The sequence below is a fragment of the Mustela erminea genome, chromosome Y (genome assembly GCF_009829155.1).
Source record: "Mustela erminea isolate mMusErm1 chromosome Y, mMusErm1.Pri, whole genome shotgun sequence".
Taxonomy (NCBI): Eukaryota; Metazoa; Chordata; class Mammalia; order Carnivora; family Mustelidae; genus Mustela; species Mustela erminea.
The window spans coordinates 3919338-3991426 of record NC_045636.1 but is presented as its reverse complement, the minus strand read 5'-3'; the positions used below and the strand labels follow the sequence as shown (position 1 = coordinate 3991426).

The 72089-nt window shown below is 37.7% G+C and overlaps 1 protein-coding gene and 2 non-coding genes across 5 annotated transcripts; 2 read left to right on the top strand and 1 right to left on the bottom strand.

The window, feature by feature from the left end:
- Window positions 1-12844: 12844 nt before the first annotated feature.
- LOC116583916 (eukaryotic translation initiation factor 2 subunit 3, X-linked-like) lies at window positions 12845-56461 on the top strand. 3 transcript variants are annotated; one of them, XM_032331947.1, is made up of 12 exons: window positions 12846-12959; window positions 13572-13635; window positions 15067-15194; window positions 15280-15401; window positions 35347-35441; window positions 37715-37873; window positions 39402-39536; window positions 40004-40098; window positions 40421-40565; window positions 44813-44982; window positions 45862-46034; window positions 56072-56461. In XM_032331947.1, the coding sequence occupies exons 1-12, from the start codon at window positions 12891-12893 to the stop codon at window positions 56133-56135; spliced, it is 1419 nt and encodes a 472-aa protein (XP_032187838.1). In that variant the 5' UTR covers window positions 12846-12890; the 3' UTR covers window positions 56136-56461. The 3 variants fall into 3 exon arrangements, with proteins under 3 accessions (XP_032187840.1, XP_032187838.1, XP_032187839.1); XM_032331948.1 differs by lacking the exon at window positions 12846-12959 and adding an exon at window positions 13856-13978; XM_032331949.1 differs by lacking the exon at window positions 56072-56461 and having other exon boundaries at window positions 12845-12959; window positions 45920-46023.
- Window positions 38354-38458, bottom strand: LOC116583956. Its single transcript, XR_004282977.1, has one exon. It is a non-coding gene; the product is annotated as a U6 spliceosomal RNA (small nuclear RNA).
- Window positions 56462-67194: 10733 nt separating the features above from the next.
- On the top strand, window positions 67195-67297 carry LOC116583953. Its single transcript, XR_004282974.1, has one exon. It is a non-coding gene; the product is annotated as a U6 spliceosomal RNA (small nuclear RNA).
- Window positions 67298-72089: the final 4792 nt, after the last annotated feature.

The following is a 72089-nucleotide window of genomic DNA, read 5'->3' as shown; positions in this document are numbered from 1 at the left end:
TACAGAAGAGACTGCCAAAGGCTAGATAGACATAAATAAAAGAAAAAAGTACAAGGAATGAGACTTGGCTTACCTCAAATTTAGGGAACAATCCTGGAAACTAGGGACAGACAAGATCAGACAATGCATGTGATATACCAAGAGCTAGATAGATACTGTAAATTACTTAACATCAACTATTACTTAAAAAAAAAAAAAGAATGTTAACATTTTAACTAAGATTTATTTTGAAACAAGTGGACAATTAAGTAATAAAATAAAAAGAACAAATTCAAATGAAATGAATCTGTATTCTCTATAGACAATTAGATGTAGTATTATACTTAGGAAAACCTAAGTGACAAACTAAGTACATGTGTACATACACATCTATGCATGCACACACACATCCTAAGTGTGAATGCCTTAGAGCTGAAAAGAAATGTGGCACTGAAACACTGTTATCTATTACTTGTAAGAAAGAAATGGAAAATGAAACAAGATGGGATTGGGAGGGAAACAAACCATAAGAGACTCTTAATCTCACAAAACAAACGGAGGGTGGTCGGTGGGGGGGGGGGAGGGTAGGGAGAGGGTGGCAGGGTTATGGACATTGGGGAGGGTACGTGCTATGGTGAGTGTTGTGAAGTGCGTAAACCTGGCTATTCACAGACCTGTACCCCTGGGGCTAATAACCCATTATATGTTAATAAAAAAATAAAAAGAAAAAATAAAAAGAAAAATGGAGAAGAGCCTTTAGTAACTACTGTTATCTCAAGTACGACTTTAGTGTTGGGATTCTAATTAACAACAGAGAATTGTACTGAATTTAGACTCTGCAGTTATTTACAGTTCTGTCATCCTGGGGACTTGTAAGCCCCCTAAACTCAGAATTGACCCCCTGAACAACACCTCCTAAACTTAAGGATGACGTCCTGATCTCAAGAAACCACTAGAAGCTTCCACCTCTCATTTCATCTTTTAGAAACCAATGAATTCCTGAGCCTGTGCAGATGTACTAGAATGTGTCCCAACAATTAATTCCACTTTAGTACTACAAGATAAAGGAAATTTTCAACTTTTAATATCTATGGGCCCTACTGCTGGCTCCCAGGGAAGGAAACTACACTTTGTCTTCCAAGGTCAAAATGACTTGGCAAAACCTCAAAGCATCGGCTCTATTTCTGCCCTGAGCACACATTGTCTATCTCCTTTGCCTTTGGCTCAGGTCATGATCTTGGGTCCTGGGATCAAGCCCCACATCAGGCTCCCTCCTCCGTGGGAACCCTGCTTCTTCCTCTCTCACTCCCCCTGCTTGTGCTCCCACTCGCACTGTCTCTGTCAAATAAATAAAACCTTCAAAAAAAAAAAAAAATAACAAAAAGCCTGCCGAACATTAAAAAAAAAAAAAAGACCTTCCTTATTCCCAAAAGATTAAAGTCATACAGCCCTGCATATACTAAAGACTTGATAAGTTGAAATGTGCTTTGTCTAAACAAGGTAAGCTGGATTGTCCTTTGTCTAAAATCTTTTAAGTTTTTATGTAAAAAATGTATATAACCCTATACAAAATGTTCCTTTGCAAGAGCACTTTCTTCTCTTTTTGAATATTGTGTATCTTGGGCAGCTGTCCTAAACTTGAGTCCAAATAAAACTTCATTTCCTTTAGAAATTCTAAAATACTTGTTTATTTTGTGTTGACATTTCTTGGCATAGTCATCAGGGTATCAGAGCAACTCACCTGAAATCACCTGTGGGTCATCTGGAACTCAGTGCTCAGTACCAGCATGGGCCTTTTGTGACCCCGAAAGTTCTCAGCACCTTACAGGTGTATGAGTTCTCCTTATATCTGGATCTCTTCAGTTTGACTTGCAGATCCTACTTCTATTCAAGGTGTGATGTTACTAGTAATATTCTCTAGGTGGGAAGAACCTAAGAGGGATTGGAGTTGATGGGTTGGCTGTTCAATTTGCATTACACTGATTTACGTTATGGAGATAAGTCAATCAGTAATTGTAGGTAACTAAAAGGCTACAAAAGTGTCTGAGGATACTCTTCCAAACAGACAGTGGTTCCATAGACATCCCCATCTTTCAAGGTAATTAAAAACAGGCTTATACAGGGACACACTCACATAAGGACTGAAAGTCCACTGCTCTGAACACCCCTGATGGTCTCAGACCTTGTTGGGAGAAACTGAGACACATTAAGGGAGTACGGCACAACTACTTGGAAATAACAGAAACAGCACTCTCTAAATTCATTACACCCTTACATTTTGCTCAAAGTTTATTCCCAAAATGAAACTAAAAAAATGGAGAATTGTGCTTTAAAATACAGACAACTCCTGGAAAACCAACCACCTCCCTCAGGGACTCTGGCAGGCTCTATGCACAACACATATGAGCCTCAACTTGTAAGAACTTACTTAAATGGAAAATTTAACTAAGGATAAGCTGAGTCTCAGGTAGCCCAAATGGCCTTTTTTTGAAACGTGTGAATTAGTTCCTTCCATGCACAATTACAGAGAGTGGGCGATAAGACTAACCAACCAGAAAGCAAGAAGCCATTTGGTTCAGTCAATGACACCAACTTTTGAGGAGGAATCAATGCCCAAAGAGATACTCTGCAACTTTTGGTATTTTGGGGTAAAACTGGACGTATTCTAGTTTAAAATGGAAAATAACTAATGAATCCATAAATTATAATGCTATCTTGTGATTAGATTTGTTTCAATAAAAGGGAGATATTTGGAAAGTAGGTCTTTAATGTCCACTTACAAATGTTAGTGAAAAGAAAGGCATATTTTGTTTGCATCCTCTGGATGAGATTGCTTAAAATTAATTTGTAAAGGAGCTCTACTTATTTGGTTTAAAGGAATGCACTTATAAAAAGTGGGCATTCTAAAACTCAGAAAGATAAGAACTAGCCCAAATATTTTTCATGTTCATGTGAACTGAGATGATTTTTAATAAATTAAAAGTCAAGGTTGTTGGTTTACTTAAATTAGACTTGTCTTTACTGTTACCAGTACTAAATATAAAAGTTATCCTAAAACTGTGGAAAGAGCCAAGACGCCCTTCAACAGACAAACTGATAAAGTGGATGTGGTCCATATATACAATGGAATATTACTCAGCCATCAGAAAGGATGAATACCCAGCTTTTGTACCAACATGGATGGAACTGGCGGAGACTATGTTGAGTAAAATAAGTCAAGCAGAGAAAGTCAATTATCATATGGTTTCACTTACTTGTGAAGCATAAGGAATAACATGGAGGACACCAAGAAAAGGGAAGAAAAAGTGAATTGGGGGAAATCGGGAATAAGAGATGAACCACCAGAGACTGTGGACTCCGAGAAACAAACTGAGAGTTTCAGAGGGGAGGGGTTGGGGGACGGGTGAACCTACTGATGGGTACTAAGGAGGGCACAGATTGCATGGAGCACTGGGTGTTATACACAAACAGTGAATCTTGGAACACTACATCAAAAATTAATGATGTGGGGCGCCTGGGTGACTCAGTGGGTTAAGCCTCTGCCTTCGGCTCAGGTCATGATCTCAGGGTCCTGGGATCGAGTCCCGTATCGGGCTTTCTGCTTGGCAGTGAGCCTGCTTCCTCCTCTCTCTGCCTGCCTCTCTGCCTACTTGTGATCTCACTCTGTCAAATAAATAAATAAAATCTAAAAAAATAAAAAAAATTAATGATGTATTGCAAGGTGACTACATAACCATAAAAAATTTTTTAAAAAAGCATTCTACCAAGGTTTAGCACAGGTCAAATAAGTTCTATCTCTGTTGCAATGTGTGAAAATAGATCACTTTAAAATAGTGATTGGGGTGCCTGGGTGGCTCAGTGAGTTAAGCCTCTGCCTTTGGCTCAAGTCATGGTGTCAGGGCCCTGGGATGGAGCCCCATATAGGGCTCTCTGCTCAGCAGGGAGCCTGCTTCCCCACTTGCCTCCCCCACCTCCCCCTGCCTGCCTCTCTGCTTACTTGTGATTTCTCTCTCTGTCAAATAAAATTGTTAAAAAAAATAGTGATTGATTTTGTCTGTGTCATTTCATGAGTAATTGTTAAGAGCAAAGAGAAATTAAAAGTTACTTTTATTTATTTTTTTTTAAGATTTTATTTATTTATTTGACAGAAATCACAAGTAGACAGAGAGGCAGGCAGAGAGAGAGAGGGAAGCAGGTTCCCCACGGAGCAGAGAGCCAATGCAGCCTTACTTGATCCCAGGACCCTGAGATCATGACCTGAGCCGAAGGCAGTGGCTTAACCCTCTGAGCCACCCAGGCGCCCCTAAAAGTTACTTTTAAATAGCTTCCAAAATCTTTGGTAACCTAAAACTCTGAAGTTTTATTAAGTGAAGATCTCCATTGGGTTAAGTTCATTGGACATCTAAATATTTTCCAAGATAAAATAGTGATAAAATAGTAGTTAAATATTTTTTATTTAAAAATAAAACATATTTTTATTATATAAACATAGATTTGTCTATCTCATTACAGAGAAACTAAAGATAAATTTGAGTGTGCTAGCAAATGTGTCTTATGCCTTACTGAAATTTGTACTACGAAAAGACATGTTTCTAAAAATTATTAAATATAGTCATATATTTGACAATCCTAAGAATTCTGATATAACAGACAGCTCACAATAGGTTACTCCTCAGGGGGGAAAACAAACAAACAAACAAAAATACCTCTCTATAGTTCTGATAAATAAGGGGAGACATTTTAAATTTCTTTCTAAGTTAACATGACTATACATAAACTTTATTCAAACCAAGAGCCTGATTTATGACTCTTGTCATATGCATTTGTACACCTGTTTTGTGAATGAGTAGCTTAAAGAAAAAACATCTTTTCTTTGTATCTGTTAATACTCCTACTGCCTGTGTTCCTTTATAACAAAACTGATGATCCCTGCCTATATCCTAATGTATATTTTTTTGAGCATTCAAAAAATGTAAAAGTATATAACCCTCTAAAACCGTTTCACTCTCTGGAGCTTTGTTCCCTCTGAAGTGCATTATTTCCTGGGCAGCTTACCTAACTGGGGATTGAATAAAATTCTCATTCTTACCTTTAGAGATTTTAAAAGATTTGTTCATTTTGTATACACAACAGATTTTCAATTATCTTTAAGGTGTTAAAGATAATTAAAAGATAATAAAACTAAATTTGGTAAGAATTTCTTGTACTACTGGAAAAACTGTACTCAGAGCAAGAATTAATTACATGGGACTAAACAATGATTATACCTTTTATGACTCTTCTTTGGAACATGGGTGATTCTGTTTGCTCTTTCAGATTTTTTTTTTTTTTTTTTAAGATTTGTTCATTTATTGGGCTGCCTGGGTGGCTCAGTGGGTTGAGTCTGCTTTCAATTCAGGTCATATCAGGATCCTGGGATCAAGTCCTGTGTCAGGCTACCAGGTTCAGTAGGGACTCTACCTCCCCCCATAAAGTATTTTTTAAAATGCTTATTTATTTATTTAGAGAGACAGAGACAGGGAATGAAATGAGGAACAGACAGAGAGAAAGAAAAGGGAAAGAAACAGAATCTCTGCTGAATTCAGGTCCAGAACTTAAGATCCTGGGATCATGACTTCAGCAGAAATCAAGAGTAGGCCAACTGAACCACCCAGGTGGCCCTGCTCTTCGGATTAAAGAAATCTTTTCTCTTAAGATGTTAACACTTGCAAGGGTGCCTGGGTGGCTCAGTGGGTTAAGCCTTCGGCTCAGGTCATGATCCCAGGGTCCTGGGATCGAGCCCTGCATCGGGCTCTCTGCTCGGCCGGGAGCCTGCTTCCTTCTCTCTCTCTCTGCCTGTCTCTCTGCCTGCTTCTGATCTCTCTCTGTCAAATAAATAAATAAAATCTTAAAAAAAAAAAAAAGATGTTAACACTTGCAGAAATTTGATAAAATATTCCTCTGTAAACAACTGGAAATATTTGTTTTCTCCTTATTTCAATTCTCAGAATTCAGAAACTCTCAATGAGTACTCTTTCAAGGCAATCACAATCATTTGCATGAGTTCAATAAGAATCTGTTCTCCTGGGGCGCCTGGGTGGCTCAGTGGGTTAAGCCTCTGCCTTCGGCTCAGGTCATGATCTCAGGGTCCTGGGATCGAGCCCCGCATCGGGCTCTCTGCTCAGCAGGGAGCCTGCTTCCTCCTCTCTCTCTCTGCCTGCCTCTCTGCCTACTTGTGATCGGTCTGTCAAATAAATAAATAAATAAATAATCTTAAAAAAAAAAAAAAAAAAAAGAATCTGTTCTCCTTGTAACAGGACACCAATGGAAACACTGGTTATTTTAAATAAGACTTTGCCTGGATGCCGTCTTTGAGAAAGACATGCATAGACTCAGATATGAACAGCTTCGAGGGACTACAACTGACTTTATAAAACCTGGAGCCATAAAGCCCCTTGGAACTGTTGGTCTAATACCTTCCTTAGAAAGTTCCCAGCAGCCTTACCAGTAAAGAGTAAAGAATGTTACTTCCTGGCAGATGCAGGAACATCAAGATATACTGGGGACCTTGCAAAGAAAGGAATTCACCCAAATTTACAGGTATTGCTGGCAACTCTGATAACAAGTATGTAGCTTGGCTTCTGGCCTTCTAAAAGTCTATTAAAAATGCAATCAAAGGGATGCCTGGGTGGCTCAATCGGTTAGGCCGCTGCCTTCGCCTCAGGCCATGATCCCAGGATCCTGAGATCCAGTCCCACATCCTGCTCTCTCTGCCTCTGCCTGCCACTCTGCCTGCTTGTGCACACTCTCTCTCTGACAAACAAATAAATAAATAAAATCTAAAAATGCAATCTAAGATTACTTGTTAAAAGTTCCAGCAAAGCATGTTTTAGAAAGTTTGTATGATCAATCACTATTCTTGTTGCATGTATATAAATAATTAGGCCAAGTTTGTTAAAACTTCGGTTGTTTTACAAATTAGTGTTAATTTGGGTGTCTTTGACAGAAATGAGGATGATTTTATTTTTAAAAGATTTATTCATTCATTCATTCATTCATTCATTCATTTGAGGGAGAGTGACAGCACTTACCAGGGGAGGGGCAGAAGCAGAGGGAGAAGGCGTAAACATACTCTCCACTGAGCACAGAACCTGACACAGGCGCTGAAACTCACACTGTGCAATTACAACCTGAGTCCAAAATCAAGAGTCAGATGCTCAGTCTAATGAACTAACCACATATACCAGAAATGAGATAATTTCAGAAAGAAATCCATCTTCACTCTCCCTAATACACACAGAGCATGGGGGTACCCACAAACCAGTTTTGTATACTATGCACCAAATATGGCATATGCACCAAATATGGCACTGCCAAATATGGCATATGCGCCAAATATGGCATATGCACCAAATATGGCACTGCCATATTTGGTGCAGTTGGATTCCAGGACTGCTGGAACAGCCTGTTGCACAAGGGACTTCTCTCACTTGCTGTCCTCCCACTGCTATGAGGATTACAGCCAGGTACGCCTAATTCTGTATCTCTAGAAGTGGGCATACACCCAGCCACACTTGTCACCAGCATCTCAAACTTGCTACATGACACCTATATGGACAATGATACCATCATTCACAGCACTGTGACCTCCTATAGTTCCATGCAGTACCTACTGGACATGCGCTGCCACTATCCATTAGGTATTTGGACCATAATTCCATCGCCTCTCTTGCCTACAGTCTGTATATCCCAAAGTGCTACCCCCCAATGAAGAGGCTATCAAGATGACCAAACTCAAAGAAAACAGACACCCTAACTACAATTATCCAGCCCTCTCCCTGGGGTCAGAGGCCTAGAGACCCCAACAGGGCTCAGGAGTCAGGCTCCAATGCTTAACATGCCTGGCTATAGCCCTGGTGCTCTTCAAAGGAGAAGAAAGCTCTCTTGAAACTCCCAATGCCAGCAATTTCATGCTCAATGGGAACCAGTGCAAGGGCACTTGCATTGGGGACCATACAACATACTCTCACCATCCTTCCCCAGGAAAAGGTCAGCTATCCAGTACATTGCTGGAACCATGGCCCCATTGCTATGATAAGACCAGGCACCTAAGATCGTTGGCTCTGTGTTGGTCACACACATATATCCACAAACACAAGGGCATGAACACACAAGCTGCTGCATTCAGCCCTAGCCCCAAAGGCCTAAATCTTAGGGGTAAGGACTGCCTGGGACACCCCCAGATTTCCGAAGAGAGAATAAAATTAACGTCTTTAAAAGTTTCAATAACACATCTTTGTGGATGTTAGAGTCTAATCCTGATGAATTAACTTTGCTTCTTGTTTGCCTGTAAAATTGGTCTGGATCCTGAATTATCCTGGTTTCCTCAAGTATCTGACTGACACTCTCCAAACTAAGGCTTCAATCTGGCTCCCATTTTCTTGACATGAGATCATCAAGGACTAAATGTGCCCTTTTTCCAGAAACCCTGTAGAATGAAGCCGGACAACAGGAGGTAAATTTCAGAGAAACAGGTCATACATAAAGAACCTTCATGCCTCTAGCTCTATGGGCCTTTAAATTACCAAAGAAATCTGAACTAAAACCAGAAAAACCCATCAGATTGCTGCTGCCTTCTCCCACTCCATCTGAGGATGCTTGGAGCCTGACATCCAGAAATCTCACTGCCAGCACTCGGAATTCAGACAATGGGTTTATAACTTGCTCCAACCGTTAACTTATGCTTTTTCTGTTGTTTCTGCTGTGTCCATCCATATTAATTACTTGACTGCTTACACAACATAGGCCTAGCTTTGAAAGGCTGCCTGGGGCCACCTCCTTAAATGAGAATACTGTTTAAATTACACTAAGCCTGGTTCACAAGATATGGAACAACTTCTTACATGAGGTCAAGAGAGAATAGTCAAACTCCAAAACTTTACCCCATTTCAACAGGAAGGAGCCAAAGTAGGAATCATCCCCGTTCAAGATTAAGAGATGATCATAACTCAGGGGAGAACCAGAACTATGTCCATAGGGTTAATGAGGTTGGAACTGATGAGAACAAAGGCAAAAGAAATGTAGATAAAATTAAATTTCCAGGGCACCTGGGTGGCTCAGTGGGTTAAGCCTCTGCCTTTGGCTCAGGTTATGATCTCAGGATCCTGGGATTGAAGCCTGCTGGGCTCTCTGCTCAGCGGGGAGCCTGCTTACCTCTCTCTGCCTAATTGTGATATGTTTCTCTCTCTCTCTCAAAAAAAAAAAAAAAAAAGAAAAAGATTTTTTTAAGTCTTTAAAAAAAATTTTTTTTTTATTAAATTTCCATACAATCTGTAGCCTATTGGCAAATACTTGATACAGAGAAAGTAAAATCCTCCTCAAGGAGCTCACAAGACTTTAAAGTTAATGCTTTGCTAGAGGCAAAGGCTTGATAATAGCCAGATCTGCAGGATCCTGTAAGTCTTCCTCAACATATCAACAAAAGACAACCCTTTTAGAAACTTCCTTTATCTCTGCAACCCCTACCCACAATACACATTAAGAATCTTCCTTCAATCGTACAACCCACTGATCTACATCAGAAGATCTTATGACTAATGTTTTACTATTTTACCAAACAATAGTGTATATCTTTATCTTAACAGCAGCTAGCCCCTCAAGGTCTTAGAAACTTTGCTTCCAAATTCCTCGGGGACTTACACTATCATTATTAACTCTCCACTAATTAACATCACTCCTCATAATCGCAGTGCAGCTCTTTCTGCCCATGGGTCCTATCCGTGTGCTTTAATAAAAACACCTTTTTGCTCCAAAAACATCTCAACAACTCTTTAACTGTTTGCTCCATTTGCTTCACATCCCATCAGAAACTAGCAGAAGTTAAGCTTGTTTTTCTAAGAACTATTTTCCCTTATCAGCTACTATGTCTTTTCAGACCCCACTAACAAACCCACTAGCTCTCTCTACAGAATCCTGGACTCAAGATCAACATGCAAGACCAATGGATGCAGTTCTAGGCTATGAATTAGCAAAGACCTATTATATACAACAGATAAGAAGTCCAAGACTTCAGCCAACTTAATAGCATATCCATGGCCTTCTCCTTATCATAAGATAAACTCCTGATGACAGGGGCTGAATTTAGACTCATTTTTTAAGATTTTATTTATTTGACAGACAGAGATCACAAGTAGGCAGAGAGGCAGGCAGAGAGAGAGGAGGAAGCAGGCTCCCCACTGAGCAGAGAGCCTGATGCGGGGCTCTATCCCAGGACCCTGGGATCATGACCTGAGCCGAAGGCAGAGGCCCACTGAGCCACCCAGGTGCCCCTGAATTTAGACTCATTTTGATGTTAAGTCTCCACCCAAAGGTAAATATGAAATATATGTTCTATATATGTTTACTCAATATTCATGCTTCGTTTTTCCTCATGAATAATCACGAATGTTCCTACCCTTTTAACAAGATGAATATGAAAGATTTTTTTAAGTCTATTCCAACATTACATTAGTTCCTTCCAATTGTAGTTACTGTAATTGTACACTCCATGTATCTTTGTTATAAATGTTATATCAAATGTAAAATTATACAATCTAAACCAAGTAATGTAGTATTTTTGCTTATCAGTTAGACTTAATAGAAAAACATGTATCATTTTTAAGCTTCCCACCATTTACATTCCAGTAAGATCCCCCGACAATAAGCTTTAGGTAAAAATTTTTTAAAAATACATACATATATATATATGTATAAAATACATATAACAAGGACTTGATGGACACAGGGCAGACATGCCAATCACCCTGGCACCAATGGACATATAATTGATTACCAATGCTTTTTGAGAAAAGATTATTGATCAAAAGGAGTAAATGATAAAGGAAATTTCCAAATTTTAATTCATGAACCCTGGAATGCAAGGGAAGCTATACTGTAACATTTACCAAAGTTAGAATGGCTCAGCAAACCTCAAAGCATGGACTGTATTTTTGCCCTGAGCACCACTGTACAGCTGTATTATGAAAGGAAAAAAGCAAAAAGGACCATTCTGAATACAAAAATATGAAAAAGGAAACAAATGTGGTTCCCTTAAGACTAATGTCATAGTGATGCATATACTACCATCTTGAAATAAGGTCTGAAACTATCTGGAATTTCCTTTGTGTAAAACTTTTAAGTAAAAGTTATATGTAATCCTGCACAAAATGTTCCTTCTCAAGAACATTTTCTTCTTTATGAAGATGGAGTTTTATGGGCAGCTATCCTAAGTAGGGCTCAAATAAAACTTTCTTTCAGAAATTCTAGTAATATTTTTCAATTTTCAAGAACAATCATATTAATTCATTCTGAATATTTCTCTAAAGGTCTAATAAAAGGCATCTCCTTATCCTTTTTTTTTTTTAAAGATTTATTTATTTGACAGAGAGATCACAAGTAGATGGAGAGGCAGGCAGAGAGAGAGAGAGAGGGAAGCAGGCTCCCTGCTGAGCAGAGAGCCCAATGTGGGGCTCCATCCCAGGACCCCGAGATCATGACCCGAGTGGAAGGCAGCGGCCCAACCCACTGAGCCACCCAGGCGCCCCACCTTATCCTTATTTAGGGAGGCAAAGGTGACTCTGAACAAGTTCACTTGATGTAGTCTGTCTATAAGTCAACAAGAACCAGGATCCACTTTGGTTCTGTCACAGTTTTACAATTAAATTCTTAAAAAAGAGTGACCATCTAATCATCTTGGGAACTCTGTGAAAGGAGCATATGAAGAGGCTTAGGTAAGTCAATTTTGGCCTCCTCCATGTATTTTTGTCAGAAGGGTGCAAAAATGCTGTAATACAAATATCAATCACAACTTGGCCACCCAGGGAAAGCTACTTTTCAAATATTTTCATGTTTTAAAAATTTGATAAATGAAGTAGAGCTAAATTTTAAAAAACGAAATATAGAGTTATTGATATTTTAAAATATCATTTAAAAAGTGACTTTCTTGGGAGGGCACCTGGGTGGCTCAGTTGGTTAAGCAGCTGCCTTCGGCTCAGGTCATGATCCCAGCGTCCAGGGATCGAGTCCCACATCGGGCTCCTTGCCCCGCAGGGAGCCTGCCTCTCCCTCTGACTCTGCCTGCCACTCTGCCTGTGCTCGCTCGCTCTCTGACAAATAAATAAATAAAATCTTTAAAAAAAAATAATAAAAATAAATAAAAAAATAAAATAAAAAGTGACTTTCTTGAATCTGCTTTTTACAAACATTCGGGTTCTCTGATACTTAAGATAAATACATTGAATGCAGTGATAGGAGGTGATAAAAATTTATCTAGAAATCTGAAAACAAACTAAGGACTTTGGTTTTGCCATCCCTGGGTCGCTAAGGACTTCACCGAAACCTCCTTAGACATCGCCCTCCGCCATACGCCAAAGTATGAATAGTGTTTTGGGCGTTAATAAGTCTGCACGGCACTCTCCCAGCCAACCACCCAGATGCAGCGAAGCAGGCCTGGAACCCATGTTATAAAATTATGGATTTAGGAAAGAAAGTTCACTGTTCACAATCATACCCCAAAGAAGAGTACTACGTTCAGAACTCCCCCACAGGAAATGGAAATAGCCAGTGGCCGCGTCAATTGCGTCACTCACCTCGCAGGACTAACGAGAAACGCTCGACTTTGTAGGGTTGCCTTCAAAATTGCCTGAACAAATATCCTTCATCTCTGCGATGGACAGATTCCCAAAGTTTGCTCTTATTTTTTAGTAAGTATGCCAGCAACTACTATGTAAATGTAGGCGAAAAGAAGTCCAAACAGAGAGGCCCGTCCTTCACCCGCCATCCTTTTATGTCAGGCGCGGGCCCTGGTCGGTCTTCCGGTCTCCGCTTCTACGACACAAGGGAACCTGCGTTCGGCCCGACAACGGTCGGGATGATTTCCTTTCCCTCGGAGCGCGATGGCGGGTGGTGAGGCTGGAGTAACTCTGGGGCAGCTGCATCTTTCTCGCCAGGATCTCTCAACATTGGTAAGGTTTCGTTCTGTGACATGCGGCAACAGCTCAGGAGTCGGGATAACCGGCCTTCCCAGCAGTCATTCAGACGTGACAGTGTTGAACTCTCGGGACAATGGGTTAGGAGGAAAACGCTACAGCCGGACGCAGTAAGGCGCGCTTGCGCTTCCGTCTGCACTTCCCCTTGTCTTCTAGACCAGCGAGCTGTTGTGAGATCGTTGGGAATTCAAAACCCCTAAGGATTATGCTCGAAAGTATGCTGTTCAGATGTCTCTAAGATTTTTATCTCTGAAGGTCTGAGAAAAGCATATATTAAACGGATTAAGTTTGCACCTTTAAAGGGCTGGGTAGGGACAGTTTCTGAGGAAGCTAAAATTTGGGGCCTTTACTTTTCATACTAGAGTGAAGGTTGCAATTTTTCTTTTAAGTACAAACGCTTTCAGCATTTATTAGCCTGGTCATTCTGTTTCCGGAATAAAGACACCTTTTATAATAAAGCTATTTGTTTTGTTTTGTTTTGTAATCAGTAGGGAGTTGAATTGATGGTGGCGACCTGTACAAATAAAAACCAAAATCAGACTCCTGGTTTGTTACACAGAGTAGATTTAATAAAATGTTTCATTGCAGGATGTTACCAAATTGACCCCACTTTCGCAGGAAGTTATCAGCAGACAAGCCACAATTAACATAGGTAAGCAAACTGATTGCATACAATATTAAACTTTGAAGTCCTGACTTGGCTATTATCCAATAATGCTTTTTAATCTCTTGTACAAATAACTGAGTTACAGAAGGATTCATATACCTATATAAACACTCATATATGTAAACTACATACTGTATATAAATTTATATATATGTTCATATATACACATACACACACGGAATGATATATTCCCGTATATATACAGATTGAAATTCAGCCACAAAAAGACCTGCTAGAGTTCCTTCAGAACACAGTGACTTCAGCTCACCTTGATGGCTCAGTCCTTAAATCTCTCCCTTCCGCTCAGGTCCTGGGATGGAGCCCCCAGGTAGGGCTCCTGGCTGGGCAGGGACCAGGATCCTTCTCTCCCACTCCCCTTGCTTGTGTTCCCTCTCTCACTGTCTGTTTCTGTCAAATAAATAAAATCTTAAAAAAAAACAAAAACCCACAATGAAATCTCTTCATGTCTTGCTTAAGAAGCAAGTGTTACAAAAAAACATAAATGGGGATGCTCTAGTGGTCCAGTGGGTTAAACCTCTGCCTTCAGCTCAGGTCATGATCTCAGAGCCCTGGGACCCAGTACCATGGAGCTCTCTGCTCAGGGGAGTCTGCTTCTCCCTCCCCCTCTGTGGTCTTGCCTCTCTTTCTCTCAGATAAATAAAACAAAATCTTCATTTAAAAAGTACTGGAAGTATATTTTTTAAAAAGACATAGATTTGTGAAAAAACGGTATGTTCTACGGATAAGGTTGTGCATAAACCAGAGGTTAAGGAAGCCCTAAAATGCTAATGAACACAGGATTATTGTTCAAACAGGTCTTCAAAAGTCTTTTTATGTTATTATTAAGTAAATATTTTTCTTAATTGGCAGCTTCCTAATTTACAACACAAGTTACTTGGTTGACTCTAAAATTTGGAGATTTTAGGGTTTCTACGAATAGTAAAACCTTTTAAAATTCATAGTTATGAAGAACTTGGAAAACATTATACCACTTCTAAAGTATATTTAATTCCCGTAATTAAACAAACACTTTTCTGATTTTTATGGGTTCTCTTTTTTGTATCTCATTTTTATGCATAATTACCTCACTCAAAATACTGATAAGTTTTTAAGTACACAAAACTTTGTCTATTTTTCAATAATTTTTATTTCAAGGAGTTTTTTTTTCCGGATCAACAATACACTTAGCAGCTTATGTTAACACACTGAGAGTGTTCGTATACAAGCTGGGTATTTAGAAACTTATCTTTGGTCTTGTTTCAGGAAAGTTTTGTATAGAAAGTGTATGTGGAAGGAGAAATTCATTATTGGTTATAGATTGGCATATTTATAATGAGTTATGCATTTGGTTTCTCTACACTAAAATATTTGGTGTAATTGGATGCATATAGATTAATTTTTTTTGTTTTTTTGTAGGTACAATTGGTCATGTTGCTCATGGAAAATCTACAGTTGTAAAAGCTATTTCCGGAGTTCACACTGTCAGGTTCAAAAATGAATTGGAGAGAAATATTACAATTAAGCTTGGATATGCTAATGCCAAGGTACATAAGATGTTCAAGTAGAAACTATGTTTATATTACTTGTCAAATATGCAGATGGCAATTTCAACCTTTTCATTGATTACAGATTTATAAACTCGATGATACAAGTTGTCCTCGGCCAGAATGTTACAGATCCTGTGGCAGTAGTACACCTGATGAGTTTCCTACAGATATTCCAGGGACCAAAGGGAACTTCAAACTAGTCAGGTGATTGTTTTTGTAGTAAACATGCTTGTTTGTCTTGTGCTTATTTAAATATTTAAATATGTGCTAGAGATATTAAAAAATGATTAAAACCAAAGCTGTTTTTTTTTACAAATTCATATGTAAAGCTTAATACATATGAATTTGTTTTGATACGTAAGATATTTTGAAGAATGTTTTCTAGGTAAGAGTTTATAATACATAATAATTATTAATAACAGTTTTTAAAATAATAAATATATATATAATAAGAGATTGCAAGGCTGATAATTAAAATGTATTATGTATGTGCAGATTCTCAAGAATTACATGTAAACATGAAACCATTACATTTGGTAGTTTCTTTCTTTGGACTTTTGTTTTCAACATTGTTGTTTCTGTTTCCTATCAGAAGAACAAAGATATTCTTAATTATTTCTTTGTGATTCCTTTGATAGTCTGCTATTTTAGGAATGTTACATTCCTTTTGATTTCTCAAAAGACAATATTGACATACACCAAGTGATATATATGGGTACCCAGTGAAAGTTTAAATCATGAGGATATAAATATGTAATTTTTGAAAATGGTAAGTTTTGTTTACATGGCATATTTTTTGTTTTTAAGGTAAGCCCTCACCTTTTTGCATTAGACTGGCAATCCCAAATGGTTTTTCAAGATGCTGGAGATTTTTCAACAAATTCCTTTTTTGGATGACCATTCCTATTCTGTAACAGTTGTATTGTTTTTCCCAAACCAATCTAATTTGTTTCAGATGATCACAATTTTACCTGCTGAAAACTATTAAAAATCTCCCACACTTTTTTAATGTAAAATTTAACATTAAAATTTACAGTCAAAATCTATAAATCCTTAAGGTATCTCTTAGTAATTTTTTAATGTAAGGATTGTATATACCTAAAATTATAAATCTTTGCACATGCAGTCTTCTTACATTTTTCAGCAGTTCTCCTGTATTATATTTCTTTCATTTTTAATTTTGATAAATTTAGTCTTACAGGAAATTGGGAAGGTGGCAGAGAGAATTCTCTGACCCTTTTTCCCCGCAGTTGCCTAATTGTGTCAAATCAAAGCATAACCCCTAAACAAGGAACTTGATAATTGCATAAAGTGGGTTTGTATGTTCACCCTATTTTTCATGTATCCATTACTATAATTAGCACTGCTTTACATATATAAAACTGGGGTTTTTGTTGTCTTTACAACAAGGGGTTGTTGTTGTCTTTACAGATGTTTTTTATTGACGTAAAATTATGAAGAAAGATAACTGTACGGATACAGTTCAATTATTTTTGGCTAGTGTGTACACCTAAGTAATCAACGTTCCAAATAAGACACAGTACATTTCATTCCAAAGAATTCTCTTGTGCTTGGCCCACAATGGTTAATCACTTTCTAAATTTTTATCACCAGAAATTAGTTTTGCTTGTTGTGAGTTCATATGAAAGAGATGACACTACATGTACTATTCTGTGGTTAGATTCTCCAATTAACATAATGTTTTTGAGTATTTTTTGAAAATTTCTTTTGCTGTATGAAGAATCAGGAATTTATTTTTTATTGCTAATTAGTGTTCCACTGTATGAATATGCTAGTTTCTTTATCACTTGTCAGGAAACAAATGAGTTATTTCTGGGTTTTGGCAGTTTAATAGAGCTGCTATGAATATACATAAGCAGTCTGTTTTGTTGGACTAAAATTAAAATACCTGTTCAGTAAGTACTTAGGAGTAGAGTTGTTCAGATGTGGATTAAGAGTATGTTTAACTTTGTAAGAAAATTCCAAGGAGTTTTCCATAGTTTTGTATGAAATCACATTCTTTACCGAATTATATGAACATTTAATTTGTCTTACATCTTTCCCAATATGTGATTATTTCATTCTTTAAAACTGTCTTACATATTTACTCTTTAAAATTCTAGAGGGTAAAAGAAGAGCCAAAAAAATAAAGAATAAAAAAAATAAAATTCTAGAGGGTGTAGGATGGTATCTCATTATACTGCTAATTTTTATTTCTCTGATGAATAAGGATACTGATTACCGTTTATTTTCATACTTGACATTAATGTCTCCCTTTTTTAAAAAAAATTTATTACTTTTCTTATTATGTTCTATTAGTCACCATACAGTACTTCATTAGTTTTTGGTGTAGTGCTGCAAGATTCATTGTTCATGCGTCCCTTGAGTAATTTTGGGCTCAAATTTATCGGTTTTGTTAATTTTTTTTTTTTAGAATTAAACTTCTTATTTTTTATCTTTCAACTGTAAGATTTTCTTAATACCTTCTCAATAGAAATCACCATACATGTAATACAAATGTAATTTCCTTTTGCTATTCACAGTGATTTTTTTTTTTTTTAAGATTTTATTTATTTGTCAGGGGCAGGGGGAGAGAGCGAGCACAGGCAGACAGAATGGCAGGCAGAGGCAGAGGGAGAAGCAGGCTCCCTGCTGAGCAAGGAGCCCTATGTAATCCCAGGACACTGGGATCATGACCTGAGCCGAAGGCAGCTGCTTAACCAACTGAGCCACCCAGGCGTCCCCACAGTGATTTTTTTTATTTTTATTTTTTTTAGATTTTTATTTATTTATTTGACAGAGAGAGATCACAAGTAGGCAGAGAGGCAGGCAGAGAGAGAGAGGAGGAAGCAGGCTCCCCACTGAGCAGAAAGCCCGATGCGGGACTCGATCCCAGGACCCTGAGATCATGACCTGAGCCGAAGGCAGCGGCTTAACCCACTGAGCCACCCAGGCGCCCCTCCACAGTGATTTTTAATCTGCAGAAGTTTCCCATTGTGATGAAGTCTGATTTTTTTAAGAAAAGATTTTTTGCATTCTCTGTAAGTCATCTTTTCCATCATAAGACAGGTTAAATATTCTCCTGTTACTCTTTTATTTCTAGATGCTTAATAGATTATTTTTTGTCTTTAGTTCTGTGAAATATTTCAAATTGATTTTCATGTATAAGGGTTAGGATTTTTTCCTATATAATTATATACTTGTTCCACTATGAGTTGTTGAAAACTCTTCTATTTCTATCATTCCATTTCCTTAGTATTTACATTCATGTGTGAGTCTTTTTCTGGATACTACTCTTTTTTTGGTGAATTATTTGTGGTTATAATAATGACATAATATCTTGAATACTGTAATCTTATTTCTTTTCAATTTTTTATTTAAATACAACTATTTAACATATACAGTATTATTAGTATTACAGGTAGAATTCAGTGATTCATAAGTCTTTTGTAACACCCACTGCTCATTACATCACTTAATACCCTTCACCCAGTTACCACATCCTTTCACCCACCTCCCCTTCAGTAACCTTCAGTTTGTTTCCTAGAGTTAAGAGTTTTTTATGGGGGTTGTCTGGGGGGCTCAATAGGTTGAATGTCTGCCTTTGGCTCAGCTTATGATCCTGGGCTCCTGGGATCAACTCCTACATTGGGCTCCCCGCTCAGTGGGAGTTTGTTTCTCCCTCTTCCTTTTCCCTTTATCCCTCCCCCTACTCATGCTTGCTCTCTGACAAGTAAGTAAATATATTTTTTAAACAGTCTTATCATTTGTCTCCCTCTCTGTTTTTGTCATCTTATTTTTCCCTCCCTTCCTCTATGCTCCTGTTTTATGTCTTAAGTTCCACATACGAGATCATATGATCATTGTATTTCTCTGATTTGACTTATTTCACTTAGCATAATACTGTCTATTTCAATCCATGTAATTGCAAATGGCGATATTTCATCCTTTCTGATGGCTGAGTGGTAGTCCATTGTGTGTCTGTGTGTGTGTGTGTATATATATATAAAACCATGTCTTTATTCATTCATCTGTCAGTGGACCTCTGGGTTCTTAACACAGTTTGCCTTTCGTGGCCATTGCTGCTATAAATATAGGGGTGCAGGTGCCCCTTCAGATCACTTCATCTGTATCTTTGGAGAAAATACCTAGTAGAGTAACTGCTGGGTCATAGGGTAGCTCTATTTTTCTATAGGGTATCTCTATTTTTCTATTTTTAATGTCTTGAGAAACCTACATACTGTTTTCCAGAGTGGCTGCACCAACTTGCATGCATTTTCATCAACAGTGTAGAAGGGTTCCCTTTTCTCTGCATCACCTCCAACATTTGTTTTTTGCTGTCTTGTTGATTTTCACCACTCTAGCTGGTGTAAGGTGGTATCTCATTGTGGTTCTGATATGAATTTCCATAATGCTGAGTGATATTGAACATTTTTCATGTGTCAGTTGGCCATTTGTATGTCTTTGCAGAAATGTCTTAATGTCTTCTGCCCATTTCTTAGGACTGGGTTATTTGTTCTTTGGGTGTTGAGTTTGATAAGTTCTTTATAGATTTGGGGTACTAGCCTTTATTTGCAAATATCTTCTGATTGGTTTCTTTGACTGTGATATTTGTTGTGCAGAAGCTTTTTATCTTGATGAAATCCAAAAAGTTCATTTTGCCTTTGTTTCCCTTGCCTTTGGAGACATGTCTAGCAAGAAGTTGCTGCAGCCAAGGCCACAGAGGTTTCTGCCTTTGTTCTCCTCTAGGATATTGATGGATTGCTGTCTCGCAATTAGGTCCTTCATCCATTTAGAGTCTATTTTTCTGTGTGGTATAAGAAAATGGTCCAGTTTCATTCTTCTGCGGTGGCTTTCCATTTTCCCAACACCATTTGTTGAAGAGACTCTCTTTTTTTTTTTTTCCATTGGATTTTCTTTCCTGCATTGTTCATCCCTTTGGCTGTTTGGGGTCTTTTATGGTTCCATACAAATTTTAGTAGTATTGTTCCAACTCTGTGAAAAATATTGATGGTATTTTGATAGGGATTGCATTACAGTATGGATTGCATTACAGTATAAATTGCTCTAGGAAGCGTAGACATTTTAACAATATTTGTTCTTCCCAGTTGATGAGCATGGAACATTTTTCCATTTATTTGTGTCTTTCTCAATTTCTTTCATGACTGAGTATAGATCTTTTTGGCTCTTTGGTTAAGTTTATTCCTAGGTATGTTATGGTTTTGGGTGCAACTGTAAATGGGATCGACTCCTTAATTTCTCTTTCTTCTGTCTTGCTATTGGTATATAGAAATGCAACTGATTTCTGTGCATTGATTTTATATGCACAGATTTTATATGATACTTCACTGAATTCCTGTATGAGTTCCAACAGTTTGGGAGCAGAGTCTTTCAGGTTTTCCACATAAAGTATCATAACACCTGTGAAGAATGAGAATTTGACTATCAATTCAGATGCATTTTACTTGTTGCATGATTGCTGAGGCTAGGACTTCTAGTACCGTGTTGAACAACAGTGGTTAGAGTGGGTATCACTTTCCTGTTCCTGAACTTAAGGAAGAAGCTCTCAGTTTTTCCCCATTGAAAATGATATTTACTGTGGACTTTTCATAAGTGGCTTTTATGATACTGGTGTATGCTGATCACATGTTATCATATACCTGTATCCTTACACTATAAGGAATTTTAATGAAGAAAGAATGTTGTACTTTGTCAAATGCTTTTTCTGCATCTATCAAAAGGATCATATGGTACTTGTCCTTTCTTTAATTAATGTAGTGTATCACATTGATTGATTTGCAGATGTTGAACCAAACTTGCAGACCAGGAATAAATCCCACTTGGTCATGATGAATAATCCTTTTATTATACTATTGGGTCATATTGGCTAGGATCTTGTTCAGTGTCTTGGCATCCATGTTCTTCAGAAATAATTGGTCTGTAATTCTCCTTTTTGGTGGGATCTTTGGTTTTAGGATAAGATAATTCTGGCCTCATAGAAGGAGTTTGGAAGTTTTCCTTCCATTTCTGTTTTTGAAACAGCTTCAAATGAATAGATATGATTTCTTTTCTTTTTCTTTTTTTTTCATTCTTTTTTTTTTTCTTTTTTAAAGATTTTATTTATTTATTTATTTGACAGACAGAAATCACAAGTAGGCATAGAGGCAGGCAGGCAGAGAGAGAGGAGGAAGCAGGCTCTATGCTGAGCAGAGAGCCCGATGAGGGGCTCGATCCCAGGACCCTGGGATCATGACCTGAGCTGAAGGCAGAGGCTTAACCCACTGAGCCACACAGGTGCCCCAGATATGATTTCTTTGAATATTGATAGGATTTTATGGAAAACTGACCCTGGACTCCTGTTTGTGGAAAATTTTTTATTGTTGATTTATCATTATATCCTTCCTGGCAGTGAGTCTATTTGTTTTCTGTTTCTTCCTGGTTCAGTTTTGGTAGTTTATATGTCTCTAGGAATGCATCCATTTCTTCCAGATTGTCTAATTTGCTTTCATATAGTTGCTTATAATGTGTTCTTATAATTGTTTGTATTTCTTTGGTGTTGGTTGTGATTTCTCCTCTTTCATTCATGATTTTATTAATTTAGGTCCTTTCTCTTTTCTTTTTGATAAGTCTGGCCAGGGGTTTATCAGTCTTATTAATTCTTTCAAAGAACCACCTCCTAGTATTGTTGATTTGTTCTACTGTTCTTTTGGTTTCTCTCTTCTTTTTTTTAAAGATTTTATTTATTTATGGGGCGCCTGCATGGCTCAGTGGGTTAAAGCCTCTGCCTTTGGCTCAGGTCATGATCCCAGGGTCCTGGGATCGAGCCCCGCATCGGGCTCTCTGCTCAGCGGGGAGCCTGCTTCCTCCTCTCTCTCTGCCTGCCTCTCAGCCTACTTGTAATCTCTGCCTGTCAAATAAATAAATAAAATCTTCAAAAAAAAAAAAAGATTTTATTTATTTATTTGACAGAGAGATCACAGGCAGGCAGAGAGGCAGGCAGAAAGAGAGAGGGGAAGCAGGCACCCAGCCTAGCAGAGAGCCTGATGTGGGACTTGATCCAAGGACCCTGAGACCATGACCTGAGCTGAAGGCAGAGGCTTAACCCACTGAGCCACCCAGGTTCCCTTCTTTTGGTTTCTATTTCTTTGATTTCTGCTCTAATCTTGATCATTTCTCTTCTCCTGGGTTTAGGCTTTCTGTGCTGCTTTTTCTCCAGCTCTTTTAAGTGTGGGTTTGCTACATACTTTCCTCTTAGGACTGCCTTTGCTGTGTCGGAAGGGTTTGAATGGTTGTGTTTTCATTTTCGTTTGTTTCCATGAATTTGTTAAATTCTTCTTTAATTTCTTGGCTGACCCATTCATTCTTTGGTATGATGCTCTTTCGCGTACATGTATTTAGTTCTTTCCAAATTTCCTCTTATGATTGAGTTCCAGTTTCAAAGCATTGTGGTCTGAAAATACACTGGGAATGATCCCAGTCTTTTGGTCCCAGCTGAGACCTGATTTGTGACCCACTATGTGACATATTCTGGAGAATGTTCCATGTGAGGATTGTGTATTCTGGTGCTTTATGAAGAAATACTCTGACTGTATCTGTTAAGTCTATCTGATCCAGTGAGTCATTTAAAGCCCTTGTTTCCTTATTAATCTTATGCTTAGATGATCTGTCCTTTGCCGTGAGTGGGGTGTTAAATTCCCCTACTATTATTGTATTATTATCTCTGTGTTTCTTTAATTTTGTTGTTAATTGGTTTATACACTGGTCCCATGTGTTCACATGTTCCCATGTGAGAGGCATAAATATTTACCATCATTAGATCTTCTTATTGGTTAGCCTATTTAATTATGATATAGTGTCCTTTTTCATTTCTTATTACAGCCTTTGGTATAAAATCTAGTTTACTGACGTAAGGATTGCCATCCCAGTTTTCTTTTGATATCCATTCACATTATAAATAGTTGTTCACCCTCTCACTTTGAACCTGGATATGTCTTTGGGTCTAAAGTGAGTCTCTTGCAGACAGCATATCAAGGCTCTTTTTCTTTTTATCCAGTCTGATAACATGTGCCTTGTTATTGGAGTATTGAGCTCATTTACATTTGGAGTAACCATTGAAAGATAGAAATTAATGTCATTGTATAACCTGTAAAGTCACTATTTCTTTGTATTGTCTCTGTTCTTTTCAGGTGGTCTCTCTCATCACTTAAAGAATCTCTTCTAGTATTTCTTACAGGGCTGCTCTAGTGTTCCCAAATTCCTTACTTGTTGTTCGTGGCAATTCTGGACCTCTCTTTCTCTTTGGAATGATAGCCTTGCTGGATCAAGAATCTTTGGCTACAGACGTTTCCCATTTATAACAGTGAGTCTCAAATGCCAGTCCTGGGGCACCTGGGTGCTTAACAGTTAAGTAGCTGCCTTTGGTCAGGTCATGATCCCATGGTCATGGGATCGAGTCCCACTTTGGGCTCTCTGCTCGGCAGCAAGCCTGCTTCTCCCTTGCTCTCTGTCTGCCTCTCTGCATACTTGTGCTGTCTCTCTGTTAAATAAATAAAACCTTTAAAAAAATAAAATGCCAGTCCTTTTTTGTGGACTGCCAGGTTTTGTGGACAGGTCTGCTGCCAGTCATCTGTGTCTACCCTTGTTAGTTTAGGACCTGGTCTCCTGAGCTGCTTTCAGGGTTTTGTCTTTGTCTCTGAAATTTGCAAGCTTCAATATTCTACGTTGGGGCATTGACATATTAGCATTGATTTAAGGGGAGGTTTTCTGTGCCTCCTGGACTTGATTATCTGCCCAGATCATAGAAGTTCTCAGCTACAATCTCCTCTTCTGGGATCCCAATAATTTTAATAATATTTTGCTTTATGTTAACACTTATCTCTCAAATACTCCCCTTGTGATCTAGTAGTTGCTTCTCTTTCCTTTTCTCAGTTCTTTATTCTCCATTATTTTGTCTTCTGTATCACTGATTCTCTCTTCTTCCTCATTTATCCCAGTAGTTAGAGACTCCATTTTTTATTGCGTCTCAGTAATGGCATTTTAAAAAAAATACTCATTTTTTTTTCTTTAAGATTTTATTTATTTATTTGACAGTGAGAGAGAGCACAAGCAAGGGGAGTAATCAGAAGAAGAAACAGGCTTCCCACCAAGCAGGGAGCCTAAAATGGTGCTCTATCCTAAGACCCTGGGAATGTGACCTGAGCCAAAGGTAGCCACTCAACGACTGAGCCACCCAGGCGCACCAGTAATGGCATTTTTTATTTCAACCTGGTTAGACTTTAGTTCTTTTATTTCTCCAGAAAGGGATTCTTTAGTGTCTTCTGTGCTCTTTTCAAGACCAGCTAGTATCTTTATAATCATTATTCTGGACTCTAGTCCCCACATCATACTTATGTCCATGTTGATTAGATCCCTGGCAGTCATTACTGTTTCTTGTTTTCTCTTTTGAGGTGAGTTTTTCCACCTTGTCATTCTGTCCAGAGAATAATAGATGAATAAGAGAACAAGGCCCTAAAATGTCAAGGATGACTCCAGAGAAATATACACTAAACTAATCAGGAGAAACCCTAAACCACAAAAAAAAAAAAAAAAAAAATTTTTTTATAAAAGGAGAATATAATCAGACAGGTGAACAGAATAGAGCAATAGGCACGCCTGGGTGGCTCAGTTGGTTAAGTGTCTGCCTTTGGCTCAGGACATGATATCAGGTCCCACATGGGCGGGGATGGGTAGGTCCCTGCCCAGGAGAGAGTCTGCTTCTCCCTCTTCCTGCTGCTGCAACTGCTTGTGCACTCACTCTATCTGTCAAATAAATAAATAAAATCTAAAAAAAAAAAAAGATTCAAGAAAACTGGCGGCATCACGTTACCTGATTTCAAGCTTTACTACAAAGCTGTGATCACCAAGACAGCATGGTACTGGCATAAAAACAGACACATAGACCAGTGGAACAAATTAGAGAGCCCAGATATGGACCCTCAACTCTATGGTAAAATAATCTTCAACAAAGCAGGAAAAATATACAGTGGAGAAAAGACAGTCTCTTTTTAATAAATGTTGCTGGGAGAACTGAACAGCTATATGTAGAAGAATGAAACTCTACCATTCTCTTACACTGTACACAAAGATAAACTCAAAATGGATAAAAGACCTCAATGTGAGACAGGAATCCATCAGAATCCTAGAGGAGAACATAGGCAGTAATCTCTTCGATAACAGCCACAGCAACTTCTTTCAAGATAGGTCTCCAAAGGCAAGGAAAGAAAAGCGAAAATGAACTTTTGGGACTTCGTCAAGATCAAAAGCTTCTGCACAGAAAAGGAAACAGTCAACAAAATGAAGAGGTAACCTATGGAATGGTAGAAGATATTTGCAAATGACAGTACAGACAAAAGGTTGATACCCAGCATCTATAAAGAACTCCTCAAACTCAACACACACAAAACAAATAATCATATCAAAAAATGGGCAGAAGACATGAATAGACACTTCTCCAATGAAGACATAAAAATGGCTATCAGACACATGAAAAAATGTTCATCATTACTAGCCCTCAGGGAGATTCAAATGAAAACCACATTGAATGGCCAAAATTAGCAAGGCAGGAAACGTGTGTTGGAGAGGATGTGGGTAAGGGTGAACCCTCTTACACTGTTGGTGGGAATGCAAGTTAGTGCAGCCTCTTTGGAGAACAGTGTGGAGGTTCCTCAAGAAATTAAAAATAGAGCTTCCCTATGACCCTGTAATTGCACTCCTGGGTATTTACCCCAAAGATAAAGATGTAGTGAAAAGAAGGGCCATCTCTACCCTAATGTTTATAGCAGCAATGGCCATGGTTGCCAAACTGTGGAAAGAACCAAGATGCCCTTCAACAGACGAATGGATAAGGAAGATGTGGTCCATATACACTATGGAGTATTATGCCTCCATCAGAAAGGATGAATACCCAACTTTTGTGTCAACATGGACGGGACTGGAAGAGATTATGCTGAGTGAAATAAGTCAAGCAGAGAGAGTCATCAGATGGTTTCACTTATTTGCAGAGGATAACAAATAACATGGAGGACATGGGGAGATGGAGAGGAGAAGGGAGTTGAGGGAAATTGGAAGGGGAGGTGAACCATGAGAGACTATGGACTCTGAAAAACAACCTGAGGGTTTTGAAGGGGCGGGGGTGGGAGGTTGGGGGAGCCAGGTGGTGAGTATTAAGGAGGGCATGTATTGCATGGAGCACTGGGTGTGGTGCAAAAACAATTGAATACTGTTATGCTGAAAAGAAATTTTTAAAAAAATTTACATTAAAAAAAGGCAATATAATCAGATATGTGAACAGAACAGAGCAAAGGCTAGATTGTGGGTGTATTTTGGTCTGTTAGAAGAAACTTCACCACATAATTGTAAAAAAAGAAAAAATATTGTAAAGAAAGAAAAATAAAATGAAATTCAGTAAAAGGATAGAATGTAAAGTAGAAAATTTGAAGACTTCAAGAAAAAATAAGAATATAATCAGACAGGTGAACAGATTAGAGCAATACAGTAGAATTTGGGTATTAGAAACTACATCCCAGAATTGTAAAGAAAGGAAAGCTTGGATATATATAAAAGTGATACTACATACAAAGAAATGTACAGCTACAGAATGTAACTGTAAAGGTGAAAATGATAAAAGAATTAATGATTTGATAACCTAAGAAATTTGTTGAAAAGGAAAAAGAAAAAATTAAAATTGAAATCATGCAGGGTCATCCCTCACCAGAGCAGATTTCTAAAAATTCCAATTTTATGCACATCTGCTTTTCAACTTTCCTTTAGCTGGCTGATGCATGCTCACTCCCGCTTCAGTCTATCTTCCCATATATCCCATCAGATTCACTAGAAAAAACTAATAAAAAATTAATGTCCTGTACTCCTCTACCTCTTCCTCCTTTTATAGAACTATTCTATCACCAGAAAGCTCTCTCTCTCGATGTCTCTTTAAAAAGTCTATTGACTTTTTATGTCTTGACTATTCTCCTGCATGATCTCTAATCCTTAGCAACCACTAATCTGTTAGTATTAATTTTTTTTGTTTTGACATGTTACATAATTCAATGTACTCTAAATTGACTTTTGACATTGATTTTTTTTCACTCGGTCTTTGAGAGCCATCCAAGAAGTTATTGAGCATGTCAGTAAGCAGGTCATTTTTCGTTTCTCTTGTTTTTAGTAAACTTTATCTTCTAGATTGGTTTTAGGTTCGCAGCATATTGAATAGATGGTATAGCGATTTGTCATATGCCTTCATCCCTTGGCATATATAGCTTCCTCCATTTTTAGCATGCCCAACCTGAATGGTATATCTGTTATAAATGGTGAATCTAATTTTGACACATCATCATTATCCAAAGTCCAAAATTTTATTAGGATTCAGTGTTGGTGTTGTATGTTCTGTGGATTTGCACAAATTATAAAACCTGTTTTCGTAGTTACACTGTGGTGCAGAGTAGTTCACTAACCTAAAAATCCTCACCTGTTAACTGACACTCCTCTCTAACCCCTAGCAACTACTGAGCTTTCTGTTGTCTCCAAAGTTTTGCCTTTTAAAATTTCTTCTAGATTTTTATACTTTTACGTTTTACATTTAGAACTGTGATCCCTGGGCGCCTGGGTGGCTCAGTGGGTTAAGCCGCTGCCTTCGGCTCAGGTCATGATCTCAGGGTCCTGGGATCGAGTCCCGTATCGGGCTCTCTGCTCAGCAGGGAGCCTGCCTCCCACTCTCTCTCTGCTGGCCTCTCTGCTTACTTGTGATCTCTGTCTGTCAAATAAATAAATAAAATCTTTAAAAAAAAAAAAAGAAGAACTGTGATCCCTTTTGAGTTCTTTTTTTTTTTTTTAATTTAAACCCATCCCCCTACCTACTTTCCCTCTGGTAACCATCAGTTTGTTGTCTAGAATTTCAAATCTCTCGTTCTTTTACTTTTTTCTCCTTATGAGTAAAATTACATAGTATTTGTCTTTCTCTGACTTGCTTATTTTGCTTAGTATTATATCTTTTGAGTTAATTTTTGTTCCAAGTATTAGATCCATGTCTAGATTTTTTTTTTTTTTTTAGATTCTTTATTTTTTTATTTGACAGAGATCACAAGTAGGCAGAGAGGCAGACAGAGAGAGAGGAGGAAGCAGGCTCCCTGCTGAGCAGAGAGCCCGACATGGGGCTGGATCTGAGGACCCCCGGATCATGCCCTGAGCAGAAGGCAGAGGCCTTAACCCATTGAGCCACCCAGGCGCCCCTACATTCATTTTTTCATATATTGCTGTCCCACTTTTTTCACATCCACCATTTGTTGGAGAGATTATCTTTGCTTCATTGTATTGCCTTGGTCCCTTTGTCCAATGTCAGTAAGCTATATGTTAATCTTTTCCTGTGGGTTCTGTTATATTGACATATTTGTCTATTTACTAATACCACATTATCTTGATTACTGTAGCTTTTAAATTTAAGCGTTAAAGGAGAATAGTATGCTGTAATTATGCTGTAATTTTGTTATTCTTTAACAAAAGAAGATTTTTATTAGCTGTTTTTAGTGCATTGCCTCTCCATAAAGAGTTTAAAATTACATTGTTGATACACATAAAGTAATTTACTGGGATTTGAGTTGTTATTTCTCTTAATCTTATAACAGTTTTAGAAAGAGCTGATGTCTTATATTTGGGTAGTCCCATCTATGAACTTGGACTCACTGTCCATTTATGTAGTCCTTTGATTTTGTTCATCAAAATACTGTAATTTTCTTTATTTTGATTTTGTATATATTTTGTTAGATTTTTATCTAAATGTTTTATTTTTAGAGATCCCAACGTCAATAGTTTGTTTTTTTAAGTTCTAATTTTAGTTCATTGGTGGCATACAGGAAAATGATTGATTTTTGTATCTTAACCTCAGATCTACAGCATACTATAGTTATTTACTAGTTCCAGGACCTTTGATTACTTCCTTTGGATTTCCTAAATAGATGGTCGTATAATGTGCAAGTAAAGATGATTTTATTCTTTCATTCTTAATTGTGATTTTTCATTTCCTTTGTCTTACTGCATTAGCTAGGACTTCCATTATGTTCAAAAGCAAGGGTGAGAGGAGACCTTTATCTTTCCCTAATCTTAGTTGAAAAACATTCTGTTTCTCACCATTAATTATGATGTTAACTATGGGGTTTTGTAAGTAATCTTTGTTAATTTGAAAAGGGCATCCTTTATTTCTAGTTTGGTAAGAGTTTTTTAATGAATTGTTGGATTCTGTTAAATGTTTTTTCTGCATTTGCTGATAAAATCGTATGTTTTTTTTCTTCTTTAACCTGTTAATGGTAAGAATTACATAAGACTTTATTTATTTATTTGACAGACAGAGATCACAAGCCAGCAGAAAAGCAGGCAGAGGGTGGGAGTGTGGGAGTGGGAAGCAAGCTCCCCGCGGAGCAGAGAGCCCTATGTGGGGCTCGATCACAGGACCCTGAGATCATGACCTGAGCCAAAGGCAAAGGCTCTAACCCACTGAGCCACCCAGGCACCCCACATTAGTTGTTTTCAAATGTTGAACCAGCCTTGCATACCCAGATTAAATAGTTTCATACTTAAATGTTTGGTAGAAAACACAGTGATCCTGTTTGTTTCTGGTACTTTCTGTTTTGGAAGAATAATGATTGATTTTATTTCTGTAATTGATTTAGACCTGTTTGCATTATCTTTTTCTTGTGTGAATTTTGTCAGGTTGTGTCTTTCCAGGAGTTGGTTCCTTTCATTCAGAATATCAAATTGATAGGCATAAAGTTGTTGATAGTATTCAGTTTTTTTCAGTTATGCATAAGGATCTTTGTGATAGGCCATCTTTCATTTCTGGTATTTGTCATTTGTATACTCCTTTTTTTTTTTTTTTAGCCAGAGGCTGCTTTTATTGATGTGTGCAAAGAACCACCTTTTTTGTTTTGTAAGTTTATTTCTGTTGATTTCCTCTTTCCAATTTTGTTGAGTTAGCATACTTTTTTAATGCTAAATAGTATTCTGTCATGTGCATGCAGCAATGTTAGCCATTCACCTATTATAAAACATTTTGAGGGTACCTGGATAGCTCAGTTGGTGGAGCATGCGTGGCTCCTGATCTTGGGATTCTGAGTTCAAGCCTCACTGGATGTAGACATTACTTAAATAAATAAATATATATATTTTTTAATGTTGGTTGCTTGTTGGGGTGGTGGCTCAGTGGGTTAAGCCTCTGCCTTCCACTCAGGTCATGATCTCAGGGTCCTGGGATTGAGCCCCACGTTGGACTTTCTGCTCAGCAGGGAGCCTGCTTCCTCCTTTCTGTCTCTGCCTGCCTCTCTACCTACTTGTGATCTCTGTCTGTCAAATAAATAAATAAAATCTTTAAAAAAATAGAATTTTGGTTGCTTCTAGTTTGGGGCAGTGAAATCAAAAAGCTGCTAAGAACAGTTATGTATAGGTTTTACACAGATCTACTTTTTCTTTTCTCTGAGACATATGCCTGGGTAAGTGATTACTGAGTTACAGTAATTTGTTTGTTTAGTTTTCTTAGAACATACTAACCTATCTTTCTAGAGTATCTACTGTTTTATATTTCTACCAATGGTATATAAGAAATCTACTTTCTTATCCTCATCAATATGTGTGATTGGGGCTTTTTTTTTAAGGTCTTCCAGGTTTTTATTTAAATTCAAGTTGGGTAACATACAATATTTGTTTCAGTGGTGGAATTCACTGATTCATCAGTTGCTTATAACACCCACTGCTTATTATATCCCATGATATCCTTGCTAATGCATCACACAATTACCCCATCTCTTCACCCACCTCCCCTACAGCAGCCCTGTTTATTCTCTGTTGTTCTGAGTCTCTTGTGATTTTTTTCCCTCTCTATTTTTTGGGTTTTTTCTTAAGATTTTATTTATTTATTAGAGAGAGACAGAGACAGCAGGAGGAGACGGGGGCACAGAACAGAAAAGGGGGCAGAAGGAGAGGGAGAAGCAGATTCCTTGCTGAGCATCATCCATTTGGGACTCAGTCCAAGATCCTGGGATCATGACCTGTTCCAAAATCAGATGCTTAATGACTGAACCACCCAGGTGACCCTCCCTCTCTGATTTTATCTTACTTTACTTTTCCTTCTCTTATACATTCTCTTTTGTTTTTCTTTCTTTTTCTTTTTTTTCTTAAGATTTTACTTGACAAAGATCACAAGTAGGCAGAGAGGCAGGCAAAGAGGGAGAGAGGAGGAAGCAGGCTTGCCACTGAGCAGAGAGCCGGATGTGGGGCTTGATCCCAGGACCCTGGGATCATGACCTGAATGGAAGGCAGAGGCTTTAACCCACTCAGCTACCCAGGCGCCCCCATTCTGTTTTGCTTCTTAAGTTCCACGTGAGTGAAATCATATGATATTTGTCTTTCTCTGATTGACTTATCTAGCTTAGCATAATAGTCTCTTGCTCCATCTACATCATTGCAAAAGCAAGATTTCATTGTTTTGATGCCTAAAGCTATTTCTTATTTTAGCTGTTGTAATAGGTTATAGTGAACTTGCATTTCCCTGGCTATGGTTGAACTAAATGACAATGAAAGATAACAAAATTTGTGGTATTTCCTAAGCAATGCTTTGGAATAGAGATTGATAGCACCAAAAGCTTACATTAGAACAGAGTGAAATCTCAGATTTATAATTAACCTCACAGCTTTAGACACAAGGAAAAGGAGAGCGAAATTAATTCAAAGCAGACAGAGAAGAAACAAATTAAAACCAGAAATATGGTGGAGAGAATCAATGAAATAAAAAGTGATTTTTCAAACAGATCTAGAAATTTAAAAAGCTTTAGCAAGACTGAGAAAAGAAGACTAAAGGCACAAGTTACTGATTTCAAGAATGATCCTGTATGTATAAGACAAGACCCTGGCAATATCAAAATAGAGACTACTATATGCACCTTTACATAAATAAGAGAACAGAGATAAGATCATGGATGTCTTGAGCATTGCAGACTGTTGTAAGTCACCTGGCATGAATTACTTAGATTGAATGTCTCATAGATAATAAGTAAGTTGAACTTATATTTGAAAAACTTGAGAAAGGGGACACCTGGGTGGCTCAGTTGATTAACCATCTGCCTTCAGCTCAAGTCATGATCTTAGGGTCCTGGATCCAGTCCCACATTGGGCTTCTTGCTTACTGGGGAGCCTGCTTCTCCTTCTGCCTGCTGTACCCCCTGCTCATGCTCTCTCCCTCTGACAAATAAAACCTTGAAAGAAAATTTTTAAAAAAACAAGAAGTCTTTAGTTGTATGTGGTTTTGGTGCAGAATTCTACTGTACATTAAATAAGAAGTAAAGTGAATTCTGTACACTAGAAGAGGACAGAGCAGGACAAGCAACTCTTTGTAAATGTAGTACCACCCCAATGCCAAATCAAAGAGAGTACAAAAAGAGGAAAAAAAAAAAACTGCAAGTCTAGTATTCTAAATGTATATAGGTACAATGGTTACTTACATTTAGCACATAAAATAGAGAAATATGTAAAAGACTTAAGTAGCATGACAAAATAGGTGTTCATTTTAGGGAATAGCCAGGCCAATATAGTATTTGCAAAGTATTCAGTGATATTCTCCTTATCAGGAGACTAAGAAGAAAAATTCTATGTTCATATAAATTGATGAGGAAAAAATTCAACTTGATAACTAGGAATGCAAATTTCTTCATCTTGATAAAGAACTGCTGCAACAAACCTTATGTGAAAATGGGATAAGACTTAATGTTTCACCTTAAGTTCAGTAATAGTGAATGCAAAGATACCATCTCTCACCATTTTTATTATACGTGGTACTAGAAGTTGTGATGTAAGGCAAGAAAATGTAATAAAAGACAGAGACATTGGAAAGAAAAAAACTTTCCGCATTGGCAGTTGACACCATTTACCTGCACAGAAGTTCCCAGGGTATCTAAAAAAAACTTAACCAAGGTAGCAGGATATAAGATTAACTTAACAAAAATTTTATTTCTGGGGGCACCTGGGTGGCTCACTGGCTTAAAGCCTCTGCCTTCGGCTCAGGTCATGATCTCGGGATTGAGCCCCACATTAGGTCTCTGCTCATCAGTGAGCCTGCTTCCCCCGCTCTCTGCCTGCTTCTCTGCCTACTTGTGATCTCTCTCTCTCTCTGTGTCAAATAAATAAAATCTTTAAAAAAAATTTTTTTATTTCTGTTGACTAGCAATGCATGAATGCATATGTAAAACTTAAAATACTCTAAGTCCCTTAGAAAGATTAAATACTTAAATGTGAAATTAATTGTAAAACACCAAGGGCACTTAAGTGAAAATTGCATAGCTTTGAAAGAAATAAGGTGTAAATGAATATACCATGTTATAGATTATGATGCTCAACAGAGTGAAGATGCTATTTTTTGCTCAAATTTATCTATTGCTGGTGAAGGGAGGGCTAAATAAGTGGAATACAGTTAGAGATCCTAGAAATAGATTCATGCAAATATGTCTAAGTGATTTTTTTTTTTACAAAGAAAGATTAAGTGGAATATAGACTTTTCAATAAATAGTCCTAGAGCAGTTCAATGTCTGTAGTCAGAAACAAAACCAAAAAAAATGAGTCTAGTCTTAAACCAGACACCTTTTATTCAAGCTGTACACTTCAGGGTGCCTGGCTGACTCATTTAGTGGAGTATTTAACTCGTGATTTAATGGTCATAAGTTTGATCCCCACATTGGGCATAGAGGTTACTTTAAAAAAAAAATAAACCACAAAAATGTACACTTTATATTCAACATTTGTGTATATTCACATTTTCAGTACATGCTCAAAATGTACGTACACTTGAGTCTTAAATGGATCAGATAAATTCTTAAAAGGAAACATAGTCAAAATTGTTTAAGACCTAGGACTAGGGGTGTTTTTAGATATTATGCTAATATGTCATTCATAAAAAAGAAAGGTTGGAATATTTCAGTTCATCAAACTTAAAAATAATTGCTCTGCAAAAGATCTGTTAGGAGGATCAAAGGAAAAGCTAATGACTTATAGATAATACATTAGTTCTTGAACAAGATGAATATAAATTGCCAGAGTCTGTTAGCACACTTTTTTCAATAAGTACAATACTCTGTTTTCCTTTTAATTTTCCTAATAACACAGTAGAAATACAGAATATAAGATGTGTACAAACTCTGTGTTAATTGGCTGTTCATGTTACTGGTAAAGCTTATAGTCAACAGTAGGCTATTAAATTTTGGGAGAGTCTGAATTTGTACACAGATTTTCAGCTATGCGGGAGAATTGGCACACCAATCCTGCATTTCTTAAGGATCAACTCTTTGCAAATCATATGTCTAATAAGAGACTAGAGGGCATAAAGAACTTTCAGAAACTCAACAGTTAAAAACAAATGATGCCTCTCAAATTCCTCATATCAGAGAGATCATTTGAGAGGCATGACGGGTAAGGAAGGAAAAAATGAAACAAGATGTGATTGGGAGGGAGACAAACCATAAGAGTCTCTTAATCTCAGGAAACCGAGGGTTGCTGGAGGGCAGGGGGAGAGGAATGGGGTGGCTGGGTGGTGGACATTGGGGAGGGTATGTGCTATGGTGAGTGCTGTGAAATGTGTGAGCCTGATGATTCACAGACCTGTTACCCCTGAGGCAAATAATACATTATATGTTAATTTAAAAAAAATAAATTAAAATAAAATAAAACAAAAAACAAATGATGCATCTAGAAAATGAGAAGGACATGAAGAGCATATATGGAAGGCAAATAAACACTTCACTTATATGTCATTAAGTTTGGCTTTCGTATCATATTTCTAGTATACATTATATATATAAAGTCTGCATTTTCCTCACTTTCATATTTATCTTTGGGTGTTTTCCTAAGGTTATTTGAGCCTTGTTTTTGGGTAAGTTCTATCTGTAACTAGTTTCACCTGCTTTGTAATGACATTTCATCATTTTAATTTCAGCCGGCAATCTCATTTCAAAATTCTGGAACCATCAGGTTTTGAAGCCACTTGCAGCAAGAATAATTATTTTTGAAGTGATTTAACTGTTGGAAGGCAGTGACTTGAATGTTCAAATATTAATTCTAAATCTGATTGTTTCTTAATTGTTAGACATGTTTCCTTTGTTGACTGTCCGGGCCATGATATTTTGATGGCTACTATGCTGAATGGTGCAGCAGTAATGGATGCAGCTCTTCTGCTGATAGGTAAATAATATCAAAATTGGTTTGACAAATCTCTTTGGAACCAATCCCATTTGGAATATTTAAAGGGGAACTAGTGCCTTTAGTGGCCATAAATGAGAACTAGCAGGTCACCCAAATTAACATCCATGTGTGCCAATATGAAAAAATACCAATCAGGATGAACCCAGGGCTAATATCTAGTGACAATTCTTATGGTAGTATGCCCCTCACCCCCAAAAACTCATTTCTAAGTGAACAGTGCTTTCTTCTTGCTATTGTTTTTTAGAGTTTTTCATGTAAAAGTATGCTAGGTTAAAAGAGGTTATTTTTTAATGTCTCTGGATTGTCTGTGGTGTTATTGAATAGTGGTTTTTTAGATACAACTCTTATATGAAATGCTGACATAGGGCCTGCATAGAGGTTTTCAAAGTAAGGTTTTGCTTTCTTCCCTGGGTGTACTGTCAAGAGGTTTTGTGACTAGAGGCTACATGGAGTTTCAGGCCAAATATAAAGTTAAAGAGATGTTTCCATCCAAGATTGCCTTTAGTTCTGACACCAAATGAAAGTCGGGAAGTTCCTGAATCATCTTTAAGTTGATAGTTTATTAGACTCCTATCTCATTGAAAGCTGTTACACTAAACACTTGAAATTTATTATAGGAAAGGGATGCATATTAAGGTGAGCCAAAGGGAGAGACATGTAGGTCATAGTCCAAAAGGGTTTCAACCATGAAATTTCCATTGTCCTTTCTCTGGAAGCAGAGGTTATTTTCTCAGCACATTTTATAACATAAATCACAAAATATTACAAACCAAGGGAAATCGCCTGAGTTTTGGTGTCGGAAATTTCTATTGAGGTGCCATTAAGTAAACTTAAGTAACAAATTGCCTTCCTCGTTTGTTTGAGTCTCTAGATCTACTGAAACCTCATGTCCCCAATACCTTCACCTAAATAAGGCTTTTTCTGGCATAGCCAGCCTCTAAGATTATCAACTTCGGAACCCTACCCTAAGATCTGGTGTAGTCCACCCCAAACCTAAATAAGGACACTCTTACCAGGAATGATAGATTTTATCTTCAAAAAGTCCAACACAAAGACAAATTTGTGCAAGGCTAAATGCTTTCCTACACAGGAGTATACCTTTCAAGGAGTTTGGTACAAGGCATTTAATATCACAGCTTGGGGAAGATAATCATTGGGTTACTAAAAATTATGTGGTTTATAATGTGTAGTCGATAGCTTTCCTTTTTCTTATTAATAGCCATATCTGCTACCTGTTGCTATATAGCAAAGTACCACAAAACCTAGCAGCTTAGCATATCAGATATTTAATCATTATTTATGTGAACAGAGTTTTGTTGTCTCTAGCTAAAGAACCCAAAATTTATACTAATTTCTCAGCAGGAGCTGGAGTTATATCAAGACGTCTGGGGCTAAAGAATCTGATTTTAAGTTCACTCAGACCTCACTTTCTCCTCAAGTGGACCTTTCCATAAGTTGTCTAGTTGTCCTCATGACATTTCACCTGTTTTTTTCCCCAAGTGGGAAGCCAGAGTCCTTGTGATCTAACTCAAGAAGTGATACTGCATCACTTCTGAAATTTTCTTTGTTATTGGATGGCTTTCCAGTATTTAAAGGGAAGAATTTTACAAGGGTGTGACTATGAGATCATAGGGATTACTGGGAGCCATCTTTGTGGTTGTCTTCTGTAGGCTTGGATAATTGTAATTTGTAGACTGCATTAAGCTACTTTCCTTCTTAATTGCTCCAGATTGGGTCAGAATATCCCAACTGGATAGAACCAGAGGGATATATGTTATGTCTGAGTAAAAGCCATGAAGACGTTGAAAGAAGCCGAATTTGTTAAATTCCAAGGACTGTGCTTAGGATAAGGGTTTAAACGGTGGAGAAAACCCACAGAAATCAGTTGTGAAGTTTAAACAGGGTCTCACAGCATCACCTGAGTGGCGCAGTCATTGGGTCTTTGCCTTCGGCTCAGATCAAGGTCCCAGGGTGGTGGGATGGAGCCCCATATTGGGCTCCCTGCCTAGCTAGAAGCCTGGTGCTCCCTCTCCCACTCCCCTGCTTGTGTTCCCTCTCTTTCTGTATCTCTCTCTGTCAAATAAATAAAATCTTTTAAAAAATAATAAAAAATAAACATAGTAAACAGGGCCTCACAGAGATACTTGGCAATGGTATAAGGAATTTGGTTTGAATGAGACATCCAGAAGTTTATTGGATGCCAACTAATTCTTATGACTCATTTTGTTTTTTATTCTTTATCATCAATTTAGCTGGTAATGAATCTTGTCCTCAACCTCAGACTTCTGAACATCTGGCTGCCATAGAAATAATGAAACTGAAACATATTTTGATTCTGCAAAATAAAATTGATTTGGTAAAAGAGAGTCAAGCTAAAGAACAGTATGAACAGATACTTGCCTTTGTGCAAGGTAAGATGCTATGATGTTAAATAAACATGAGTTACTTTGAGAGCCATTTAACCCAGAAATCTTCATGTAATTATCAAAAACGAAGTGACTTGATGAGTTAAAAGCCTCTTTATCGCCCATTACTTAATACTTTTATTGCTTTTAGCCATCTGATAGAAGCAATGAAGTTTTTCTGAATTTGATTAAAAGAAGTTCTAGTCTATAAATGTTACCAGTTGGCTTGGGAGAGGGGGTGTTTTGAGTAAATACTTAAAAAAAGTTGGGGGGGGAGCACCTTGGGTGACTGAGTCATTTAAGCAGATCTTCCTCACATCATGATCCCAGAGTCCTTGGATCGAGTCCCACATTGGGCTCCCTCCTCAGTGGGGAATCTGCTTTTCTCTCTCTCTGCTTGCTTATGCTCTCTTTCACTCATTCTCTCTCTCAAATAAATCTTTTTTAAAAATTTTTAACAATATAATAACATTTTATTACAATAATAAAAATATTAAGCACTTCGTGAATTTGGGTTTCATCTTTGCATATGGGGCCATGCTACTCTTCCCTATGTCAATAAAATTTTAGCACATATGCTACCGCCAACACCACCACCAATCATATGTTCTAAAAAATCTTACCGGGGAACCTGGGTGGGTCAGTCAGTTAAGCATCTGCCTTTGGCCCAGATCGTGATCTTGGGGTCCTGAAACGAGCCCCTCATCGGACTCCTTGCTCATGGGGGAATCACCTTCTCCCTCTGCTGCTTCCCCTCCTTGTGCTCTCTCCTCCTACTGAATAAATAAATTTTTTAAAACTACTAATAAAAAAATAAAAACTTGGGGCGCCTGGGTGGCTCAGTGGGTTAAAGCCTCTGCCTTCAGCTCGGGTCATGATCCCAGGGTCCTGGGATCGGGTTCCACATTGGGCTCTCTGCTCAGCAGGGAGCCTGCTTCCTCCTCTCTCTGCCTGCCTCTCTGCCAACTTGCGATCTCTGTCAAATAAGTAAATAAAATCTTAATAAAATAAAATAAAATAAAAACCCTAATGATAGTAAAATGAGTGAAACTATCTTTTTTATTTCTTGGTTTATGTTCTAATTATTCTGACTTTGTTTCTTCTCATTGAGTATCTGTTTCTAGAATTAGACCCAGTAGTGATTTTTTTAATCTTCATAGTGGCCCTTTCACTAAAACTTAGTTTTTATTTGGAGCAAGACATGATTTATCTTTTTGGTATTTGGTTCCTTGTCTTTTTTACTTGTTAAGAAACTCTGTCTATAGTATCCAAATTATGCAGGTAATTTTATCCTTTTCAGATTCTAATTTAATTTCATAATTTTTACTTACAGGGCATAATACTGAATTTTAGGGGGGGAAATATTGTGGATGTTTCTAAACAGTGGTCACGATCACTTTTCAGCCTTTTGGCTAAGATCAGTTTAAACAGAATGATCAATTCTTGTTACTGACATTTGTATAGGGGTGTTTGATGCCTACACAACAGTTTCTAGAAAACTGTCAAATTTCGGTATTTTGGGTTTGTCAAATAGGTACAGTAGCAGAAGGAGCGCCTATTATTCCAATTTCTGCTCAGCTGAAATACAATATTGAAGTCGTTTGTGAGTATATTGTAAAGAAAATTCCAGTACCTCTGAGAGACTTTACTTCAGAACCCCGACTTATTGGTAAGAACTTAACCCGCTGGTGTTTATTGACCCTACCTTTTCATATGGTTGTTTTGCCCTTCCTTCAAATATGCTAACGTTATGAGGTGTAATGAGTTCCTGGAGTTATGACTTCAGTGTGTGAATTATTAAGGTGAGGGCTGTCCATAAGTTAGCCTATAAAAGTCATCCTTTCACATAATCATACAGATACAGTGTTATGTTCCTTTATAATAGTTATGTTGTACTTCATGGGAAAGCATAAATATGTCACTTACTGGTCAGGTTAATTTCATTCTCCATTATACATAAAACTGCAGTCTGATTGGAATAATAATATTTTCCTATAATATTTTTCTACCTAGTCAGCTCTGAGATACAGATTTCAAGTGGCTACTGCTGTACAAAACACTAACTTGAATAAGTATTTCTTCTAATTAAAATAACAGGATTAGCTTTATGGTTTCTTTTATTCCTTATCTTTACAGTTATTAGGTCTTTTGATGTCAACAAACCTGGCTGTGAGGTTGATGACCTTAAAGGTGGTGTGGCTGGTGGCAGCATTTTAAAAGGAGTATTAAAGGTAAACTAAATTGTAAATTTTTGTTTCTTAAGTGGAAAAAATATATGGTTAAACAAAATCTAAAAATGTTAGAAATATGTATTTTTACTACTTTGTACTTTAAATATGTATGGTGTGAATCATACCTTTCTTATATGTAAGTGGTTAATTGAGTGGTTATTAGCTTTCTAACTTCTGTATTTTTAAGTTTTTTGTCCTTCTAGAGTAATACTGAAATTATTGTTGGAATACATGCCTTTTCAATTTAGCAGTCTATCAGTTAGGACTGTTCACACATAAATGGTAATTGGTTGTCTCAAAAATTTTAATTACTCTCTTTTAGGTGGGCCAGGAGATAGAAGTGAGACCTGGTATTGTTTCCAAAGATAGTGAAGGAAAACTCATGTGTAAACCAATCTTTTCCAAAATTGTGTCACTTTTTGCAGAACACAATGATCTTCAGTATGCTGCTCCAGGGGGTCTTATTGGTAAAAATTTTCATTTCATCTATAAGCTGTTATTAGTGGTTAGTCATAATACTATATCAAGTGCATTATCTGAAAGTATATGTCTCTGATTAGATATTTTAATTCAATATGGAAAAGCAGGTTATGCAAGTATATAGGTAGGTTAGTTAGTGATTTTATTTTTTACATATTTATTTTAATGATTTTATTTAATTTGACAGAGACAGCAAGAGAGGGAGCGCAAACAGGGGGAGTTGGAGAGGGAGAAGCAGGCTCTCCACTGAGTAGAGAGCCTGAGGCAGAACTCGATCCCAGGACCCTGGGATCATGACCTGAGCCGAAAGTGGACACTTAACAGCTGAGCCACCCAGGTGCCCCAAAATCTGGGATTTTTTTTCCTTTTATTTATTTTTTACTTTTTAAAAATTAATTACTTTATTTTTAACTCTGGTATAGTTAACATACAGTGTTATCTTAGCTTCAGGTATACATTGTAGTCTTATACGTAACTCAGTAATTCATCATGGTAAGTGTTCTCTTGTTCCCCTTCAGCTTAATTAATACCCACCTACCTCCCCTCTGGTAACTATTAGTTTATTCTCTAGAATTAAGAATCTCTTTCTTTTTTGTTCTCTTTTTCTTGTTCATTTGTTGTATTTCTTTTATTCCACATATGAGTGAAGGCAAATGCTATTTGTCTTCTCTAACTTATTTCACCTAGCAGAACATGTAGATCCATACATGCTGTTGCAAATGACAAGATTTCATTCTCTTTGGGCGCCTGGGTGGCTCAGTGGGTTAAGCCGCTGCCTTCGGCTCAGGTCATGATCCCAGGGTCCTGGGATCGAGTCCCGCATCGGGCTCTCTGCTCGGCAGGGAGCCTGCTTCCTCCTCTCTCTCTGCCTGCCTCTCGGCCTACTTGTGTTCTCTCTCTGTCAAATAAATAAATAAAATCTTAAAAAAAAAAAAAAAGATTTCATTCTCTTTTATGGCTGCTATTCCATTTTGTATATACACATCTTTTTTATTCATTTTATAGATGGACATGGGCTGCTTTATATTTTGTTTATTTTAAATAATGGTGCAGTAAACATGTGGGTGCATGTCTGTTTGAATTAGTGTTTTCATATTCTTGGGATAAATACCTTGTAGTGGAATTGCTGAATCATGTGGTGTTTCTATTTTTAACTTACTGAGGAACCTCCATACTAGTTTCCAGAGAGGCTTTACCAGTTTACATTCCTACCAACAGTGTAAGAGGGTTTCCTTTTCTCTGATGCTTCCCATACCTATTTTTTAAATTTCAGCCATCTTTTTTAAAAAGATTTTATTTATTTATTCGAGAGACAGAGAGCATAAGCAGGGGGGCGGGGTGGGAGATGGAGAAGCATACTTCCCGCTTAGCAGGGAGCCCAACATGGGGCTCTATCCCAGGACCCTGAGGTCATGACCTGAGCTGAAGGCAGACACTTGATTGACTAAGCCAATCAGGCGCTCCTGATTTTAGCCATCCTTTTTTTTTTTTTTTTTTTTTTAAGATTTTATTTATTTGACAGAGAAATCACAAGGAGACAGAGAGGCAGGCAGAGAGAGGGGGAAGCAGGCTCCCTGCTGAGCAGAGAGCTCCATGTAGGGCTCGATCCCAAGACCCTGAGACCATGACCTGAGTCCAAAGCAGTGGCCTAACTTTCTGAGCCACCCAGGTGGCCATGATTTTAGCCATTTTGACAGGGTGAGGTTGGAATTTTGATTTGCATTTCTCTAATGAGATGAGTCATGTCTACATCTTTTCATGTGTCTATGGCCATTTACATGTCTTCTTTGGAAGAATGTCTGTTCATGTCTTCTGCCCATTTCTTAATTGAATTATTTGGTTTGGGGGATGTTGAGTTTGTTAAGTTCTTTATATATTTTGGTTACTAACCTCTTATCAGATATATTATTTGCAAATATCTTCTCCCATTCCATAGTTTGCCTTTTAGTTTCCTTCGTGTTTAAGCCATTATTATGTATTTTATTTATTTATTTATTTTAATATTCTTTGTTACTTTCTTTTTTCTTTTTAAATGATATGTGTCCTCTCTGAAGACTAGATTCTCTCCTCTCTCAGGGGTTTGTTTCTACTACTTACGTTAGTTGTCACTGTATTTACTGACTTTCCTGAACTAATTCTATAATGTCTGTTTTTTTTTTCATGTGTGCTCACTGAAGGGTAGCTTAGTTAGTTTAGCGCTTAGCCAGTGATTGAGAGGAAGAAATTTCCTTAATACCTAGAACCTGTAGTCCTTCCAGCCTTTATTAAAGAACTCTGGTGTGTCAATGATATATCACTAACTAAACAAAGCTAAACAAGCTAAGGAGGAGGTGGAGGGTAGGGAGGGAGAAGTGAAACAAGATGGGACCAGGGAGGGAGACAAACCATAAGAGACTCTTAATCGGGGCACCTGGGTGGCTCAGTGGGTTAAAGCTTCTGCCTTTGGCTCAAGTCATGATCTCAGGGTCTTGGGATCGAGTCCCGTATGGGTCTCTCTGCTCAGCAGGGAGCCTGCTTCCTCCTCTCTCTCTGCCTTGCCTCTCTGTATACTTATGATCTCTGTTTGTCAAACAAATAAATAAAATCTTAAAAAGAGAGAGAGAGAGACTCCATCAGGAAATGAACTGAAGGGTTGCTGGGGGTTCGGGGGCGGGATAGGATGGCTGAGTTATGGACATTGAGGAGAGTATGTGCTGTGTTGAATGCTGTGAATTATGTAAGCGTGATGATTCACAGTCCTGTACCCCTGGGGCTAATAATACATTATATGTTAATTTAAGAAAAGGGGGGCGGTTGCATAGGTGGCTCAGTGGGTTAAAGCCTCTGCCTTTGGCTCAGGTCATGATCCCAGGGTCCTGAGATCGAGCCCCACATCAGGGCTCTCTATTCAGCAGGGAGCCTGCTTCCCTTCCTCTCTCTCTACCTGGCTCTCTGCCTACTTGTGATCTCTGTCAAATAATAAATGAAATCTTTAAAAAAAAAAAAAAAAATTGTCGGTGTAGGCTTTTAGTTCTCAGCCAGGCAGTTAAACAACTCTGTCTGATCCTTTACTTCCATTTTAAAACTAGTAGACGTAAGAGCTTAAAGCATTATCAGGTCTTTCCTGAGCATGTGCACAGCCTTAAACATATACGTTATTCACTGGATTTGTACATGTATGTCCAGATTTTTAAAGTTCCCATGGACATGTTTTTTTTGTTTGTTGTTTGTTTTGTTTTTTATTGTTTTAAAGCTTTTTGTTAATGTGTTGTTTTCCCCACCTATTATCCTTCAATTCCCTGAGGAAAACACTTTTTACGTTAAACATCCAGTCTTGGAAGTGGAATCTTCCAGGGAGATTCAGACTAATCAAATGATAGCCATTTGGGAATGAGAATTTAAAGGAGCTCCAGCCCTGATCTCTGTATAGCCTTGCTAGTTTTCATGACAAATCCAAGTTGTTAATAGTGCTGTCACGGAGATATTTTGAATAGTGATGGGAGTAGGATAAGTTAAAATGTGACAGTTTTCCGCTCTTACTGAGATACAGATGTTTTTCTTAGTAAATGCTGCTTAGATTATAGCAAGCCTTTGGCTAAATTTCAGAATTTTAAAAATGTTTTGACATTTTTGTCAGTTTTTCATTCTGTGTATGGAAGACAAAGCTTGGGCCTTTACTGCATCATTTTACTGACACTTTTTCTTTGCAGAACTTTATTACATATTGATAATAAAAGTTCACAGTGTATCATTGTGGATTTTTTTTACGAATATGGAAATTCTGAACATGTTCGTGTAACCTTTTATTATACCAATATACAAAAATACAAGAATAATGTAATGACAATCCTATATACCTGCCAACCAGCATTAACAATTACAAATTTTATTTCTGCAAATCAATCATTATCAGCTTTGTAATTTTTCAGTTTTTAGTAAGATAAAATATCTTACTAAATGGTTGTTTTCTGTTAAACAGTTCTCCCTTTATTTATAATTTAAATAAAAATGTTTTTTTATTTTTAAATTTTAATCAAGCCTTATTTCCAACCCTGTTCTTTTTTAGGTAAAGCTAAGAGTTGATTGTAGGGGAATTGTTCAGGATATTAATTTTGTAACTGTGATATGGTATCAATGTAACAAAATTTGGTTAAGTTGTATAGCTACGTGTTGTACTGGTTTGACTAACTTTACCTTTGTAAACATTTTAAGAAATACAAAGTTGAAATATGTGACATATTTTATTTTATCTCAGGAGTGGGAACAAAAATTGACCCCACTTTGTGCCGGGCTGACAGAATGGTTGGACAAGTACTTGGTGCAGTTGGAGCTTTACCAGAGATCTTCACAGAACTAGAAATCTCCTATTTCCTACTTAGACGGCTGCTAGGGGTACGCACTGAAGGAGACAAGAAAGCTGCAAAGGTATTCTTTTTTTTTTAGATTTACGTGTTTATTTGAGAGAGAGAGAGAAGCACACTTCCTGCTGAGTGACTCTTGGTTTTAGCTGAAGTCCTAATACAAAGGTTGTGAGATAGAGTCCTAGTCAGACTCCACACTCAGTGCAGAATCTGCTTGAGAGTCTCTCTCCATCTGCCTATCCCCACTCATGCACATACTCTCTCTCTCTCAAATACATAAAAAAAAAAAAAAAAAAAAACAATAAATCAATCAACAAAACTTGTATTTGTCATTTTGGGGGAAGTTCCTTTAATAAAGGTGTACTGTCTGAATTTTAATGAAATACAAAGACCTTAAAGAACTGATCTGAATTTGAACATGAGGTTGTAAGCACAGACAGCAGCAGTAAGTAATACAGTGGCTAGTAATTCCAATAATTATATGTGTAAATGCTAGAAATAAAACAGCTAAGAGTGATATAATAGGTGTTACCCAATTTTATAGAATCCAAAAGATTTAAATATGTACTTTACATTAATGGAATTAGACCTCCAGACCCACTTAACTATCATATTATTCTTGTCTTGCTGCCCCTTTCAAGAAATTGTGCAAACCCTCTCTGCCACAAGCCTCTTCAGATTTTAAGAGTTTGGTTGATTTTATTATTTTTTAGTAGTTTATTTTAGTGTTAGATCATTTGAATGTTCTTTTAGTGCTAAATAAACCTTTTGCTTTGATACCTGTAGTATATATATACTTCAGATCTTATAAGTGTAATTTGTGCAGAATTTCTTTTTTCCTCTATAGTTATAGTTTTTTGCAGTGGTATTTAATAAATTCTCACTTTGTATTGGAAAACATTTTATTATGTTAACGGGTTTTTTCCTTAATTTATTTTCCTAGGTGCAAAAGCTTTCTAAGAATGAAGTTCTTATGGTAAACATAGGGTCTCTATCAACAGGAGGAAGAGTGAGTGCAGTCAAGGCTGATTTGGGCAAAATAGTTCTCACTAATCCTGTGTGCACAGAAGTGGGAGAAAAGATTGCCCTTAGCCGCAGAGTTGAGAAACACTGGCGGTAAGTTTTTCAATTTTGCCTCTGTCTGTCACTGGTGTCAAGAAAACAGCAGGAGTATGTGGCTGACTCAATCAGAAGGGCATGTGACTCTTGATTGTGTGTTTGAGTCCCACAATGGGTGTAGAGATTACTAAAATAAAGTGAATACACTTAAAAAAAAAATAGCATACTATCTTTCGGTATATTCTTTTTTCTTTTTTAAGATTTTATTTATTTATTTATTTGTCAGAGACACAGCAAGAGACGGAACACAAACAAGGGGAAGGGGAGAGGGAGAGGGAGAGGGAGAAGCAAGCTCCTTGCCAAGCAGGGAGCCTGATGCAGGGCTCAATACTGAGACTCTGGGACTGTGACCTGAGCCAAAGGCAGTTGCTTAATGACTGAGCCACCCAGGTGCCCCTCTTGTGGTACATTCTTCATGGTATATGTACTCATGGTCATGCATACTTTTCCTTTCACCTTAAACTGTTTTTACATTTTAATTGTGGTGTTAGTTAACAGTGTTATATTAATTTCATATGTACAGTATGATGATTCAGCAATACATTACTCATTACCCATCACACTCCTTAATCCCCATCATCTGTTTAACCCATTCCTCTCACCACCACCCTTCTGGTAACCATTAGTGTGTTCTCTGTAGTTAAGGATGTGTTTCTTGCTTTGTCTCTCTTTTTTTTTTAAGATTTGATTTATTTATTTTAGAGAGAGAATGTGAGTAGTGGGAAGGGAGAGGCAGACTCCCTGCTGAGCCGGGATTCCCAACATTTTTATTTATTTATTTATTTGAGAGAGAGGGAAAGAATGAGCAGGGCAGAGGAGCACAGAGGCAGGGGCAGAAGCAGTCTCGATCCCAGGACACCAAGATCATACCTAAGCTGAAGGCAGATGCTTAACCAGCTGAGCCACCCAGGTGCCCCTGTTTTTCCTTTTGCTTATTCATTTTATTTCATAAAATTTGTAAACTCCAAATATGAATGAAGTATTTGTCTTTCTCTGACTGCCTTTTTTCTCTTAGTACTCTCTAGCTCCATCCACATTGTTATAAATGGCAAGATTTCATTCTTTTTATGGCTCAATAATATTCCAATATATGTAAACCACATCTTTATTCATCAATGGATGAACCCTTGGCTGCTTCCATAGTTTGGCTATTGTTGATAATGCTGCTATAAATATTGGGGTTCTTTTATCTCTCAAATTAGTATTTTTATATTCTTTCGATAAATTCCTGGTGGTACAATTGCTGGGTCGTAGGGTAGCTCTGTGCTCTGTTTAACTCTTTGAAGAACTTCCATACTGTCTTCCGGAGTGACTGTACCAACTTGCATTCCCACCAGCAGTGCAGGAGGGTTCCTTTTTCTTCACATCCTCACCAACTTGTTGCTTCATTGCTTTTTATTGAATTCAGTAGTTTTCTTGGCATATTTGTATAATTGGAATTCTTTATTTCCAACCCTGATTGTAAGCCTATATAGTTCAGTTTTTTATTTCAGCTACTGTAACTAGCTTTCCTTTAATCTTAGACACATCTGTATAAAATCTTTCAGAATCAGTTTTGACTGTATTCTTATACATGTTTAACTTAGTTGATCTTTTTTAAACCACTGATTAAGGACACCTGGGTGGCTTCGTTGGTTAAACATCTGCCTTTGGCTCAGATCATGATCCCAGCATCTTGGGATTAAGTACCATGTCCAGCTTCTTGCTCAGCAGGAAGACTGCTTCTCCCTTTCCCTTTGTATCCCCCCACCCTGCTCATTCTCTCTTCTCTCTTAAATAAATAAAAATCTTTAAAATAAATAAAAAGATAAATGACTGTACTAGCTTATATAACCCCTACCTCATATTATTTCAGTGTGTATTTCTTAAGAATAAGAATAGTGTCTGTGTAACCACTTCAGGAATTTTAGCATTGACAAAATACTAAAATCTGAACTCTGTGTTCCTGTTTTGACATTTGTGTCAATATTGTTCTTTATTGCATTTTTCTTTCTTAAGTCCAGAACCACACATTTCACTTCCATTTTGTTTCTATAGTCTTTTTTATTTTTTGTTTTTTTAAAGATTTTATTTATTTATTTGACAGAGAGAGAGAGTGATAGCAGGAACATGAGCAGGGGGAGTGGGAGAAGGAAAGCAGGCTCCCCACTGAGCAGGGAGCCGGATGCAGGGCTCAATCCCAGGACCCTGGGATCATGACCTGAGCTGAAGGCAGATGCTTAAGGACTGAGCCACCCAGATACCCCTATTGACTTTTTTATACAGAACTTTCTTAGCATTTCTTTATCTTAGCATGAATTGACATTTAAACAATAAAAGCCAGTTTCCCTTACTAAAATTGAGGTTATATGTTCAAGACCAGAGTGCTCTAACGGTACCGTTGTATCCTTAAGAATCACATATCAGGAAACTGGGTGGTTCAGTGATCAAGACCCACATTGAGCCCCACATTAGTCTTCCAGCTCACCAGGGAATCTCCTCCTTCTTCTCCCTGTATACACTCTGTCTGTGTCTCGATCTGTCTCAAATAAATAAATAAAATCTTTTTTTTTTTTTTTAAAGATTTTTATTTATTTATTTGACAGAGAGAAATCACAAGTAGATGGAGAGGCAGGCAGAGAGAGAGAGAGAGGGAAGCAGGCTCTCTGCTGAGCAGAGAGCCCGATGCGGGACTCGATCCCAGGACTCTGAGATCTTGACCTGAGCCGAAGACAGCGGCTTAACCCACTGAGCCACCCAGGTGCCCCAATAAATAAAATCTTAATAAAAGGGGGGGGAGGAATCACATTTCAGAAGCACACAGGACATCTGGTTATACCTACAGTGTGAAGTTAATTTTGTTCATGTCATCAAGGTGTCTTTTACAAAGTTTCTCTTTTCATGGTTGCAACTAACAAGCCATATATGGAGAACTTTTGAGACTCTACAAATACCCTATTTCTCATGACTTAACCCCTTCGTTACTCTTTTTTTTTTTTTTTTTTTTTTTAAGTAAAAAGTTATCTCCATGTCCATCCAGCCTGGGACTTTAGCTCACAACGCGAAGATCAAAAGCTTCTTGCTCTGGGCGCCTGGGTGGCTCAGTCAGTTAAGTGTCTGCCTTCAGCTCAGATCATGTTCCCAAGGTCCTAGGGTTGAGTCCCACAATGGGCTCTGCTCAGCGGGAAGTCTCCTGCTCTGTATGCCTGTGTCCCTCCCACCCACACTCATGCTCTCTGTCTCTCTCTTGAATTTATTTTAATAAATAAAATTTTTTTTTAAAAAGTCTCATACTCTACCAACTGAGCCAACCAGGTGCCCCCTTTTAATTATTCTCACCTGGATTAATCTTGTCTCTGGGAATAGCAAAATAATGTTTGTTTTCTGTATCGGTGCCACTTTCCACATGTATTGTTTGGCATCCCCTCTTTCCTGTTTATTTATTTAGGTATATATTACAGCATGGGCTCAAAGGTGTTTATTCAGTGAGTTGTGAGCCGTTACTTCTGTTTGTTTTTATTTTGATGGTCATCACCACATTGACCAATAGGATTCTCTTCAAGTTTATTCCTAGGTTCTTTTGAAGTGACTCCAGAGCATTTTCTTTCTTCCTGGTATAAATCATCTGGCCTCTTCTCTTTCTCTACCAGCACTATTCCTGACAAGACATGCTTGATGTCTTTGTGTTCAGAAACAAATGTCTTGATGTGCCCATTGCTCCCAGGCTTCTAAGTCCATAAGTCTGTGACACCTGCTGGTGGTTCTTTTGCTCCTTCCCAGATTATGTCCTGAGTCTATCCTTTCCATTCTGAATAGCATCATTGTAGCTCATACTGTCATTATTTCACACTTGTATTTTCCCTTTTCAGTGACTTCAGTGCCTTATCAAGTATAGTCTCTCCAAAAGAGTTCATCATACTATCCTCAAAATATTCCAATGGTTCTTCACATTTCGTTAATATGCAAGGCCTTTATACAGGCTGGCTTCAGTCTGATGTTTTCTCTGCTTCTTCCATGTAAACCCTTACAATTATACTTATTTTCAGTGTCCTTCTCATTATTTGAGACTCAACTTTGACTCTCTGTACCTTTCTGTCTTCCTTATTGATTCTTCCCTGATGCCCACTGTCCTATGATGATTTCATTGATCATTTATCATCTAGAAAATTTATCTAACTTACTGTTAATCTTTAAAAAGTTAGGTTTTAGGGGTACCTGGGTGGTGTAGTCAGTTAGACATCTAACCTGAGACCCAAGGTCTCAGGGTCATGAGAGCGAGCCCCACATCAGATTCTGTGTACTATTCTCTCTTCCTCTTCATCTTTCCCTACCCCCCCAGCCCTCACTCACATGTGCACTCTCAAAAAAAAAAAAAAAAAGTCAAGTCTTACTACCTTTTAAGTAACTGATTCTGTTTTGTAGTGATTTAAGCTCATTTGATTTTAACATCTCTGTTATAAACATTATTTCCACACTATATAAATAAGTATAAATAATACAAAATTTTCAGAGATCTTTAGCATGGAACACATCACTTAGTAGAATGGAACGTTTCCAGAAATGCATCTCATCCGTGACTGAACACTTGTATTGGTTTCACTTTTTGTTTTGGTTTTTAAAGATTTTTAAGTAGTCTCTATACCTGATATGGGGCTTGAACCCATAACCCTGTGGGGCTTGAACTCATCCAGAGTGGCATGCTCTGGGGCTCCTGGGTGGCTCAGTTGTTAAGTGTCTGCCTTGGGCTCTGGTCATGATCCCGGGGTCGTGGAATGGAACCCCACATCGGGTTCCCTGCTCAGTAGGAAGACTGCTTCTCCCTCTCCTTCTGCCCCTGCTTGTGTTCCCTCTCACTATGCTTGCTCTCAAATAAATAAAATCTTTAAAGAAAAAAAAAAAAAAGAGTGGTGTGCTCCACTGACTGACCCAAACAGGCATCCGTGCTTTCAATTTTTGGCTGTTCTGCTTTGATGAACTTAGGAACATGGTATATGGTATATAAATATCTGTATGTATTAGTGTCCCTACACTCAATTTTTTTGGGACGTATATGCCCTGAAGTAGATTGCTGGATCATAGGATAATTCTGCTTTTAATTTACGAGGAGCCGTAGGTACACCACTTATCATAAAGCTTTCCAAAAGTTTGGGTACTTTTGTGTTCTCATTTTCACTTCTTTTAAGATACTTTGTTTTCTTTCTTTTTTTTTTTTTTAAATGAAGATTTTTTTTTTATTTCTCTTGGTCTGCTGTGCCCCATTTGTAGTTAAAATATTTATTGTTTAATTTCCACATATTTGTAGATTTTTAAATTTTCCTTATATTATTAATTACTAGTTTAATTCCATTGCTGCAAAAAATGGCATTGGAAATTGATTATTTCAGCCTTTGTAAATGTACTAAGACTCGTGGCCTAATATATGGTCTACTGCAAAGTGTCCCATAAGAATTGGCAAAAGGGATGTACAGGTATTGTTGCTTCTGTGTTCTATGTATTTACCTGTGAGGTCCAGTGGGTTATAGTGTTCAAGTCCTCTGCTTCCTTATTGGTTTTCCTTTCTCCTTGTGTTATCCATATAGAAAGTGGATTATTGAAGTCTCCTCTTATTGTATGCCTATTTTTTCTTTCAATTCTGTCAACATTTCCTTCATATATATAAAAGCTCCAGTATTGGGTGCATATATGTTTTAATTGTTACATCTTCCTGGTAAACTGACTGTGTTGTCATATGTATTTCTTTGTCTCTTAAAACAGTTTCTGCATTAAAGTCTATTTTATCGGGGCGCCTGGGTGGCTCAGTGGGTTAAGCCACTGCCTTCGGCTCAGGTCATGATCTCAGGGTCCTGGGATCGAGCCCCGCATCGGGCTTTCTGCTCAGCGGGGAGCCTCCTTCCTCCTCTCTCTCTGCCTACTTGTGATCTCTCCCTGTCAAATAAATAAATAAAATCTTCAAAAAAAAAAAAGTCTATTTTATCTGATAGTAGGATGATCATTGTTCCTTTCTTTTGGTTTGTTTGCATGAAATGCCATTTGGCATCCTATCACTTAAACACCTTATGTATGTCATTAGATTTAAAGCACATATCCTCTAGATATGTGGTTTGATACTGTTTTTTAACCATTTGGCTAATCTGTGCCTTTTTTTTTTAATATTTATTTATTTATTTTAGAGAGAGAGAGAAAGAGACAGAATAGGAGAATGGCAGAGGGAAAGGGAAAGAATCAACCAGTGTCCATGCTGAGCAAGCTTGACCAGGTGCTCGATCTTACAACTGAGATCATAACCTGAGCCACAACCAAAAATTGGCTGCTCAGCGAACTCAGCCACCCAGACATGCCCTATCTGTGCCTTTTTATTGAGAAATTTAGTCTGTATGCTTTTAAAGTAGTTACTCACATAGGAAGTCATAATACTGCCATTTTATTACTGTTACCCCTCATTTGCTGTTTCACTTTTTTTTACATACCCGCTGTCAACCACAGTTCAGAATCAGATGCTCCTGCTTCTTAACAATCATCCGAAGGTTAATATGAATGTATTGCTACATCATAATGCCTGTGCCATTCAACCTCACTTCATCTCATTTATTCATTTTTATCTCATATCTTAAAAGTTGAGATATTTTGAAAGACATGACATCCATATAACTTTTATTATAGTACATTGCTATAACTATTCTTTTCTAGTAGTACTTAATCTTCTAACGTGCCTCATTTATCAGTTAAAATATCATAAATGTGTATAGATGTATAGCGATCTATACAATCTAGTTTCAGGCATGCACTAGGGAATTTGGGATGTATCTCCCACTGATCAGGGAATTACTATATTTGTTTTCCATGTAGTTTTTTTTTTGCTTCTCATTGCTTCCTTACTACCTTCCTTTGTGTTTACTTGTTTTTTTCTTTTTTAAGATTTTATTTATTTATTTGACAGAGAGATAGAGATCACAAGTAGACAGAGAGGCAGGCAGAGAGGGAGGGAAGCAGGCTCCCGCCGAGCGGAGAGCCTGACACGGGGCTTGATCACAGGACCCTGAGATCATGACCTCAGCCTAGAGGCCCAATCCACTGAGCCACCCAGGCACCCCTAGTTGATTTTTTATAGTGACACATTTTTATTTCCTTATATTTTCTTTTGTTTATATTCTGTAGTGTGTTTTGAGATTATTAAAAAGTGTTTATTGCTCTTCCTTTTGTTATGGTATTACATATAATACCTTAAAGTTTTACATTTTTACATGTTGTACACCTAATGTACATTTATTACTACTTTTTTCATGTTTTTGTCATTTAAATTCTGTGCACCAAAATTATATAATAATAATAAATAGCCCTAAGGATAATTCACTCAGTTTCTCTTTCTCTTCCGAATGTTTATTTTCTTCATTTTGAAAAACATTTTATTTATTTATTTGATAGAGAAAGAAAACACAGCAGGGCGAGGAGCTGAAAGAGGAGAAACAGACTCTCCACTGAGCAAGGAGCCTGATGTGGAGCTTGATCACAGGGCTCTGGGGTCATGACCCGAGTCGAAGACAGATACTTAATGACTAAGCCACCCAAGTGACCCAAAAGAGTTTATTTTAAAAAGTAAACAGGGACACCTGAGTGTTTCAGTCGTTAAGTGTCTGCCTTCTGCTCGGGTCATTATCCTAAGTTTCTGGGATTTAGCCCCACATCAGGCTCCCTGCTCAGTGTGGAGTCTGCTTTCCCCTCTTCCTGCTGCTGGTGCGCGCTCTCTCTCTCTCTCTCAAATAAATAATATTGAAAAATAAAACTAAGAAATGAAAACAAAACAAATTTTGGAGCTGAAAAATAGAAAAATATTCAAAAAACTCATGAGTAAAAAAAGTAGACCACAACAGAGTCCTTTTCCTTATTTCTTTGTATCTTTGTTTGTTTTGTGGTCTTTATTAAACATTTTAAAATTTTATCTTTATATTAGGGATTTGAAAAAAAACCCACATCTCTCAGTCTTTGCAGACTGAGTTGTAGGAAAAGATCTTCAGTAGTCAACCCATTATGAAGGCTTATGGCATTCTGAGGCCATTTCTGAGTAGGCATCTTTTCTAGAGCTACGTGTGTTCTTTCACCCAGTTCTCCAATATGCACAGCCACTTGAAATGTCTTAACTTTTCTTAATGCCATCCATTTTCTTTTTGAGGGTGTTTCACTGTATTCCTCTGTTCATAGTCTCTTCCTGCTAGGCATTTTGAAGTCCCCTTGAAGTCTTCAGTCATTCTCTCCCAAACCTTGGCTTTCCAACCTGATACGCAACTGTGGCCATAGTTCTCTTAGCACTCTGAGACAGGACACAAAGTAGTCTGTTGAGTATCCACAGCAGGTCAGAATTTTGAAAACAAGTTCTGCTCCACCTCTTCAATCCTGGGAGAAACTGTTTTGTTACCTTCTTGGGTGTACTATACTGGGTAAGATAATTGGCACCACATTTTCTTCATTTTGAGTGTAGCTGTTGGGCATTTGCTTGGTTGCTGCACATCCACAACACTATGTTATTTACTCAGTGTTTCTGTGGATAAACAAGGACCACCTCAACTCCTCCATATTGGTAAGTTTCCTCTTCCCTGTGTATTATTTACAATTGTAGTTTTTATTTATATTTAGATGGGTTTTGTTCTAGAAGCTAGTTCAGTTCAGTTCAGCATGAGATCTTGATCTCGGGGTCATGAGGTTGATCATAGAGATTATTTTTAAAAAATACTTAAAAAAAAAAAGCACAGAGTGTTAAGTATCTGACGCTTGATTTCAGCTCAGGTCATTATCGTAGAGCTGTGAGATTGAGCCCCAGGTTGGGTTCCACATTCAACAGTCTCCTTAAGATTCACCCTCTCTCTCTACCTCTCCATTTTGCTCTTTCTGACTCTTTCTCTCTAAAGTAAATAAATAAATCTTTTTTTAAACTAATCTGGGAGTGCCTGGCTAGCTCAGTCAGTTAAGCATCTGCCTCCAGCTCAGATCATGATCCTACGGTCCTGGGATCAAGTCCCGCATTGGGCTCCCTGATCAGCTGGAAGTCTGCTTCTCCCTTTGCTTGCTCCTCCCCCTGCGTGTTCACTCTCTCTCTTTAGGGTCGCCTGCATAGCTCAGCTATTAAGCATCTACCTTCTGCTCCCTTGACCGAGCCCCGAATCAAGCTCCTTGCTCAACAGGAAGCCAGCTTCTCTCTCTCCCACTCACCCTGCTTGTGTTCCCTCTTTTGCTGTTTGATGTCCCTCTCAAATAAATAAAATCTTTAAAAAAATTAAAAAGTAGGGGTGCCTGGGTGAACAGGGAGTCTCCTTTTCCCTTTCCCACTCCCCCACTTGTATTCCCTCTCTTGCTGTCTCTCTCTCTCTCTCAAATAATCTTTTAAAAAATTTTAAAAAGTAATCTGTTTACAGACTATATTTTCTACTTTCTTATTTTATTTCCCTTCATTTATTTCCCTTATGCCCACTATAATGTTTTGAGGTATTGTGAGAGAGGTATTTTCCCAGGGGCGCCTAGGTGGCTCAGTGGGTTAAAGCCTCTGCCTTCAGCTCAGGTCATGATCCCAGGGTCCTGGGATCGAGCCCCGCATCGGGCTCTCTGCTCAGCGGGGAGCCTGCTTCCCTTCCTCTCTCTGCCTGCCTCTCTGCCTACTTGTGATGTATCTGTCAAATAAATGAATAAAAAAAAAGAGGTATTTTCCTAAGAGAAAAGGACTGGTGATTTTTTTTTTTTTAATTAGTTCTGTGTGTTTTATCTAGTGGCATGCTTCTTTTCAGGGAAATGAAGTGCTTTTATTTACTGATTTAATGAGGACAAATATTTTTTTTAGAGAAAGGTATGCATGTTTATGGTAACAACTTCTTCCCTTTTCTTTGGTCATTCATGTTAGCCAAATCTATTATCTCCTTAATCTCAGGAGATAATACAGATTTTTCTTTATAGAGGAACATGTTATGGAAACAGGTTTGAATTTAGAAGATAGTAAAAATCAGTTATGTCAAGATTTTATGATGATGCTGATAAAATAGATTAAAAATTCATGATTTCTTTTCTTTTTGCAGTTTAATTGGTTGGGGTCAAATAAGAAGAGGAGTAACCATCAAGCCAACAGTTGAAGATGACTGAAGAATATCATTTAAATAGCACATTTAGATGAAATTACAATTTCTCTTAACCTGGGTTGTAATTTCAAAAAGCAATACCGGGAATATATTTCATAGTTCTTAGTTTAGTAGAAGCTGTAACGTTATTCTTATCTTCTTGTGATGAAGATTTAACTTCTAAATAACAAAGTCTACAATAGTTGCCAAAATTGGCATAATTTTGGATTTAATCCAACATTTTAGCAGAAGCTGATTATTGCTAAACATTATCAAATTTATATATCACTTCATGTTTGAAATAAAAAAGCAGTTAAAACCAGCCTTTTCTAAGGTATGGGTACCACTCAACCTGTCTAAAATGAAGTTTTTCTTCTTACTTTTTATGATACATCTTTGCGTATTCTCTAGGATTGGAGGGATTTTACACCAGTAAAAACCCAAAGACACAAAGTCTTCTTAAAAAATCAGCTCACTTTCTACCCCATTTTTTATGCAGCCTTGTCTTTAAAATTTAGTATGAAATTGGTAGGCTTAAATTAAATTGTCTTTTAGAGTATGAGTGCTCATTTACGTGGACAAACCTTTTCTTCCTCTTATTCTGTTCCTAGATAGGAACATAGAAAGCTAAAAGCAGTTATCCTTAGCCCTTTTACTTCTTCTTTTTTTTTTTTTTTTAAATGATTTTATTTATTTATTTAAGAGAGAGAGAGAGAGAGAGATTGGATGAGAAGGGGAAGAGGTCAGAGGGAGAAGCAGACTCCCTGCTGAGCAGGGAGCCTAAGGCGGGACTCAATCCCAGGACTCCAGGATCATGACCTAACCTGAAGGCAGTCACTGAACCAACTGGGCCACCCAGGCACCCCAGCCCTTTTATTTCTATACTGATTTCTCTTTGGTTTTTCCTGAAACCAAATACTGTTTTACTCAAAACAGTATTTTCTTTCTGGAAAATACGGTTTTACCAAATAATTCTAGATAAAGAACATAGTTTTCTAAACTCTTCATTTGATATAATTTAAACACAATCTAATAATAGTAATTTTTCTGCTATTAAATAGCAAGTATTTTTGCCACTTTTCTTAAAATACTTGAAGTTATTAACAATTGCCAAAATTGCCAAAATACCATTTTAATCCATATTGAGAAAAACCAGAGCTTACAGAATATGCTGATATTTTAAGCAATTTGCCAAAGGGAGTAAATTATATTTTACCTGTTTTTTAGGTTCCATATTTTGAATAATTATAAATCTAAATCCACTCATTAACTAGCTAGTATATAACAGTGTTTAAAAACTGGTACTCTGAGGCGCCTGGGTGGCTCAGTGGGTTAAGCAGCTGCCTTCGGCTCGCGTCATGATCTCAGGGTCCTGGGATCGAGTTCCGCATTGGGCTCTCTGCTCGGCAGGGAGCCTGCTTCCTCCTCTCTCTCTCTGCCTGCCTCTCTGCCTACTTTGTGATCTCTCTCTGTCAAATACATAAATAAAATCTTTAAAAAAAAAATGGTACCCTATGATAGTACAGAAATTCAAATCTTTTGCACTATTTGTTTTACTATAAAAAAAACAAAAAGCACTAAACATTAACATTAGGCTGTTGGGGATTTATTTATAAATGTATTTGTATTTAAAGATTCATCTATTTTAGCTTGAGAGAGAGAAGCAGGCTCCCCACTGAATCCAGAGTTCAACTAGGGACTCGATCCCACAACCCTGAAATCAACAGTATCCCTATAAAGATTCTCTTTTTTTAAAAAATTTGTGTGTGTGTGTGTGTGTGTGTGTGTGTTACAAAATTCATTGTTTATGCACTACACCCAGTTTGCCATGCAATACGTGCCCTCCTTAATACCCACCACCAGGCTTACTCAACCCCCCACTCCCCTTACCTCCAAAACCCTCAGTTTGTTTCTCAGAGTCCACAATCTCATGGTTTGTCTCCCCCTCCCTATAAAGATGCTTGATACGAAATTCAAAGTACTCCATTGCCTTTGTGAAGCTACTGGAATCATAATGCGAAATTGTTTGAATGCATTTTCTGGGTGTGACAAAACAATGTTTTTGTTCTTAAATACATTTGTGGGGTGCCTGGGTGACATAGTCCATTAAACATCTGACTTTTGTTTCAGTTCAGTTCAGGATCTCAGGGTGGGGACTGAGGACCACGTCAGGCTCTGTGCTGAGCACAGAGTCTGCTAGGGATTCTCTTCCTCTTGGTTCTGTCTCTTCCCCTGCTGTGCATTCATACTTTGTCTTTTTTTTTTTTTTTTAATCTCAAAGTAAATTAAATCTTTCCAAAAAAAAAGAAAAAGATACAAGGGTTTCTCGACTTTAGAAGCAGTAGTGCAGTGTGTAAAAACAAAACAAAACAAAACACATTTTACTCAAACTTGTGCTTGATAAAACTTACCAACTTATTAAGTACTAGGGTGACTGACCGGCACAGTCCATAGCACATGCGACTCCACCCTTGGATCATCAGTTCAAGCCCCACATGAGGCATGGAGACTACGTAAAAAAAAAAAAAATTTATTAAGTACTTACTGTGTATTTCACACTAAGTTATACATAGTAGTTTGTTACAAAATCGCACCTAGCTAGGTCCAAGTGTACTTATGCCCATTTTAAACCAAAACAACTGAGGGTCAAAGAAATTTGCTCAAGTCTCTAAATAACAAAATTGGAACTCTATCCTAGGTAATTTGATTGCCAAGTTTATAACCTTAATCTTAAAGTTACACGGCCTCTATTGGACAGTTTATTTTGCATTTGTTAGGTGCAGTGCTTTATATTTTCCAATGAGATAAATCTTCATAAGTGTGCTATTCAAAAGTGTTTCATTCTAACATATTTTCTTACTTTGTTACTTGTTCTCTTACTATTTTTAGTACTTGTTCTCTTTGTGTTAAGATCTCCCTTTATGATAGAGACCTCATGATTTCCTCTGCGGTTGCACAAGTCTTTGCTTTGCATATGTTTAGATTAGGTACAAGTAAGTTGGACAAACTGTCTTTTACCCTAATGAAATAAATGTCTTACACTATTTTTTTGGCTAGTAAAACTTACCTGCTGTTAGTGTATCTATACCAGCAAAAATCTGTGTCTACCAATAGTATGTCTTAAATTTCAGCCTTTAGTTTCACCCGTAATTTTAGCCAATATTGAACCATTTGGGAGTTAATTTTTTTTTTAATTTCTGTTGGAAGATCCGAAATATTTAGGGCCACCTGGGTGGCTAAATCAGTTAATAGCCTGCCTTCAGCTCAGGTCGTAGTCCCAAGTCTCATGTCAGCCTCCCTCTTTATTGAGCCTTTCTTCCCTCTCCACCTCTGCCCTTCTCCACTGCTTATTTGTCTCTTTCTCTCCCTCCCCTTTCTTAAAATAAGTAAAAAAAAATTTTTTAAGATTTTATTTACTTATTTGACAGAGAGAGATCACAAATGGGGTAAGGGTAGAGGGAGAAGCAGACTCACCACTGAGTAGAGAGCCTGATGCAGGACTCCATTCCAAGACCCTGAGATCATGACCTGAGCCAAAAACAGACCTCAACCAACTGAGCCACCCAGATGCCTAGGTAAATTTTTTTTTTTTTAAAGAAGTATTTACGTTTGCGTTCCTGTAAGATATTATGAACTGGTTTCTTAAGCCAAACTAGGATATATAGTCTATACTGTGTCATTGGTCCTTTACCAACAAAGAAGTTAGAGACAGGCTGTAGATCATAAGGTTTGTATTTGACATAAGAATTGCCCTATAATAAGGCCATTGCAAGAACATATTCAGCTTTTCTTATAATCTTTCTGGAAATTTAGTGTGGTTGAACATTGAACATCGAGGTTTGAATTATGTGGGTCCACTTAACATGGATTTTTTACAATAAGTACTATAAAACTTATTTTCCTCACAATATTTTTCTTTAGCTGACTTTATTCTAAAAAATACAATATATAACACATGCACAAGGTATGTATTAACTGACCGTTATCGCTAAGGCTTCTGGTCAGCAGTAGACTGTTAGGGAAGTTTTGGACGAGTCAGAAATTACTTGTGGATTTGGCTGCACAGGTATCAGCACCCCTAAACCCTGCATTGTTCAAAGGTCAACTTTAATTCTTCTAAATTTAATTTTGTATAAAATATTTCTTTTCACATAATTGGTTTTTTTGTAAGTAGGCTTTATACCCAATGTGGAGCCCAATGTGAGGCTTGAACTTGCGATCCTGAGACTTAAGACCTGAACTCTATTAAGACCCAAGCTGAGATCAAGAGTCAGATGCTGAGCCAACAGAGTCATCCAGGTGCCCCTGTATAAAATATATCTGTGTGAAAAACTCAAGCAACTGAAGTATGAGGAGTAAAAGGTCCACTGCTCATCCTATGATCATTTATAGCCATGGAAGGATCTAAATCTTTAAAAAAGATGGTTTAGAGGGAGGTAATGGTTTCAAAGGATAAACAGATGGTTATAACTAGCTTTTCTTGTCCATTCTTCCTTAGTACTTCCTCACTGAAAAAAATTTGAATAACAGATACAGTTCTTCAGATATGGCCTGTTTCTAATGTGTACAAACCAAATTTTAGTTCTCATATAGGTGACAAAAGTGACTAGAAAGGCCCAAAAGAAAGGAGAAGTTAATAAAGAACTATAAGAAATTTTAAGAAATAAACGGGAAAAAGTAACAAATGAGATACTACTACTGGTTGTGGTAGCGATGGTGATAATTATTGGGATTCTAAGTATGCAAGATAAAGTTTCACTAAGGGAACCTCTCTATTATGCTATTTAAATGTTATGAACGTAGAATGCTATAGGTTTTATTTCTTAAGATTAGAAATAGCAAAATTGGAAAGATAGTCTCATTGATGCAACACTCAGGAATGGCAGGGGTTTTTTTTAAAGATTTTATTTGTTGGAGAGAGAGACAGAGTGATAACAGAGCATGAGCAGGGGGAGAGGAGGAGGGAGAGGGAGAAACAGACTCCCTGGTGAGCCGGGAGCCCAACATGGGGCTTGATCCCAGGACCCTGAGATCATGATCTGAGCCAAGACAGACACATAACTGAGCTACCTAGGTGCCCCTTCTTTTTTTTTTTTTAATGTCAAATATCTCATTGTATGGATATACATTATCCATGTATATGGATATACATTACATTTATCCATTTGCCAGTTGATGGACATTTATATTGCTTCCACGTTGGACTGTTAGGAATAAAACTGTAAACATTCATGTACTGATTTTTAAGTAGACATATGTTTCCATTTTTCTTGGGTATATACCTAGGAGTGGAACTGCTTGGTCATAGTACAACTATATTTAATCATTTAAGAAACTGCCATATTCTTTTTCCAAAGTTGCCACACCATTTGACATTTCTGCCAGCGGTGTTTAGGAATTTTTTTTTAAGATTTTATATATTTGACAGACAGACACAAGTAGGCAGAGAGGCAGGCAGAGAGAGAGGAGGAAGCAGGCTCCCTGCTGAGCAGAGAGCTTGATGTGGGGCTCAATCCCAGGACCCTGGGATCATGACCTGAGCTGAAGGCAGAGGCTTTAACCCACTGAGCCACCCAGGTGCCCCAATTTTGAGCACCTTTGATGTGCTTCTTGGGGATTTGTATTGTTTGGGAAAATGTCTGCTTAGATCATGTGCTTATTTTTTTAATTGATTAATTTGTTGAGTTCTACAGGTTCTTTTTATATTCTGCCTACATTATCAGATATTATATACATATGTTCTCTTTTATGAGTTGAGTTTCAATAGGTTGATAGTGTCTTTTGAAGCACAAAAGTTCTTTTTCTACTTGTAAAGGTCTCTTTGGCTTTTGTAGTTTCATTATAATGTATGTGGTAAGAATCTCTGCATTTGGGGCGCCTGGGTGGCTCAGTTGGTTAAGTAATTGCTTTCGGCTTAGGTCATGATCCTGGAGTCCTGGGATCCAGTCCCACATCAGGCTCCCTGTACAACGGGGAGTCTGCTTCTCCCTCTGACCTCTCCCTTCTCATGCTCTCTCTCTCTCAAATAAATAAAATCTTTAAAAAAAAAAAAAAGAATCTCTGCATTTATTGATTCAGTCTTCTTTTTTTTTTTTTTTTGGATGTGTTGATTCATGCCATTAGTCAAATTTGGGAGCTATTTCAGCCATACCCCCCCCTTTTTTTTTTTTTTTTAAGAATTTTCTTTATTTGGGGCACCTGGTTGGCTCAGTGGGTTTAGCCTCTGCCTTCGGCTTCGGTCATGATCCCCGGATCGGCTGCTCTCTGCTCAGCGGGGAGCCTGCCTCCTCCCCACCCCCGCCTGTCTCTCTGCCTACTTGTGATCTCTGTCAAATAAATAAATTTTTTAAAAAGAATTTTATTTATTTAAAAGAATTTAAAATTCTTTTAAAAAAATTTATTTATTTGAGAGAGGGAGAGTGAGAACATAAGCAGAGGGAACATCAGGCAGAGAGATAAGGAGAAGCAGGCTTTCTACTGAGCAGGGAGCCCAATGCAGGGCTTAGCCCCAGGACCCCGGGATCATGACCTGAGCTGAAGACAGATGCTTAATGACTGAGCCTCTCAGGCACCCCTCTTTCCTTCTATTACATGTAGTTTATGTGGTTGACGTGGGTTTTGGTTTGGTTTGGTTTAAGATTTTATTTATATATTTGACAGAGAGAGGTCAGAGAGAGAGGGGAATCAGGCTCCCTGCTGAGCAGAAAGCCTGATTTGGGGCTCGATCCTAGGACCCTGAGATCATGACCTGAGCTGAAAGCAGAGGCTTAACCCACTGAGCCACCCAGATGTTCCTATCTGGTTGATGTTTTTCACAGGTTTCTTAGGTATGGGTTTATTAATTTTTTTTCTTCTGAGACTGGAGAATTTCACTTGATTCATCCTACAATTTGGTTACTCTTCTGTTGAATTCTCTAATTTTTCACTTCAGTTAATATGCTTTTTTCTTCTCTTAGATTATTTTTTAGAACAGTTTTTACACTTACAGCAAAATTGAAAAGAAGGTATGGGGATTTTCCATATTCCTCTTATGTACACACATGCATACCCTTTTCTATTATCAAAATCTCTGCACTGGAATGATATTTTTGTTATAATTGATGAATCCACCTTGACACATCATTATCAACCAACGTCTATGTTTTAGACCAGAATTCACCCTTGGTTGTGCATTCTATGAGTTTTACAAAATATAATGAACTGTGTCCATCATTAGTAGTATCAGAGAGAGTAGTTTCACTGCCCTAAAAATCATCTGCGATCCAGCTTTTCTTCCTGAAACCCCTGACAACCCCTGATTTTTTCACTGTCTCCATAGATTTACCTTTCCCAGAATGTCATATAGTTAAAATCTTGTAGTATATAGTCTTTACGAATTGGCTTCATTCATTTAGTAATATGCCCTTAAAAATCCTCCATGTCTTTCCTTTTTTTTTTTTTTTTTCCTTTATACGCAGCATGGGGCTTGAACTCAATACCCTAACATCAAGAGTCATATGCTCTACGTGCCTGCTTCCATGGCTTTTCATGACTTGATTGTGTATTTCACTTTAGCACTGAATGATATTCCATTGTCTGGATGGACCACAGTTTATTCATCCTTTCACTTACTGGAAACATTTTGTTTGCTTTCAAGTTTCGGCAGTTATAATAAAGTTGCTGTGCACATTCACATGCAGGTTTTAACGTAAATAAGTTTCAGGTTATTTGCGGTAGTACTAAGGAACACAGTTGAAGGGATTGTTTGGTAAGAGTATATGTTAGTTTTTTTTTTTTTTTAAAGATTTTTATTTGTTTATTTGACAGAGAGAGATCACAAGTAGGCAGAGAGGCAGGCAGAGAGAGAGAGAGAGAGGAGGAAGCAGGCTCCCTGCAGAGCAGAGAGCCTGATGCGGGACTCGATCCCAGGACCTTGAGATCATGACCTGAGCCGAAGGCAGCGGCTTAACCCACTGAGCCACCCAGGCGCCCCAAGAGTATATGTTACTTTTATAAGAACCTGCCAAGCTGTCTAGCAAAGTGGCTGCACTATTATTTTGTATTCTCATCAGCAGTGAATGAAACCTCTGTTGCTCACCAAAATTTAGTGTTGGCAGTCTTCTGGACCTCGATAGATTAACAGACAAACTGATAGAGGGATTTTTTTTTTTTTTTTTTTTTTTAAATAGGGTTGGGTCCAGTGTGGGGCCCGGGGCTTGAACTCACAACCATGAGCTGAAATCAAAAGTCAGACACTTGGGCGCCTGGGTGGCTCAGTGGGTTAAGCCACTGCCTTCGGCTCAGGTCATGATCTCAGGGTCCTGGGATCGAGTCCCGCATCGGGCTCTCTGCTCAGCAGGGAGCCTGCTTCCTCCCCTCTCTCTCTCGGCCTGCCTCTCTGCCTACTTGTGATCTCTCTCTGTCAAATAAATAAATAAAATCTTTAAAAAAAAAAAAAAAAGTCAGACACTTAACCAACTGAGCCACCCAGGCACTCCATCTCCTATATTTTTTATTTGCATTTCTCCAATGATCTATGTGATGTGGATTATCTTCTCACATCTAATTTACCTATGCTATATCTTTTTGGTAAGAAGTCTACTTAGGTCTTTCACCTGTTTTTTAATCAATTTTTAAATTATTATTAAGGCTTTTTTTTTTAAGATTGTATTTATTTCTTTTAGAGAGAGAGAAGGAGCACAAGTAGGGAGTGGGGATGGAGGGAGAGAGAGAGTCTTAAGTAGGCTTCATGCCAAGCACGAAGCCCTATGTGGGGCTTGATCTCATAACCTGAGCCGAGTAGAAATGAAGAGTCAGATAATCAACCAACCGATCCATCCAGGGGCCCCTTACTTGTAAATTTTAAATGTTTCTTTGTGTATTTTGGATAATAGTCTTTTTTCATATATGTCTTTTAGAAATATTTTCTTTCATCCATGGCTTGTCTTTAGTTCTTTTGATATGGTCTTTAAAATCTGGCCTATCAATTCTTTCATAAGTCATGGCATATATGAAAGACATCACCAGACCTAGGATCTTCTAGTTTTTCTCTTATCTTAAACAAGTTAATAGATTTTCATTTTATATTTTGGTTTGTGACCCATATTTTAGTTAATTTCTGTGCTAAGTAAAAGGCCTGTATCTATTTTTTGTTGTTTTTGTATGTGGATTCAGCATTGTTGCAACACCATTTGTTGAATGTTACCTTTCCTCCATTGTGTTATTTGCTTCCTTGTCAAAAGATGAATTGACCAAATGAATGAGTCTATTTCTGGACTCTATTCTGTTTCATTGATCTGTTTGTCTATTCTTTAACAGATATCACACAGTTATGATTCTTGTAGTATTATGATAAGTCCTGAAGCTTGATAATGTCAGTTTTTGATGGTCTTGTTATAAACTCTTCATCTCTAAAATATTTGTTTATTCTTATTTGTTCTTTTTATAATGTTTTCTACATAGGAAGGGTCCATGCTCCCTGCATTTCTTAAGTCCTTTGTTCATGGTTTTCTATAATTATTTCAACACTTATAACACATTGGATTAAAAGTCTTCATCTAGTAATTCCAATATTCTGTTCTACTAATTTGTTTTTTGTACTTTATTGTTTCTTAGCATGCCTTGTATTTTCTTTGTTGAAAACTGGATATTTTGAACATTGTAATGTGGTAATCTGAAAATCAGTTTTTTCCTTCTCCCTAGTTTGTTATTTTTTTGTTATTATACTTTATACAGTGACTTTTTAATACTATTTTAACTGTTTTGTGTAGTTCCTGAATGTTTATTTTTTGCCTTTTAGTGATTTAACTGCAAGTTCCTTAAACACCTGGAATCTAATGAATGAATGAAATGGACAATAAAATGAACAAAAAGAAAATATTCTCCCAGGTTTGTAGTTTGGCTCTGTTTTGGACTACCTTTTCAACAGTCAGCAACCTATATAAACTAAATCTTAGCCTTCCTCCTTATTTGTGCTTAATCTGAAGATTAAAACAGAAATGGAAGCCTGCGGACTTCCAGTTCCTTTATGAACATGCTCATGGATTATTTTTTAAGATTTTATTTATTTATTTGACAGAGAGGGAGATGGCTGAGAGGGAAAACAAGCAGTGGGGGTGGGAGGAAGAGGCTTCCTTGGAGCAGAGAGCCCAATGGGAGGCTAGATCCCAGGACCCTTGGATCATGACCCAAACTGAAGGCAGACGCCTAATGACTAAGCCACCCAAGCACCTCTGGATTTCTTTTTGTATTAAGGAGCTTTCCAAAGCCCTATTCCTGAAATTAAACTCTTTCCCAGGTTTTCTTTCTAGGGTTTCACTATATCTATTAATTGTCCTAACTATAATCTTTTGTGTTTGGAAGGGAATCAGATCTTCACTTTACTTTCAATGTTTTGGGGACAAAAAGATGTATGCATCTTTGTGTTTATTTCAGCACTATATGTGATAGCCAAATTATGGAAAGAGCCCAAATGTCTTATCAACAATGATTGATAAATAAGTCATATGCATACAAAACAGAAAATTACTCAGCTATACACTGAAATCTTGCCATTTGCAATAATGTGCATGGAGCTAGACAGCATTATGATAAGCAAAATAGGTTAGAAATACAAATGCCATATGATTTCACTCATATGTGGAATTTAAGAAACAAAGAAACATGGGGAATAAAAGAAGCAAACCAAGAAACAGACCTTTTTTTTTTTTTTAACTTGACAGAGAGACAACACAAGCAAGCAGGGAGAGGAAGAAGACTACCGCTTAGTGGGGAGCCTGATTTGAGACTGGGTCCGAGGACCCTGAGATCATGACGACTTGGGCTGAAGGCAGACGCTTAACCTATTGAGCCACCCAGGCACCCCAAAGAAACAGACTCTTAACTCTGGAGAACACACTGATGGTTATCAGAAGGCAGGATGGTGGGGGGATGGATAAAACAGCTGATGGGGATGAAAGAGTGCACTTGCGATGAGTAGTGAGTATTGTGTGGAAGTTTTGAATCACTGTATAGTACACCAAAAACTAATATTGCAGTGCATGTTAAATACGATAATTAAAATTTTAAATTAGCATTCAAAGGACAAAAAATGGAAAATATAGGAAGTTTACCTTGGTAGCGCATACCCCGAAGTTGTAATGATACAGAGAAACATCATAGCCTCTGTACAAGGATTACACACAAAGTTGCAAAGCATTCCGTATTTTAAAGGAAGAAAGGGAAAGGGAAAAATAGGCAGTGTCTCTTGGACATCAGTCTGAAGAATATTTTTGAGTCTGTCTCTTAAGCCAAGGGTAACTAAACCAAAAATAAACAATTGGATCCACCTCAAAATAAAAAGCCTTTACACAGGAAAGACAACTTACTGAATGGGAGAAGTTATTTGTAAATAATAGCTCCAAAAAAGATTAGTAAGTAAAAAGCATAAATAACTCCTATAATTCAACACTAATAAAAACAAATAATCCAATTAAAGAATGGGCAGAATAGACACTATCTCCAAAGAAGAACACATCCATATTGCCAACAGACACTTAAAAAGAATCTAAACATCACTCATCAGGAAAATAGAAGTCAAAACCTCAATAAGATACCAGTTTACACCTATCAGAATGACTAAAATTAACAGGATCAAGTGCTGCTGAGGATGTGGAGAAAGGGGAACCCTCCTATGCTGTTGGTGGGAAAGCAAACTGGGACAGCCACTTTGGAAAACAGTATGGAACTTCCTCAAAAAGTTAAAAACAGAACTACCATATGACCCAGCAATTGCACTGCTGAGTATTTACCAAAATAAAATAGTAACAATAATTCAAAATATATATGCACCCTATCTTTATTATTTATAATAGCAAAGTTATCAAAGTAACTGAGTGTTGATGGATAAAGAAGCTGTGATTTTTATATATTGAATATATATAAATATATACATGATATTACTCATATAAAAAAGATCTTGAGGCGACTCAGTGGGTTAAAGCGTCTGCCTTCAGCTTGGCTCAAGATCTTGGGGTCCTTGGATCAAGCCCCGCATTGGCCTCTCTGCTCCGCAGGGAGCCTGCTTCCTCTCTCTCTGACTGTCTCTCTACCTACCTGTGATCTCTGTCTGTCAAATAAATAAATTAAATCTTTTAAAAAAAAAAAAGATCTTGCTATTTTTGACAAAATGGCTTGACCTAAAGGGCATCATGTTGACTGAAATAAGTCAGAAAAAAATACCACTGGATTTGATTTGTATGTGGAACCTAAAAAATAAATGAACAAGGAAAAAACATTAATAACTCATAAATACAGAAAATAAACTAGTTGTTTCTAGAGGGAAAAAAAGTAGTTGGATGGGCATAAAAGGTCACGATGATTAAGATGGACAAACTTCTAGTTATAAATCAGTCATGGGAATGAAAAGGACAGCATGAGGATATATTCATAATATTGTGATAACTTTGGTAACAGATGGTAACTACACTTAATGTGATATTTTGTAATGTATATAATTGTTAAATCACTGTGTTATAGTCTTGAATTTAATATTGCATGTCAACTCTAAATTTTTAAAAAATTGTTTTAGGGGCGCCTAGGTGGCTCAGTCATTAAGCATCTGCCTTCAGCTCAGGTCATGATCCTAGGGAACTGGGATCGAACCCCAAGCCCCAAAGCATCTGGCTCCCTGCTCAGCTGGAAGCCTGCTTCTCCCTCTCCCCCTCCCCCTGCTTGTGTTCCCTCCTTGCTGTGTCTCTCTCTGTCAAATGAATAAGTAAATATCTTTTTTTCTTAATAAAAATCTTTTTTTTTTAATTTGTTTGTTTGTTTGTTTATTTATTTGACAGAGATCACAAGTAGGCAGAGAGGCAGGGAGAGAGAGAGGAGGAAGCAGGCTCCCCGCTGAGCAGAGAGCCCGACCTTAGGATGCCGAGATCAAGAGTTGTCCGCCCCATTGACTGAGCAGCCAGCCTCCCTTGGATGTCTTCTTTGGAGGAATGTCAGTTTATATCTCTGCCCAAGACTTTTTTTCCCCCTCCTCCATTCTACCCCCCCCCCCGCTTTTTTCTTTAGATTATTCATTTTGGGATGTTGAGGGCGTTTTTTTGTTTGTTTGTTTTTTAAGATTTTATTTATTTATTTGACAGAGAGAGATCAGAAGTAGGCAGAGAGGCAGGCAGAGAGATGGGGAGGCAGGCTCCCTGCCGAGCAGAGAGCCTGATGCGGGGCTTGATCCCAGGACCCTGGGATCATGACCTGAGCCGAAGGCAGAGGCTTTAACCCACTGAGCCATCCAGGCACCCCTAAAAATCTTTTTTAAAACATTGTTTTAAGGAATGTGCACATCAAAGATTAGCCAAGGAGGCCACCATGGAAAATAAAATGGCTACTACTATACTTCTGTCCTCACCTCAGGCCCTGCAAGAAGCATGCGATCAAGATCAACAAGGGCATACCTAAAGCTTGGAAAAAGCTCAGCTACCCCAAACATTCCCAGGGCCCAAGTTTGGAGTGGCTGAAGAAACTGGGAGCCCCTCCATTGACAGAAAATAGCCCCCTCTCACCTCCACTGCATCCCCGCTACCGTGTGACCCTCAATAAAAATGTGAAAAACCAATACCCTCCCAAAAAAAAGAAAAAAGAAATTGGCCAAAGAGTAATTAATTCAGAACTGTCTTATTTGACTAGAAGAGTGAATAAGCATGAATATGGTCAGAAAATCACCCCGTACCAAATCCAGCAATTTCACCTCTTTGTACTCTAAGTGAAAGTCTTGTAAATGTGGACAAAGATGCATTTGCAAGTATGTGCTAATATTTTTTGGGGTGAAAATATTTTCTTATATCACTTGGGCTTGTTAGTTTTGATTATTGGCTCTAGGAATTGGGCCCAAGAATCTCATTTTTATTAACATGGTTTCTCCTCTGAGAAGAACAGAGAAAGAGGGAGAAGCAGGCTCCCGGCTGAACAAGAAGCCCAATGTGGGATTTGATCCCAGGCCCCAGAGATCATGACCTGAGCCGGAAGGCAGATGCTTTAACCTACTGAGCTACTCAGGTGTCTCCAGTAATCAATTTTAAAATAAGGTAAGTATGGCAGATCCTTTAAATGCAACATGTAAGATACCTAATGACCCAGAAGTTTCAGTGATATTAGGTGTACTCGAACTCTTAATGTAACTACTTTCATTAATTATATGTGTATATATTTTTATTTTTTTTTTAAGATTTTATTTATTTATTTGACAGACAGAGGTTACAAGTAGGCAGAGAGGCAGTCAGAGAGAGGAGGAGCAGGCTCCCTGCTGAGCAGAGAGCCCGATGTGGGGCTCGATCCAGGACTCTGGGATCATGACCTGAGCCGAAGGCAGAGGCTTTAACCCACCGAGCCACCTAGGCACCCCGTGTGTATATTTTTAAAAGATTTTATTTATTTGAGAGAGAAAGAGAGAGCATACGCAGGGGGAGGGGCAGAGGCAGAGAAGCTCTCCACTGAGTACGAAGCCCCATGCCCATTCAATACCAAGAGTGGGGGATCAAGACCTAAACTGAGGGCTGGCACTTAACCTACTGAGCCACCCAAGTGCCCCAGTTTGTTGTAATTTTATATAAACATAAAAACATGTTGCCTTTTAGATTTTTTTTTTAAAGCTGCATTTTATTATTTTTTTAAATTTTATTTATTTATCAGAGAGGGAGAGCGAGCACAGGCAGACAGAATGACAGGCAGCGGCAGAGGGAGAAGCAGGCTCCCTGCTGAGCAAGGAGCCCGATGTGGGACTCAATCCCAGGACGCTGGGATCATGACCTGAGCCGAAGGCAGCTGCTTAACGAACTGAGCCACCCAGGCGTCCCACCTTTTAGATTTTTTTGAAAGAAAATTTAAGGGGTCCCTGGATGGCTCAGAGGGTTAAGCTTGCCATCTTCCCAGGATACTGGCTGGGATCATGCCCCGCCGCCCCCCCCCCCATCACTTTCTCTGCTCAGCAGGGAGCCTGCTTCCCCCACTCCCCCTCTCTCTCTGCCTACTTGTGATCTCTCTCTCTGTCAAGTAAATAAAATCTTTTAAAAATGATTCAGTTACACTGAGCCACCCAGGCGCCCAATAAATAAAATCTTAAAAAAAAAAAAAATTAAGCTGGAGAGGGGCAAGTTAAGGTCCTTGAAAGGAAAATTATTATCTAGAACTTTCTAATAGATTTCTTCTGTGCCATTGTTTTTCCTGTTTTTAAAGCATTTCGTGGTTTTAAGATATATGAAGGACAAATCGCATTTGGGGAATTTGAGACTATGTATGACAGGAAAGTAGTATATATAGCCTATATATTTAAAGATATTTCCAACAGTATGGTATTTGGTTTTTAATTTTTAGTTTGTTGTTTGAACGATTTTCTATATCACTTAAGTCCCTGCAGAGAAACTGTGGGATGTCAGGTTCCATGTTACAGCACAGGAATACAATATTATTTAACTTTTTACTAGTAACTTATTTATTTTTTACTATTTTTAAGTAAGCGATGTGCCCAACTTGGGAGTCAAATTCACAAGATCAGAGTTCCTTGTTCCACCAGTGAGCTAGCTGGGCTCTGCTTATTAGTAACTTTGAAACATAGTTTGGGTCCAAAGTTCTGTATGAAAAGATAGCGTCCAAATTTAAAGTAATGAAAATTCAAAATACATGTTTTTGGAGTTAATGAGTGAGTGTTGAATCAAATATATTTTTCGTTTTCTTTGTTAATTCTTTTTAATGGGCTGTTAGGCAATTTGTAGAAAAATGCATACATAATTCAAGTACTCTACGTATTAAATAACATGTAAATATGAAAGTTCATTTTTTATGAAGCTACTACACAAGACTTACATATTCTGAAAAAATGTAAAACTTTTGTATGTAATTACATACATTACACACATTACATTACATATTCTGAAAAAAGGTTCATGGAAAAGACAATATACTTTATCAATACATCTGTATTGAAATGTGCGAAACCATTTCCAGAGTATAATCCTTTTGCACA

Bases quoted from the DNA above. Each gene is read 5' to 3' on its own strand.
- LOC116583916 (XM_032331947.1), top strand. From the start codon at position 12,891: ATGGCGGGTGGTGAGGCTGGAGTAACTCTGGGGCAGCTGCATCTTTCT. The intron at 12,960-13,571 runs GTAAGGTTTCGT...GTTTCATTGCAG, and splicing joins GCCAGGATCTCTCAACATTG to GATGTTACCAAATTGACCCC. The intron at 40,099-40,420 runs GTAAACTAAATT...ACTCTCTTTTAG, and splicing joins TTTTAAAAGGAGTATTAAAG to GTGGGCCAGGAGATAGAAGT.